The 72,089-nt window shown below is 39.1% G+C and overlaps 1 long non-coding RNA gene across 1 annotated transcript; it reads right to left on the bottom strand.

Moving 5' to 3' along the window:
- Positions 1–41,459: 41,459 nt before the first annotated feature.
- LOC132641902 (uncharacterized) lies at positions 41,460–71,173 on the bottom strand. Its single transcript, XR_009583020.1, has 6 exons — positions 70,959–71,173; positions 56,810–56,910; positions 56,408–56,460; positions 55,675–55,733; positions 47,821–47,889; positions 41,460–41,832 (listed from the first exon to the last, which is right to left on the bottom strand). It is a non-coding gene; the product is annotated as an uncharacterized LOC132641902 (long non-coding RNA).
- Between the last annotated feature and the right edge of the window lie 916 nt (positions 71,174–72,089).

The raw sequence follows: 72,089 nt of genomic DNA, 5'->3' as shown, positions 1-72,089 counted from the left end.
GTGTTCCCAACGAAACTCCTAAAGACATTGCAAACCTAAAGGGGAATTGAGCACCAAGTTGACTTTATCTCGGGGTCTCAATTGCGAAACAAACCGTCTTATAGAACCAACCTGGATGATACCAAAGAACTTCAAAAGCAAGTGGATGAACTCCTTGAAAAGGGAGTTGTGCGAGAAAGTATGAGTCCATGTGCCATGCCCGTGATCTTGGTGCCAAAGAAAGATGGAACATGGCGCATGTGTGTTGATTGCCGATCAATCAACAAAATAACAATAAAGTATCATCATCTCATCCCTCGTCTTGATGACATGTTTGATGAATTGATGCATGCATATTTTCTAAGATATATCTTAGGAGCGGATACCATCAAATCTGGAAGAAACCCAGAGATGAGTGGGAAATGGCATTCAAGACCAAAGTTGGTCTATATGAATGGTCTGTGATGCCTTTTGGTCTCACTAACGCTCCTAGTACTTACATGCGTTTAATGAATCATGTGATGAAACCTTTTATTTCTAAATTCGTGGTTGTTTACTTTGATGATATATTGGTGTATAGTAGATCCATGGATGAGCATATTGATCATTTGAAATGTGTGTTTGAAGTACTTAGACAAGAACAACTTTATTCTAATGTAGAGAAATGCTCTTTTTGTGTTGATGAAGTTTTTTTCTTGGGGTTTGTTGTAGTTCAAGGGGAGTTGAGGTTGATAAATCTAAAATAGATGCTATTAAGAATTTACCAACTCCTAAATCCATTGGTGGTGTGAGAAGTTTTCATGGATTGGCTAGTTTCTATAGGCGGTTTGTTAAAGAATTTAGTAACATAGCCGCTTCCTTGACCGAGGTGATCCGAAACGATAAGCCTTTTTCTTGGGTGAGGAGAAAGCAAGGGCTTTTGAAACTTTGAAACAAATGCTTAGCTCCGCACCGTTGTTGCAATTACCCGATTTTGACAAAATCTTTGAAATTGAATGTGATGCTAGTAAGGCAAGGCCAAAAACCCATTGCCTACTTTAGTGAAAAACGTAAGGGTGCGATGTTGAATTAATCCACCTATGATCTTGAATTATATGCTTTGATTAGAGCTTTGGGTGATTGGAAACCCTACTTGAGGCCTAAAGAATTTGTTATTAGGACCGACCATAAGTCCTTGAAACATCTTAAGGCCCAAGGTAAGTTGAACAAACGGCATGCCAAATGGGTTGAATTCCTTGAAACTTTCCCTTATGTAATCCAATACAAAAAGGGGAAGGACAATGTAGTGGCGGATTCCTTGTCTAGAAAGCATGTTTTGATAAATACTTTGTCTTCCAAATTGATGGGTTTTGAAAGCTTGAAGACATTGTATCCCGATGACCTTGTTTTTCCAAAAATCTTTCAAGATTGCGAAGAATGGGAAAGGGAAATTTGAATTAGGGATAGGTCTTCTACTCCCTATTCAAAATTTGACGGTTTCTTGTTCAAGAACAAGCGACTATGTGTGCCCATGAGCTGTTGGAGGGAACTATTTGTGAGGGAAGCCCACAATGGGAGATTAATGGGACAGTTTGGGATTGAGAAAATCTTGGGAATTCTTGAGGAGCAATTTTATTGGCCTAATATGCGTCGAGATGTTGCTAAAATTATGATCAATGCATTGAGTGTCGTGGTGCTAATTCTAGACTCCTTCCCTATGGATTGTACACCCCCTCTCTGTACCCCTCAAAGACCTTGGCTTGATATTTCAATAGATTTTGTATTGGGCTTGCCAAGGACCAAGAGGGGTAAATATAGCTTCTTTGTTGTTGATGATTATTTTTCAAAAATGGCTCATTTCATTGCATGTCATAAGATTGATGAAGCATCTCATGTTGCATCATTGTTTGTTGAACATGTAATTAAGTGTTACGCCTCGAAATTTCAAGTTGTTTGCATTATGAGTAGACTAACATAAGCCTAAAGTGGACATGAAGTCCTTGTGAGGTTAAGGAGAGTAATTGATAACTTTAAGTGCATACCATAACATTTTGAATTCTATGAGTCGATGGAATTAAGTTCGTCGAAGGAAGTAGAATGTGAGTCATATTTGAGAAGATTTCACAACGATTGAATTATACTTTGGTTAGTAATGACTTGAGGAGGAGCTATAAGGCCCCTTAGATGGTTAATGAAGTGTTGCACAAGTGCCAAGAAGGTTATATAAGGATTGGAGGTCAAACGAATCGAAACGAGCAACTTACCGGGAAAGGACAATTTGACGGACCATTTGACAGACCGTAGGATATTTGACGGCCCGTCAAATGGTAGAGCTCCACCGTGAAACAGTCACAGTGAGCCATGTTTGGCTGGGCAGTTTGACGGAGCATTTTGACGGACCGTAGAAATTTTGACAGTTCGTCAAAGTGAGCATAGAATTTCCTGACGGGATTTTAAGTTACGCTTTATATATTTCATTTCATATCATTTGGACTCATTATTTCCCCAAATCTGATTTTAGAGCTCTCCAAAACCCTCTCTACAAGTTCATAAACTAATCCAAGCCAAAATCCAAGAAAATCTAAGAGAATCAAGATATTCAAGTGCTAAGAAGCTTGCTAGGGTTTGTGGAACTCAAGAATTCCTACGGTGTTAATGTTGGAGACTTCACTTTTGTCATGACACGACTAGGGGGCCATGATGGGTACCTGGTGCTGACTACCGAGCACTACTCATACTGCTAGTTATCATACTTATTTTGCATTTATCTATTGCTCAACACTTCTAGTCGTAAGGAAAACCATTTACAATTTGAAACACATATACGTTTATATACATAAGCCCTCTCGGCAATCAAAATAATATATACAATGAGGAAAAACATGAGACCATATTACCCACACATACGTATCTACGATCCTCTACTAGAGTACTAGACATGAGGACGGGACAGGACCCCGCCGTGCCCAAATATGTACATAAAATAATAGATCAAATAGCACCTCCGGAACAATGGAGTGCTCTTAAGTTTGCCGGTAGCTCCTACGAGTCTGGTTCACCTCCCTATCTACCTGTGGGCATGAACACAGCGTCCAAAGAAAACGGATGTCAGTACGAACATTGTACTGAGTATGTAAGGCATCAACAATAACGGTACATCAATGAAATAAGGAAGCATCAAATGAGGAGCAATCTGTAACTGACTATCAATTATAAAAGAAATAATGCATGCTGGCTTACTCCATAATCATCATCATATCATATGTGCATATATGTATAAGCTGCCCGACTATATAGGTACGGTGTGATAATCATTAGCCCGCGTCCAGGCTGTTACACCTTGGAAAATTCCCCATTAACGTATAGTGAATAGGCTAGCGAAGGGAATAACGTATATGATGTTGTGATAAGAAATAAATAGCATGTGATGATCCTAATCGAGATTCAAAGACATTTGACACAAGGAAGAAAGTTGTCAAGGGAAATAAAGGATATGTTGCGTGTCGGGTAAGAATTATGAGCGACAAGTTAATGATGGCGTAATGATGTCTTGTAGAAGAGTGATAATGTCCCTTAGATTGGTATTGAGGTGTTAATCAAGTGTCAAGAAGGTTCCATAAGTATTAGAGATCAAACGAGTCGACGAGAACGAGTTTCGGAGAACTGGGCATTATACGGCTAGACATACTGGCCGTATAAAACATACAGACCGTATGTCCAGCCGTATGTCTTGCCCAGAATAAGGGTCCTCACTGGACCAAATATACGGCCAGACATACGGCCCGTATAAAATGTACGGACCGTATGTTGGTCCGTATGTTCCGATCGGGACAGATTTTAAGTGTTAATATAAAGACCCTCTCTCATTTTATTTAATTTCATCTTACTTCTCCACACTTCAAGAAACCTCTAGAACTCTCTCCATTATTCATCCACAAGCAACCAAGAGAAATCTATGATCAACTACATCAACCCACAAAATCAAGTGTATAAAACCTAATAAAAATTCATCTACACCAAGAAAACTCAAGGGAAGTGAGTTAGGGTTTTGGTGCAAGAAGAGAAGTTCCACTCAAGGCTTATTATCCCATCATCTAAGGTGATTTTTATGATCATTCCATGTTTTTTAAGGTATTGGAAGGCTAAGACACTTGAATTGTAGAAAGATATAGCAAATGGGTTATGAATGTGGAATAGTGTCATTGTTAAATAGTATTTTGGGGTGAATTATGAATATTGGTATGTTGTGATTATAAGTCCGCTATAAATGACATTTAGAACATGGAATAAGTATTATGTGTGAGAAAATGCAATAATGAACTATGACTATGATTATGGAGAAATTGGAGTGAAATGGTGAAATATGGAAACTATAGATGGATGATGATTGTTGCTTGTGATATTATGAATGTTGTTATAAATGTTTGGGAGTTGATTTGGAATAGGGGGAAAGTTGTATAAACAAAGTAAATGCTGCCCAATTTTCATTAGCTTTTGTAAGCACGTTTAAATAATCGATTAGCTAATGTTAATGTGAATTCTCTTGAAGGTAGAAACGTCGGCATTGAAGGAGAACAAGCAAGTGATAGATTAGTTAAACGAAAGAGGTATGTGAGGATAGTCCCTTATTTCTAAGGCATGAGTGCTATGGCATGATTTTCTTCTTCTTCTCCGTGAATCTCCTACATTTCGGAAAAACTGAGAATCTATGTTCATGAATAGCTACATGAGTTAAGAATAAGATATAGTGTGAGCAAAATAATGTTGATGATGAGCTTAAGTCTAAGGATTCTAGAGTTTATGATGTGATGTTCTTCCAAAGCTAATGATGTTAATTATGATTCATTGATGTTGTTATTGTATACACTCACCTTATATGCTAATTCCTTCAAGGTGAGGCAGAATGCTTACAAATGCTCCATAATGGAATCGGGGGTTCACGACCTTATGTCACCTCGATAAAGTATAGTTTTCTTCGAGTTTTTATGCATGCATTATGATGATGACATTACACCGCGCCAATATGACCGGGCAGACACCGCTAAGACGGGCAGCGTATACACCATGTCTAGATGGCATGGACAGACACCACTAGTGGGCGGCATGAGATGGTACCCCGAACGCGGGAGGCCTGAACGCAGGCAAATGATTATCACACCGTACCTATATGGTCGGGCAGCTTATACATATATGCATACATGTTATGATGATGATTAAGAAGCAAGCCAGCATGCATTATTTCTTTATGATTGACAGTCAGTTACAGGTTGCTCCTTATTTGATGCTTCCTTTATTTCATTGACGTATTATTATTGCTTATGCCTCTCATACTCAGTACAATGTTTGTACTGACGTCCATTTTCTTTGGACGATGTGTTCATGCCCAGAGGTAGACACGGAGGTGATCTTAATCCAGACTCGTAGGAGCTATTAGCTGACTTGAGAGCACTCCATCGTTCCGGAGGTGCCTTTGATCATTCTTTTTGTATATATACGTATATTTTGGGCACGACGGGGTCCTGTCCCGTCCCTATGTCTAGCACTCTAGTGGAGGCTCGTAGATACGCAGGTGTGGGTTATATGTTCTCACGATGTTACTACTGTATATATATATATATATATATATATATATATTATCATTTTGATAGCCGAAAGGCTTATGTTGTTATATCCCGTATTTTGTACATTCGGATATTTCAAGATAGTCGTGGTAAGTTAAGGGCTAGACTATTTTCCAAAGTTATTTTAATATACAAGTTGTTTATTAGTATGGAAATATTGAGAAAGGCTAAGGGTAAAAAGGAAAATTCACAAAGTGGTTCATGGTAAAATTGGGGAAGGCTAGGGGCAAAAAGGGAAACTCAAAGAAAAAATTTCAAGAAAGTTCAAGAAAAAGGCCACCTTGGTCGTGTGGGCCCCATCCCTTGGCTTGGCCAATTTCCTTAAGCCACAAGTGGGGGCATGTGTTCACTTTGCATTTGGAGGGGCTAAATATATATATATAGAAAGTGATGACAAAACAAGACTAATTCATCATTCACCATTCAAGAAATTTCAAGAAAGAAATATAGTAGTGTTCGGCCATGGCTCAAAAAATTGAGGCCATAGAAATTGATCAAGAAAAATCATTTTCTTCTAGTATTCCAACCAATTGGAACGTCCCTAACAACATGGAGTAGTGGTTGGAGCAAGCAAAGCATTCATTGGTGCAATTTATCCACCCTAGCCGAGTGGAGAAGTCAAAGAATAAAGGTAAGATTTAATCTCCTTTCCTATGTGTTAGAGATGATTTGTGAGTGTTGAAGTATGTAGAAATGGATGGAATTCATGGTACATGTGTATGTGGATTGTGGCCGTGTAGGTGTGTGTTGTGTAGGAGTGATGGACTAATTTTATTTAGTATTTGATTGTTGTAGTTGTGGATTCCATGATGAAAATGAAGGTTTGATGACTTGAAATGAAGTTGTAATCGTTGTGAGATTGGGGTAGAAGCTAATGTGATTTTAATGTAGTTTCTTGTAATTATGAGAATGAAGTTGTTAATGCATAGACTATTGTTATAGTTCATGAATTTGGAAGGAAATAATGTGTTGTTTTTGGTTATGTTGAGTTGAGAAGGGTTCGGGTGGTAGACATAATTCATGAATTTGAAAGAAGGAAATGTGTCGCTATTGTTCTTGTTGAATTTGGAAGGTTTCGGGTGAAGTGGTATGTTGGTTGGGTTATTTTGAATATTGTGTGAATTGTTTGAAGTGTTCTTGAATTTTGTTTGTAAGGTCTTGGGCAAGTATTTGAACGTGTAAGTATTGATGTTGGCTTGATTATATATGGTTAAATTGAGAATAAATGAAATGCCGTCGAATTGTGTAGAAAGGGTTGCTAGTGTTAGAATGCACTTTGAATTGATTGTTGGAGTTGGAAATATGATTGTTGGTATTGGTGATTGATAATTTGGCCGAGTTGGATTCTCTGGGTTGGTTGTATTTACAGGGGAAATGCTGTCGAAATTTCGGCAGATTATAAATGAATTTATTTGAAAGACTAAGACAAGTGTGTGTGTTTAATGATTGTGTAAATCTTCTTGAATGTAGACTAGCGATAGCGAGCATGGACAATTAAGCGTAGCTAATAGGTCGTGGAGCAGGTATGTAAGGCTTACCCTTTCTTTCTTTTGGCATGATCCTTGTGAAACAAACAGACAAAGTATATGTATGATTTCAAAGAAACTCCTATTCTTAGAGCCACTAGGATGGCTAACGTTCTTGACTTCCGAAAACTGTTTTGCTATGTCTTGATACGTGTGTATGGTTCCAAAAGTTTTATTTTGATTTGATCCACAGTGATATTCAAAAGGTACGTGATATGACTATTGCTTTGATTTTCCAAAAAAATAGCTTCTGAAACGTTCAATGATGGTTTCTGTAGTAAAATGTCCCTAACTTTCGTATACTAACTCAGATTGCCTCGAAACGTATTTACGATCCTTCCAGTGTCGTTTGTGTACTTATTCATCGAGTCTTGAAAATTGTTTTATATGCATATAGTTTCTCACTACTCTGCTCGTGCATGCCTCAATACATCTTTCACCGAGTCCTGGGCCGGGTATGTTATCGTGCGCACTCCACTGCATTATTCACCGCGTCCCTCGTTAGAGGGCCGGGATCTGTTATATGCATATACGTTTGAAGTATGATGTGGTATATGCATTCTGAAGTATGAGGTGTTCCGAAGTATGATGTGTTCTGGAGTATGATGGGTTACGGAGTTATTCCCTATTCCGAAGTATAATGTGTTATGGCGCCAGTGACGGAGTGGCGACCATGTTTTGTCCTCCGAGTCCCATAATGGGCCGGATGTGACATCCCCCCTTGGCATGCATGATTTGTGTTTAAAAGTAATCATTTTGGTATTCTGGATAACTTACTTACTTTCTGTACTTCTTCTAACATATGACATCGGCATATACGATTTGCGTTTTGAAAAATAAGTATTTTGGTATTCTGAATAATGTACTTACTTTTTTGTACTGCTTGTTTCAATTATGGTTCAGTTTTCTTTATTCTATGCCTTACATACTCAGTACATATTCCGTACTGACCCCCTTTCTTCGGGGGCTGCGTTTCATGCCACGCAGGTATTCCCAGATGAGTAGAAGACCTTGCTAGAAGGTGTTTCAGCGGGATTGGCGAGCTCCACTTCCTTCCGGAGTGTTGCCGAGTCAGAGTACATATGTTATGATTTCTGATTAATGTTAGAGACTTTGCAGACAGAGTCGTGGGTATAGAATATCAGTCTTGTAAGCGGCTCCATCAGCCGATGTGTCATTTTGTGTTGTGATATAAATTCCATGTGATTACAGATTTTGCTTGACTTGGGAACGACGAAAGGAATGTTTCTGAAAGCTCTTATTATGTATTTCATTTTATTTTGAGTTAGGAGTCCAAGCGAGTATGTGAGTAATAAGAGTCGGCGGGTTCGCTCGGCTCCGAATATGGGGTCGGGTGCCCATCACACCCTAGTAAGATTAGGGTGTGACAAAGTGGTATCAGAGCAGGTCGTCCTAGGGGTTGTCTGCAAAGTCGTGTCCAGTAGAGTCCTGTTTATGGGTGTGAAGCCGGCCACACTTATGAACAGGAGGCTGCAGGGCATCTAGGGATTGTTGACCTTCTTTCTGTCTTACATCGTGCGATAGAGCCAAGTCATAGGAAATGAGACTCCTTATATAAGCCTTACATACGACGGAAGAAGGTGAGTGGCGATATGGAAAGTCACAGGGGTAAGTTTTGGTATTTTCATTCTTTCATCTGAAATTGGAAGCTCTGGATGGCTGGAATGTGTCGTATAACTGTATGCCCCGTGAGGCATTATTGGTATTTTCTGCGTGCAGAGTTTGAATAGTAAGAACTGTAAAAGAAGACTCTACCAGAAATCTTTCAAAAACCAGGTCATTTAGTTAGGTACGCCTAACAGAAGGAAGCACGGGAAGGAAATATTGTAAATAGACAATAAGCGAGATGCGTTGTTTCAGAAGGGATATGGACTTGGCATGACATGGAGAATAAATGCGAGAAAGATGATTAGCAGCCCGAAGGATTAAAATGGATAACATTCGAAGTTTAGTAGGAGCAAGGTCTGTTGGAGGATTCAGAGAAAGTCGACGATCAGTTTTGCTGTAGATTATTATATAAGGATGGTGAGTGGAAATCCGAACAGGCTGATACCCGAAGTATTTATAAGAAATGGCGACGAAGGTGTGTTCCCTACCATCGGGAATCTGGGAATCTAGGACGAAGGGTAGTTATACACATAAGTGAAAGGTGAATATTGAGGATTGAAAAGGGTAAAATAGTAATTGTAAAGGGAAGGACTTGTTACGAAAATGTCTCGGAATCTGTAAGACTTCGACTTGCTCCAGATCACGTAATGAAGGCCATGCGCAAAGGTGGATGCGATTATATCAGCATTAAGGCACCGGAAGTCATCGAAGTTTTGAGGTTAAGCGTGCTAAGGTGGGAGAAATATTACGATGGGTGACTCCCTGGGAAGTGTGCATGAAATCCTATAGATTTAGACATAAGAGACAAATAAGAAGCTAGCGTAGCCTAAGGGAAACTAGAGTATACGAGATGGTTGGAGACCATAAGAGGTCATGTAGGACGAGGCAGACTGGACTGGTGAAGAGACATGGAGTGCCTCACAGCTCTGGAATTAGGATAAGCTTGAATAGCGTTTAGAGATATTCTGTAGGCGAGGTAGTAGTAACTTGTCACACCCTAATCCTGCTAGGGTGTGATGGGCACCCGGCCCTTACTTAGGGTCGAGCGAACCCTCTGACTCTTATCACATGCATACTCTTGTCGGACTTTTAAATCAAATAGAATGAAATACATAGTAATACTTTCAGAAATATTCTTTCCGTTATTCTCAGATCAAACCAAAATTCATGATTATATAAAATTTATATCATAACACAAATGACACATCGGCTGATGGAGCCGCTTACAGAAATGACAACCAATACCCACGACTCTGTCTGCAAAGTCTCTAGCATTAATCCGACATCATAGCACACATACTCTGACTCGGCAGCACTCCAGGAACAAGTGGAGTTTGCCAACTCCGCCGGAACATCTTCTATAATGGCTTCAGCTCATCTGGGTGTACCTGCGTGGCATGAATCGCAGCCCCCGAAGAAAGGGGGTCAGTACGGAAAATGTACTGAGCATGTAAGGCAAGAATTACAGTAAAAGAATCATAACTGACATAAGGGGTGCAGAAACTTATACAATACCCAGAATACCAAAACTCTTGCATCCAAAACATTTATCATGCATATTGTTATCACATACCGTACCCGACCCGTTATGGGACTCGGTGGATAAGATCATATCATCATACTCTCATATCATCATGCATACATATACATATACATATACATATATATATATATATATATATATATATATATATATATATATATATACCGTACCCGGCCCTCTAGTGAGGGACTCGGTGAATCAAATCATCATATGCCCTCCTGGCCACCATAACACATCATCATCATCATCATATCACATCATCATATACATATACCGTACCCGGCCCATTAAGGGACTCGGTAAACAATGCAATGGAGTGCGCACGAGAACATACCCGGCTCGGGACTCGGTGAAGGACATATTAAGGCGTGCACGAGCAGAGTAGTGAGAGACTATATGCATACAAATCAAGATTCGATAGATAAGTATACATACCGACACCTGAAGGCTCGGAACAAGTTTCGGATCAATCCGACTTAGTATAAGAAAGTTATGAGCGTTTGAAGTACAGAACGTTCTACAAGCGTTTCAAGAACCATTTTTGGAAAATCAAAGCCATAATCATGTCAAGTACCTCTCGGATATCGTTATGGATCAAATCGATTAGAGCTTTTGGAAGCATATGTACGTATCAAAATAGATCACAGACTCAATGGAATGCTCAAACGTGTTATCATTTGACAATCAAGACGTTAGCCATATCACTTGTCTCTCGAATACCAATTCGGAAGCATATCAAATAGAACTTCGGACCATCATGGATACGTATCAAAATCATATGAAACAGCTTATGGAAATCAAGGACGTTAGCCATCCTAGTGGCTATAAGAATGGGAGTTTCTTTGAGATCATACATATACTTTATCATATTGGTTTCACAAACAGCATGCCAAGGAAGGAAAGGGTAAGCCTTACATACCTGTCCCACGACCAACTAGTTATGCTTATCTGTCCAAACTTGCTAATCTACATTCAAGAGAATTGACATAATCATTAGATTTATCGACATATACTCTTCTTAGTCTTTCAAATGAATTCATTTATAGTCTACCGAAATTTCGGCAGCATCTCCCCTGTAAATACAACATGCCCGAGAATCTAGCTCGGCCAATTTAACAACAACAAACCCGAGAATTCAACTCGGCCAAATTATCAACAATAACACCAACAATCATACCAACAACTTCAACAATTAATCCAAAATATATTCTAACGTTAACAACTCTTATCACACGATTTAACGGCATTTCATTTATGTTCAACTCGATCACATACATTCAAGTTAACACCAACGATCCTACATTCAAGTATTAATTCGAAATCATTCTAACATGGTTCAAGAGTACTTTAAACAATTAACATAATATTCCAATAATCCCAACCAACATGCTACTTCACCGAAATCTTCCAAATTCCACAAGAACACTAACAACACATTTCCTTTCTTCCAAATTCACAAACTACACCAACAATTTATACTTTAGCAATATCATTCATACAAATGTAAGAAACCATTCTAGGGTCACATTATCTTCTTCAACAATCCCATCACGATTACAAATTCATTTCAACCCATCAAACCTTCATTTTCATCATGGAATCCACATCTATAACAATCAAAATACCAAATAAAATCAATTCATCATATCTACACAATTACCACCCCTATTCGGCCACAACATACATGCATATTTCATAAGTTTCATCCATTTCCACATGCTACAACACTCACAAATCATTTTTAACACATAGAAAAAGAGATTAAATCTTACCTTTACCCCTTGACCTCTCAACTTGGCTAGGGTTCATGAGTTACCCAAACGAATGCTTTGCTTGCTCCAACAACCATTCCACGTTAAAGTGAACGTTCCAATTGGTTGGAATACTAGGAGAAAATTATTTTTTGATCAACCTTTCTCCATGGCTAGGCTCGGCCACCTTTGGCCGAATACCCCCTCATCTTTTTTTTTTTCCTTTCTTTCTTGTTTCTTCAATTGAGATGATGAATAATTAGCCATCTCTCACATATATATATTTAGTTACTACCTATACCAAGTGGCCACATGTCCTCCTTCTTGGCTTGAATTAGTTTGTCCAACAAAAGGGATGGGTCCCACATGCACACACACACACACTACACGGCCAAGATGTCCTTTTCTTGAACTTTCTTGAACTTTGTGAAATTCCCATTTTGCCCTTAGCCTTTCCACAATATTACCGTGAACCATTTTGCGAATTTCCCTTTTTACCCTTAGCCTTTCTCAATATTTCCATACTAATAATATTCACAACAACTTGTACATTAAAATAATTTTGAAAATGGTCTTGCCTTCAACGTACCCCGACTACCTCGAACTATCCGAACGTACAAAGTACGGGCTACAACATAACTATACATACATATGTACGAATGCGTAGGATATCCCACATGTGATTGTATCGGTGGGCATGTGTGCCCCAGCAACCGGCGTTACGGTATGGAAGGCCTCAACCGAATAAGGGTACCGAAGTTCACATAAATGGTACAAGTGTTACAAGGTAAGTTGATGTCATTTTCACTACAGATTAAGACTGGAGAGTCTAATACAACGATATTTGGAAAGGGAAGAGAGTGAGTAAATGGAAGGCAGGTAGATCAAAATGTCGGAAAAGGGTGAAAGGTAAGAAACATGATTGAGTAAAGCCCCCGAGAGAAACTACCGGCAAAGCACGAGACTACTTGGATAAAAATTCAAAGGTAGGTACGTGAAAAAGGGATAAAGTGTGGTAATATGGAACAAAAGAGGAATGTGTGAGGTTCGAGAACCAATTTCAATAAGTGGTGCTAAGAGAATAGTGACTATGACAAGGAATGTGAAGTAAGAGAAAGAATGATTAAGCCTCGTGATGACGTTAGGAGATTTCGGCCCTTGAACGGTATATAAAGGGATAAATGTGCAGCCAAATTAATGTGGTCTCCTAGGACATGAAAGAGCGTTCCTGAAAAGATGACTTAAAAATAGAACGGATTTGCGCACTTAAAGTAAAATTTCACGAACTTCAAAGCCGATGCCACAAATGGCAAAAGAAGAAAAGTGTTTGAGAAGGAAGAAACCCAAGGAAGGATAAGGATGAAAGTAGGAAAGGTATACTAACGGGTTAGTCAAAGGAATAGGAAGAACATATAGGAGTAGGAAGGGTACTTTAACGAGTTAGTGGTAGGAACCCGGTTACAAGGATGATGAGACGACACTGTTGATTCGGAAATTAATGGTATGGAATGAGCATTCATGTAAGGTCTGGGAGATTTGATCTCAGAGGAAATGGAAATGAAATGTAAGGAACGTGCATGGGAGACCGCTCGGTCATAGCAACATAAATATAGTTAAAGGTTCAATGAGCAAAGTGTCACACCCCGACTTTACTAGGGTGTGATGGGCACCCGACCCCATATCTGGAGCCGAGCGAACCCGCTGACTCTTGTTACATATAGAAACTCTTGAATCAGTAAAGAAAGAAATACATAGTAAGCTCTCCAATAATTTTTTTTATTTTCATAAGTAAGCTCTTACATCATGTAAGACTCGTGACATAAAACATAATAGCATATCGGCTGCTGGAGCCGCTTACAGACTGACAACCCAATACCCATTGCTTTGTCTGCAAAGTCTCTAACATAGAACAGAACATCATAGCATATACTTGGACTTGGCAATTCTCCAGGACAAGTGGAGTTCGCCATCTCCGCTGGAACATCTTTAGTAAGGTCTTCTAATCATCTGGGAGTACCTGCGTGGCATGAAACGCAGCCCCCGAAGAAGAGGGGTCAGTACGAGTAATGTACTGAGTATGTAAGGCATGAATAGTGACATAATAAAGGAATATGCAGTATGAATAATAACGGAATAGACATATGGAGCTTATCTTGGAACAGAAGTAACCTGTACATATGAATGCCTTTCTGCGGATGCCATGCATGCTTAGTTTCTTTTTCAGGAAAACGGTGCTTCTTATTTACATGTACAGAAAACAAAACATTTCAGAAAACGCTGTCCTTTATTTACATTCACAGACGCCGAGTACATCGGCTCTCCCACCCCCCTCCCCAACAGTGTCCCAACATATTATATATATATCACATATACAGACGCTGTATCCGGCTCTCCCATATCCCGCGTCCGGGCATCCCGCGTCCGGGACGAAATCCAGCTGAATCAGGTGGTGATATAACAGTGGCCCTTCCCCTTTTCCCCATATACATATACATATACATATTCACATTCATACACATATGTTATACAATTGGCATGCATGAGAGCCCAAAGAAAATCATGTGTCCATCGGAGTGACGTAAGGTCGAAATCCTCCGATTACATTATGGAATACTCGAGTCACTTGTCTCACCTTGAAGGAACGATAATTATAAGGCGAGACTATCAACGAAAGATAACTTTAAGAGGAGACATAGAATAAGATCATAGGCATTATAACCGTCAATTCATATGCTTTGAAGTCTTTTAGAAACTAGTGTCATAGCTACGGAATAGAATTAAGGTTCAAGAACTAGTATAACACTTTCATATTCACATTGGATTCTTAGCTCAAGACTCTTAGTCGTGGAATCATTCTTGTCGTACTTATCATAGGCATATTCTCTTTTCTGACATCATCGTTATCATTATCATCATGGAAGTATTCTCGTTGGAATAGGTACAGTACTTGTCATTTGGTAATGGAATAAGGATCGAAGGTTTCTTATGGATTCAGCTTCAAAGTAAGTCAAGCGGAGCAATAAGGTAAATCGGGGAAACAGTGGGCCCACCTCGGATCAAATGAGGCGGCGCACCAAATTTACATATGTTACATGTCATGGCGTTACTTGTGAGGGTTTTAGGGTAGTCGGGTCCTATTTATGCGAGTTCTAGAGGTTTAGGAAATTCTTCCAACATTTTGCATACTTTTTAGTTCAATTCTACTGTTTGAAAAAAAAGGAAACTTTAGGCGCGGATTCCGGAGAATAGAGTTGTCCCCGAGGCTCGTATTCGACCTATTATGTCTAAGACATGCCAAAGAAGGAAGGGTGAAGCCTTACATACCTTTTCTGCTTCTTATGCGACTCCAAATTCACGTTCCAAATCCGCCAAAATCTACAAATTGGTCATGTTTACCAAAACTTAATTAGATCATTTAGAAGTGGAATCTTAAGGCAACATATGTCTACCGAAATTTCGGCAGCACTTCCCCTGTATATACGCCATCTCCAAAACATCAACTTAGCCAATTTTAACCAACAACAATCCGGGAATTCAACCCGGCCAAACCAACGACAATATTAGCAATCATTCTAGCAACACTCCAACATTCAATTCTATTCAATTCAATTCAATTCGATTCAATTCAATTCAATTCATATAACTTTCAAAACAATTCAATCAACATGCTACTTCATCCAACACTTTCCAATTTCAACAAGAACAATAACTACTTAATCCCTTCTTTCACATTCAATCACCACCACCCGACTTACAATCTTCCAAACAATGGCTCACTTTCAGGTTCATGAATTATATTTATAGCCTACACATTAGTAATATCATTCTTACAAATATAAGAAGCTATAACAAAATCGCACTAACTCCTTCCGTAATACACCAACAATTTCATATTCATTTCGAGCCATTAAGCCTTCATTTAACATCATAAAATTTACAACACAACAACAATCAAAATGCTACATAAATTCAATCCATCATATCTCACAACATCACCCCTATTTTCGGCCACAACAACAACATTCATGTTCCATGCATTTTCATCCATTTCTATACATTACACCAACAACCAAAAGACTAAATAAAACTTGTCCATCATCACTACACAATACCACACATACACGGCCACACTTAGCATGTACACGGCCACAACACAAATTCTATATTTTCATGGATTTCATTCATTTTTCTATACAACAACATATATAAACCATCCACAACATACACAAAGAAGATGAAACCTTACCTTTCTCCTTTGATTCTTCATTTGGCTAAAATTATAACCTTGCAAGAATATGTGTTCTACTTGCTCCAACAACTCTTCCATGTCATAGAGGACCCTCCAATTGATAGGAATACTTGAAGAAAAATATTTTCCTCCTTCACACCCTCTTGGCCTTGTTTGGCCGAATTCCCCTTCTCTTTTTTTTTTTTCCTTTCTTTCTTTCTTTCTTTCTTTCCAAATTCTCTAGAGTTTTCATGAGAATTATGACTAATAAGTCATATATATAGTTAGTTTCTTCCACTTCTACTTATTTATGTTTAGGTCCCTCAAGTATGTTCACATGTCCCCTTTCTTCCTTCTCTAGAATTTTCTTCTATTTTCTTGAAATTTCTCAAATTCAACAAAGAAGATTAAGTGTCTTCCTTTGGAAGCTTTGATCCATCCATTTTTTTTACTTACAATTAGCCCCCATTAATTAAAAATATGGCACACCACACGGCCAACATGGCATTTTCATGAACTTTCTTAAACATTTGTGAAATTACCATTTTGCCCCTAAGCTTCCACATTATTACCATGTACCATTTTGTGAATTTATCTTTTTACCCTTAACCTTTCTCAATATTTCCATACAATAATATTTATAAATAATATCCATAACCAACTTGTACATTAAAATAATTTTTGAAAATGGTCTCGCCCTTAACTTTCCACGACGACTTTTGAATTTCCAAACACACAAGATACGGGCTATAACACAAAGATAAAGAGAGTGTAACTTGTAAGGATTCTGTGCTAAGGGTAAAAGTAGCAGGACGCTCGAAAAATATGGATGTACAGCTGCAATACAAACGCGTAGTTAGGAAGCACTACGAGTAAGTGAGCTAAATGGGTGAAAGGACTAAGAGTGCATGGAAAGAGATGGGAATGTTGACAAGAATGATAATATAGACAGAAAATGAAAGGAAAACTTATGATAAGAAGTTTTCGATATGTCATGCACAGAGTTGGAAAGAAAGACAAGAAGTAAGGTATAACCGAAGACTTCATAAAAGGGACATAGTGAGTCTCGACGTCCCCATGAACTAGTAAGTACAGGACACCATTAGTCAGAAAAGACAGAGAGATGGGAAGACGAAAAAGAAGGCAGCAGAATAGGATACCCTTATAAGTATTCTAGTTAAATACGAGAGTGCAAGTAGCAAGGAGATAGACAGACCAGATTATACGATGACAGAACCCCCCCGGTCTTAAAGAGAAAGTCAAGGACGGTAGGTAATTATCGTAGAAGAGGGTACTCAAAGACGGGTGACGTATAAGGAGCCCCTTAAAAAGGGGGGGAGAACGTATTATATTAGGACTTAAAAGGAATTGCAACATTTTCGGGCTCCAGAGGAGGAAAACTTATTAGCTCGGGGCCAGAGTTCAAGGCATATCAGCACATCAGGAGGATACCTGAAGGAAGTACAAACGAATTGACAATAAATATACCATGAGGCAGACATGAGGATAAAGGAGTAGCCTATAGCCACACTGGATCATCAAGTGAAGATTGCGTACCAAAGACGTGGCTTCTGATAAGGTGTTGTGACGAAACAATAACAGAGAAGAGATGACCTGGAAAGGACAAGGATAATAAGTTGGCGCAGTGGATTAGAAAACCCATGACATGGAATGAGAACTCATGTAAAGACCGAGGGGTTCGATTATAAAGAAAATAGGGTGAAAGATAAGGAATGAGCATGAAGAAAAGGACAACTATAAGAGGGACCCTCCCGAAGTATTATAACACCCCATGAGGCCAGTTGAACATTCGAGGATGAATGTTCTAAAGGGGGGGAGGATGTTATATCCCGTATTTTGTACATTCGGATATTTCAAGATAGTCGTGGTAAGTTAAGGGCTAGACTATTTTCCAAAGTTATTTTAATATAAAAGTTGTTTATTAGTATGGAAATATTGAGAAAGGCTAAGGGTAAAAAGGGAAATTCACAAAGTGATTCATGGTAAAATTGAGGAAGGCTAGGGGCAAAAAGGGAAACTCAAAGAAAAATTTTCAAGAAAGTTCAAGAAAAAGGCCACCTTGGCCGTGTGGGCCCCACCCCTTGGCTTGGACAATTGCCTTAAGCCACAAGTGGGGGCATGTGTTCACTTTTCATTTGGAGGGGCTAAATATATATATATATATAGAGAGAGAGAAAGTGATGACAAAACAAGACTAATTCATCATTCACCATTCAAGAAATTTCAAGAAAGAAATATAGTAGTGTTCGGCCATGGCTAAAAAAATTGAGGCCATGGAAATTGATCAAGAAAAATCATTTTCTTCTAGTATTCCAACCAATTGGAACGTCCCTAACAACATGGAGTAGTGGTTGGAGCAAGCAAAGCATTCATTGGTGCAATTTATCCACCCTAGCCGAGTGGAGAAGTCAAAGAATAAAGGTAAGATTTAATCTCCTTTCCTATGTGTTAGAGATGATTTGTGAGTGTTGAAGTATGTAGAAATGGATGGAATTCATGGTACATGTGTATGTGGATTGTGGCCGTGTAGGTGTGTGTTGTGTAGGAGTGATGGACTAATTTTATTTAGTATTTGATTGTTGTAGTTGTGGATTCCATGATGAAAATGAAGGTTTGATGACTTGAAATGAAGTTGTAATCGTTGTGAGATTGGGGTAGAAGCTAATGTGATTTTAATGTAGTTTCTTGTAATTATGAGAATGAAGTTGTTAATGCATAGACTATTGTTATAGTTCATGAATTTGGAAGGAAATAATGTGTTGTTTTTGGTTATGTTGAGTTGAGAAGGGTTCGGGTGGTAGACATAATTCATGAATTTGAAAGAAGGAAATGTGTCGCTATTGTTCTTGTTGAATTTGGAAGGTTTCGGGTGAAGTGGTATGTTGGTTGGGTTGTTTTGAATATTGTGTGAATTGTTTGAAGTGTTCTTGAATTTTGTTTGTAAGGTCTTGGGCAAGTATTTGAACGTGTAAGTATTGATGTTGGCTTGATTATATGTGGTTAAATTGAGAATAAATGAAATGCCGTCGAATTGTGTAGAAAGGGTTGCTAGTGTTAGAATGCACTTTGAATTGATTGTTGGAGTTGGAAATATGATTGTTGGTATTGTTGATTGATAATTTGGCCGAGTTGGATTCTCGGAGTTGGTTGTATTTACAGGGGAAATGCTTCCGTAATTTCGGCAGATTATAAATGAATTTATTTGAAAGACTAAGACAAGTGTGTGTGTTTAATGATTGTGTAAATCTTCTTGAATGTAGACTAGCGATAGCGAGCTTGGAAAACTAAGCGTAGCTAATAGGACGTGGAGCAGGTATGTAAGGCTTACCCTTTCTTTCTTTTGGCATGATCCTTGTGAAACAAACAGACAAAGTATATGTATGATTTCAAAGAAACTCCTATTCTTAGAGCCACTAGGATGGCTAACGTTCTTGACTTCCGAAAACGGTTTTGCTATGTCTTGATACGTGTGTATGGTTCCAAAAGTCTTATTTTGATTTGATCCACAGTGATACTCAAAAGGTACGTGATATGACTATTGCTTTGATTTTCCAAAAAAAATAGCTTCTGAAACGTTCAATGGTGGTTTCTGTAGTAAAATGTCCATAACTTTCGTATACTAACTCGGATTGCCTCGAAACGTGTTTACGATCCTTCCAGTGTCGTTTGTGTACTTATTCATCGAGTCTTGAAAATTGTTTTATATGCATATAGTTTTCTCACTACTCTCCTCGTGCATGCCTCAATACATCTTTCACCGAGTCCCGGGCCGGGTATGTTATCGTGCGCACTCCACTGCATTGTTCACCGCATCCCTCGTTAGAGGGCCGGGATCTGTTATATGCATATACGTTTGAAGTATGATGTGGTATATGCATTCTGAAGTATGATGTGTTCCGAAGTATGATGTGTTCCGTAGTATGATGTGTTCTGGAGTATGATGGGTTACGGAGTTATTCCCTATTCCGAAGTATGATGTGTTATGGCGCCAATGACGGAGTGGCGACCATGTTTTGTCCTCCGAGTTCCATAATGGGCCGGATGTGACATCCCCCCTTGGCATGCATGATTTGTGTTTAAAAGTAAGCATTTTGGTATTCTGGATAACTTACTTACTTTCTGTACTTCTTCTAACATATGACATCGGCATATACGATTTGCGTTTTGAAAAATAAGTATTTTGGTATTCTGAATAATGTAGTCACTTTTTTGTACTGCTTGTTTCGATTATGGTTCGGTTTTCTTTATTCTATGCCTTACTTACTCAGTACATATTCCGTACTGACCCCCTTTCTTCAGGGGCTGCGTTTCATGCCACGCAGGTATTCCCAGATGAGTAGAAGACTTTGCTAGAAGGTGTTTCAGCGGGATTGGCGAGCTCCACTTCCTTCCGGAGTGTTGCCGAGTCAGAGTACATATGTTATGATTTCTGATTAATGTTAGAGACTTTGCAGACAAAGTCGTGGGTATAGAATGTCAGTCTTGTAAGCGGCTCCATCAGCCGATGTGTCATTTTGTGTTGTGATATAAATTCCATGTGATTACAGATTTTACTTGACTTGGGAACAACGAAAGGAATGTTTCTGAAAGCTCTTATTATGTATTTCATTTTATTTTGAGTTAGGAGTCCAAGCGAGTATGTGAGTAATAAGAGTCGGCGGGTTCGCTCGGCTCCGACTATGGGGTCGGGTGCCCATCACAACCTAGTAAGATTAGGGTGTGACATATGTATATAAAAGTATTTATGTTCCCCAATGAAAAATGATTTTCTTAAGAATTTGATAAAAGAAACGCTTAGTGAGTATGATAAGTAAGGGAATGCATGGTGCTCGGTGGTTAGCCCCGGGTACCCGTCATGGCCCCTAGCCGGGTCGTGACACAGACCTCCCGCGTCCGGGGTACCATCTCATGCCGCCCACTAGTGGTGTCTGCCCATGCCACCTAGACGTGGTGTATACGCTGCCTGCCTTAGCGGTGTCTGCCCGGCCATATAGGCGCGGTGTAATATCATCATCATGTACTCGTCATAATGCATGCATAGAATTCAAAGACAGTTATACTTTAGTGGGGTGACATAAGGTCGTGAACCCCCGATTCCATTATGGATCATTCATAAGCATTCTGCCTCACCTTGAAGGAATTAGCATATAAGGTGAGTGTATACAATAAACAACATCAATGGATCGTAGTTAACATCATTAGCTTTGTAGAAACATCATATTCGTGAACTCTAGAATCTTTGGACTTAAGCTCATCATCATCATGTTTATAATATCTCTTATTGTTAACTCATATGGCTATTCATGAACATAGACTCTTAGTTTTCCGGAATGTAGGAAATTCGTGGAGCAGGAGGAAAGATCATGTCATAAAATTCATGCCTTAAAAAGAAAGGACTAGCCTCACATACCTTTTCCTTTAGCTATTCTACCGTTGGATCGTTCTCCTTCAATACTCACGTCTTTACCTTCAAGGGAGTTCGTATTAACATTAGCTAAACGATTATAAGAACGTGCTTACTAAAGCTAGAGAAAATTGGGCAGCATTTCCTTTGTTTTTACAACTTTCCTCATTTTACATATCATCTGCTAAACATCCATAACAACATTCCTAATATTATAAACAACAATCATTATTCATCTACATTATCCACATTTCACAATTTCACTTCAATTCCCCCTTAATTGTGGTCAGAGTTCACTATTGCGTTTTCTCACTTATAATGCTTATCCCATATTCTAAATTTCACTTATAGCATACTCACAATCACAACATATCAATATTCATGATTCACTCCAAACTATTCCTCAAAAATGGCACTATTCTTACATTTATAACCCATTTTCTCCTTCTACAATCCAAGTGTTTCAACTTTTCAATACCTTAAACAATATGGAAATACCATAAAACTTACCTTTGATAGTGTGGAAATGAGCTTTAAGTGGAAATACTTCACTTGAGAGAAACCCTAGTTTCACTTCCCATGAGATTTCTTGCCTTAGATGAACCCTAGTGAGTTTCTTGCACTTGTTTCTCTTGATTTCATGAAGTTGATCCTTAGTTCACTTGGATTCTTGTGGATGAGGAGTGGAGAGAGTTTTAGAGGGTTCTTGAGTCTTGGATAAGGAATGAGAAGATGGGAAATGAAAATAATGAACTTGGGTCCCTTATTTAAAAACTTAAAATTCTGTCCCGATTGAATTATACGGACACTTATACGGTCCGTATAAACTTATACGGTTCGTATAAGTAACCGTGAAATCGCTTCAGCAACCACTCCTTTCCGTGACAATTATACGGCACATTATAAGGTCCGTATAAGTGACCGTATAATCCCATCAGTGAGGGACCTTCACTGTGATGATTCTGCGGACCATTATACGGACCGTATAATATTATACGGACCATATAATTGGTCGTATAATCTATCTCTTTTCCTATTTTGTTCTCGTCACTTCGTTTGATCTCAAATCCTTATGGAACCTTCTTGACACTTGTTTATGTCACGACCCAACCGGAGGGCCGCGACGGGCACCCGGTGCTAGCCCACCCGGGCACCCCTTAGCGTATCTTTACACTTACATCTAGGTGAGCCACATACTAAATCGTACATTTCCATTCATCAATCATACTAGTCCCATTGGACAACAATACCTATATATCATCATTGGCATCTATGCCCATATCAATGTACATAAGCCGACGAGGCTAACAAAATGATATACAAAATATAGGCCGACAAGGCCAAACACGTCTAACTATATACACATGTCTACGAGCCTCTAAGGAGAGTATGTCATATCATATAGGCGGGACAGGACCCCGCTAGGCCCATAAATATATACACAAAAGAATGAGTACCAAAAGCTTTAGCTCCGAAAGAAATGGAGCTCCGCTATGTAGTCCCTGAGTAATGTAGCTACGAATCAAGTCTGTCTCCCTGGGCACCTGCAGGCATGACGCAGCGTCCACAAAAAAAAGGACGTCAGTACGAAGAATGTACTGAGTATGTAAAGCATGATCAATATCAATATGGAAGCATAATAAGCAACATAAGAAATAGAATAAGATGGGAGAAAGTAGAATCATCGTCATAAGCACTTACTTGCTTGTCATAAGGACTTTCCATTTCTAATGCGAGGTTGTGTACATACATCCATAACCATTTCCGTATTCGTAGCCGCACTCATTTACATTTCGTATCCATAATCATATTCATGTGCCTATTCTTATTCCTATTCGTATTACGACCGTATTCATACTCTTTTACATGCCATATACATATCCATATCATATACATATTTATATCATAGACATACCTGGCCAACCAAGGCTTCAGGGTTATATCTACCTAGCCCTACCAAGGCTTCAGGGTTATATCTACCTGGCCCTACCAAGGCTTCAGGGTTATCTGTACCAACTGCAGAGGTGTGCGCGCGTTACATAAATATATACATATTCTACCCGGCCTTATAAGCTCGAGGTTCCATAATAGTCATACATAGATACATATACATAATAGCTCATAAGCATTTTTACTATTATGATCACTATCATTATCGTCATCGTTATCGTCATCGTCAACGTCATTATCATTATAGTCGTCATCAATATCATTGTCACTATTATCGTCATTCATTACATCTATATTTATAGACTTACTCTTCATATGAGGAACTTAGTGTAATCGTAACATATCGAGAATCATGAGCTTAATAGCTCGGAAGATAGAATCATTTGAAGGACATCATAGGCTTATAGAAGATTTAAATGATTGGCCAAAGAACCATGCCTTAAGAAAGAAGGGTTAGCCTTACATACCTTTCCGTTCAACTATTTAGCACTTGCACGTTCTCCTTCAACACTCATGTTTCTACCTTCATTAATGTCATACTATCATTAAAAATCGATAGCTAGCATACATGACTAAGGCTAGAGAAAATTGAACAGCTTCCCCTTTATTTATACGACATTCCTCCATACCATATATCAACTCCCAAACGTCAACAACACATTCACAATATCACAACAATAGTCCTTATTCATTCTACATTGTCCATATTTTTCAATTCACTTCAAGTCATCGATATTGTTATATCCCGTATTTTTGAACGTCGGATTATTTGCAAGCTGAGGTGGGGCCCACACGTCAAGATTTTTTTTGGAACATGTGACAAGCTATATGAATCACATATGTAAAGTTAAACACAACTCATGAAGGACCCTTGGGCCAAATCAAAGTGGAAGCCCTCCAAACGAATATTTTTAAGAAAACGTTTCCGGGTGACCTGACTTGGAGGGGCAAAAACGGTATTATAAGTTTGGAATTTGGAAACATACCAAGAGATAGAAGTTATAGATAATTGAATTAGCTTTCCAACCATAGGTCGTGGGTTCCTAGGTGAAGTCGGTACAAGGCGATATGGACGTTTTAAGGTCGAAAGGTCAGTGGGCTATGCCCAACTCGGGACCAACCGGTTTGGCCCAAGAAAAATAAAAAACAAAATGAGGCCCAAGTTTAAGAGGGTGGCCGGCCCAAACCCACAAAAAGATTAATGAATTTTCCATGTGTTAAAATAGATGAAAGGGACCATATATTATCACTTTATCCATTAGAATCTTCAAGAAACACAAAAGATGAAGAACAAAAACAAAGGGCCATTTCGGCCAAGACCCATGGAAATTGAGTACCTTAAATCTTGTTCCAAAAATTGTTTTCTTGTAGTATTCCTACCAATTCAAGTACCCTCTACAACGTGGTATGATTATTTCGGAAGATGGTTCATCCGTTTCATCGTTTCCGCACTTTGGTTAAGTGAAGAAGATTGGAGAAAAAGGTAAGACTTCATTCCATGTTATTATGCTATGAAGGTTTGTTTGTGTTGTAGTATGTAGAAATGAGTAGAAAGTATGGAAATATGGAAGTTTGCAAAGTGGGTATGTAAGTTGGCATGTAGCCGTGTGTGTATGTATGTTATATACGTATGGTGAGTTAAATTTATGTTGTATTCTAGTTGTGAGTATGATGGAATTCATATTGAGAATGAAAGTTGAATGAATTTGGTTGAAGTTGGAAATATAAGTATTGGCCGTGTGGTATATGGAGATTAGAATGGGAATGAATTAATTTTGTTTAATATGTTGGTTGTGTTGTTGTGATCCTTATAATGTAAAGGAAGGTAATATGATTTAAGTTGGCATTGAAATGGAATGTAAAATGTTATGTCATTCTAATATGATTTTATGATATTGTGGAAATGAAGTCGTAAGGTGTAAATTATGATGATTGTTGATGAAGTTGGAAGATAGAAACATGTTATGAAAATGTTTGTTAAAGATTAGAAGTTTTGGTGGAATTATGACTTTGGTGGAAAGCTTGTATATTGTGTATATCTTGTGAATATTTTGTGGAATTGATATGAAATGCTTCCAAATTATATTGTGATGATCTTGATTAATGATGAATGTGAAACCCTTGAGATTTGTTTGGAAATTTGAAGTTGAAATGGAAGTATCGCACTATGTTAGAAAGGGAACTAGTTGTGCCATATTGTGTCTTGTAGTTATTGTTGTTGTTGTTAGTGTTGTTATTGGGTTGTTGTTGATTGTTTTGGCCGAGTTGAATTCTCGGGGATGCTATATGTATAGGGGAAATGCTGCCCAAATTTCTGTAGAAAAGTGTTGATTTGATATTTAAGTCCTAAAGTCTTAGGGTTAACATTTGGTAAATGTGACCATTTGTAGATTTTGGACGAAACGGGAAGTGAACTTGGAAAGGCGTAAAAAGCATAAAAGGTATGTAAAGCTATCCCATTTCTTCTTTTGGCATGTCATAGATGTACTAGGATCGGATTCGAGCCTCGGGAAATATTCTATCTTTCGGAATCCGCATTTCAAATTGTCCCTTCTTCATTCACTGGAATTGAACCCTATAAGTATGTTTTGTAAAAGAATTGTGTAAACTTCCGCAAATTGTCTAGAAAGTTATGAAATGTCCCTAGGACCTCCGTAGGTGACTCCATAAGCTTAATATACGTAATTTGAGCCCACCGCTTCGGTTGTCCCGAGGTGGGCCCACTATTTCCGACTTTACCCTTTTTGTGTTTATAACTTAATTTCAAGCGGTTCTAAAGGAAACGCCTTAACTACTCTTCTAACTACCAATGATATTTATTCTAAATACTTTATTGAATCTTTGTAAAGGTATGATATTTTGTGTCTCATTTAGTCTCCCACTATTCCCGCTTTGCCTTTTAGTGTACTATTGTCTTATTTTCGAACAATATAAAATGAAACGTTTTAACTATCCTTTTAACTACTAAGGAAAATTGTTTTAATGATTCCCTCGAGTCTGGTAAACTATTTTGGAATATGAAAATGATCCCAGAAGGATTATTCTTCCGTAACTCATTATGACATACGACATACACTTACTATGATTCTGTCCGATTTCATTGGTTTGATTAGTCATCCGATATGCCTCATTGAGTCTCTCGAAATATATGGTATTTTTATTGCATTTAGTTTCTCACTACTCCATTCGTGGATGCCTCAATGTTTCCCCCACTGAGCCCGGGCCAGGATATGTTGTCAAGCGTATTCCACTGCATTGTTCGTCGTGCCTCGATGTGAGGGGGCAGGTATATATGTACATGGGTTGTGGAGTATGTTGTGCCATGTACACACATTCTGATATGATATGATCTGATATGGCCATCTGACATGATATGTTATGTTACGGGGTTATCCCCTATTCTGCTCCTTATGTGTGGTGGCACCAGCGTCGGGGGGTGGCCACGTTCTGTTTGCCGAGTCCCTTGGCGGGGTCGGATATGATATGGTATATGTTTCTGTACACACTCCTCATGTTTTGAAAATATGCATTTGATACTTCGGATGTTACACTCACTTCTCTGTAAGTTCTGTTTCGGTTATGATCTTGTTCCGTAATGGGACCAGGTACGACATATGTTTTCAGCGAATACTATTTATGCTATTTGATCAGCATTTTGCTAATCTGGATATTCAGTTCATTTTCCGTATCTTCTGCTTCGATTATGACTTTGTTTACTACGTTCCGTGCTTTACATAGTCAGTACATATTTCGTACTGACCCCCTTCCTTCGGGGGCTGCGTTTTCATGCCGCGCAGGTACAGACGACAGATTTGCTGACCCGCCTGCCTAGGACATCTATTCTGCTATTTTGGGAGTGCTCTTTTGTCCAGAGCCTATATGTTGGTACAGTCTGCTGCTATTGTATATATGTATGCTATTCAGGGGTATGACGGGGCCCTGTCCCGTCATATGATTCTGTTATAATTTGTAGAGGTCTGTAGACATACTTGTGTGGGTTTTGTATATATTTTGGGATGATATGATCTGTGACAGCCTTATCGGCTCCCATGTACTATGTCGGTTCATTTATGATGATTACTAACGCCAATTGACTTTTACATTTAAAAATATTCTGTTGATATGCTAGTCTGGGTTATTGGGTACGTTTGGGTGTCCAGCCCGGACACTAGTCGCGGCCTACGGAGTTGGGTCGTTACAAAAGTGGTATCAAAGCCAGGTTCGTCCTCGGAGTGTCTACAGACCGTGTCTAGTAGAGTCTTGTTTATCGGTGTGTTGTGCACCACATCTATAAACAGGAGGCTACAGGACATTTAGGGTGTTACCTTTCTTTGAATCTTAGATCGTGCGATAGAGCCAGCTGTAGGAAATGAATTCCTTTTTTTTTTACTAACCTCTGATTTCAGCTGGAGAACGGTATCGACGTAAGACAGTTACTGATGATGTTGGAAGCTACACAGTACACAGGTAAGTAATGGTATGAAAGATGTATGTTGGGTAAGGTGTTTGAAATACGATTGAAACATGAAGCTGAAGATTGGAAAGAAAAAAATAAACAGGAAAGTGTAGTAGGTGCAGTTTGAGTTGGGCATGTGAGGTAAGCCTCGGCATCTTTATACTTTTATTTGAAATTGTTAGCCCCGTGTGGCTATGATGTGATATGATATTATATGTATATACGTATATGTGTTGGCCCTGTGAGGCATGGTTGGTATTTTCTGTGTACAGGTTTTGGGATAGTAAGAAATACAGAGGAACCTCTGCCCAAATTTTTCTAGGAATATGAAGAGGAAAATGAGATATAAATTCTTAACATGTCTTGAGGGTCGATACCGATAGGGCAAACCTACTGTGTTGGATTAAAGTTTAAGAGATACCCTCCATGTCATTTGTAAGAAGCATTACCCTTATTTGGAAAATTTTATCTCGAGAAAGTATATATGAGTATCAAATTCGCAATTTATTTAAATGGACTAGAAATATGTTCCAACCCCCTTTTTGTTTTAGCACAGCCCATGTAAAGGGAAAAATATGTGGAAGGGCAAAAATGTCCAACGATCAAGTTTCCTCTAATTGAAAGGATACAAAGTGTATGACAAGCAGTCGGGAATTGAGTGGTTCGCTCACGACTCAAATATATATAATATATATACATGGAGGTAAATATTGAAGATGATATAGTCAGAAAAATAAAAGAATTCTCGCTAGGTCGGGGTGGGACCTGCTACGAGAACGTTCTGAAAAGCTGTCAAGACCCCGACTTGTCTTAAATTTCGTGACAAAGGACGTGCGGGGCAATTGGTGTACTTATACCGGCCTTAACGTGCTTAAATGCATGAAAGTTGTAAGGTTAAGCGTGCCAGGGCCAGAGCAATTCTGGGATGGGTGACCCCCTGGGAAATGTACAAATATTTTCGCAAACATAGATATAAGAGACGAATAGGAAATTCGGGGTAACCTAAAGGGAATTAGGATATGTGGAAAGGTAAGAAACTTTATAGGGGTCACACGAGCTGAGACGGATTAGATTGCTAAAAAGGAAGAAAAAGCAGCGCAACTCTGAAATTAGAGTCAATTTGAACAAGTGATTGAAGATGTATTGTAAAAGAAATGGCAGTGATATATATATACGTATGTGTAGCCCCCCCCCCCCCCCCCATTTATGATATGTCGATTGATTGGTGAACCCTAATAGCCAGTGTTGTAATATATGGAAAACATTAACTGGACAGAATTTACGAGAAAAGGGGAAAGGTATGGTATAGATGTTACGAAGTAGACTGATATTTATTTTGCTACTGGTTGAGATTGGAAGATTCTAATACAACGATGTTTGGAAAGAAAAGAGAATAATTGAGTGGAAGGTAAGGAGATCAAAATGTCAAAAAAAAAAGTGAACCGTAAGAAACGTAATTAAGCGGAGCCTCTAAAAGAGTCGACGGGCAAAGCACGAAGTTAATTGCGAAAGAGAACTAAAATGAAATAGCGCAGGGCAAAGGAAAACTTATGGCATGAAATGATGAATCATGTGAATATCGAATTATTCGATTATCGAGAAAATAGAACGACAGATAAAGAATGGGTATGAAGGAAGAAGGTGATTACTATGATATAAACAGCAACATTAAGTATATTACTTGAGTGCCAGCTATCGGATAAGGTTGTGTACTATATAATTGTGATTCTGTTAAGGTCTCGTACGGAGAAAATCAAGTTGTAGGTTAGAAAGAAAAGATATGGCGGCATTACTTACATGGGGTCCGCGTTGATATCTATATGGACCCTAAGAGCCCCCAGTATATATATTTTAAGAAAAAGGAGCTGAATTCGCGGCAGAGAAGATGGTTCGAATTATTGAAAGATTATGATGTTAATATTTTGTACCACCCTAGAAAAGCTAACGTTGTGGCATACGCACTTAGTCGTCAATCTATGGACGGCTTGACCGGCGTACATTCAGAAACAAAGAATTGGTTTGTAAAACTCATCAGTCAGCTAGCCTTGGAGTCCGTTTGGTCGATTTAGAAGATATTGAAATTTTTGTCCGAGAAGTTGCTGAATCATCGATTATGGAAGAGGTAAAACAGCGCCAGTTCGAGGATTCTATTCCGGTATGGTACAGAGATACAACCTTTGATAAGGAAAGGACCCATTTTGAGGTCTCACCCGGTAGGGTATTAGTATATAGAGGCAGATTATGTGTGCCTAACGTTGCAGGGCTGCGACGGCCAATTATGGGCGAAGCGCATAATATTCGGTATTATGTTTATCCTGAATCCACTAAAATGTACCATGACCTCAGATGTCTATATTGGTCGGATGACATGAAATGGGATATCACAGAGTTCGTCGTCCAGTGCCCAAATTGTCAGCAGGCCAAAATTGAACATCAGAAGCCGGGTGGATTGTTGCAGGAAATGGAAATTCTGACCTAGAAATCGGAGATAATTCATAGGGACTTCATTACAGGTTTGCCTCGCACGCCACGGAAGAATGATTTCCATATGGGTTACTGTGGATAGGCTGACAAAAAAACATCAGTCCATTTTCTTCCCGTCAGAACCATTTATTTAGCTGAGGATTATGCCAAGCTAGGTATTAAAAACATAGTGAGGCTCCGCAGAGTTCCTATATCTATCATCACTGACAGAGGTGCTCAATTTATGACTAATTTCTGGAGATTTGTTTTCAGGAAGGATTAGGGGCTCAAGTAAGTCTGAGCACAGTATTCCATCTTCAGAGCGACGGACAGGCCGAGCACACTATACAGACGCTAGAAGATATGTTGCGAGCCTGTATTATTGAACTCAGAGGTAGCCGTGACGGTCATCTGCCGTTGATCGAGTTTGCTTATAATGGCAGCTACGATTCTAGCTTAATACGAGGCTTTGTATGGCAGAAAATGCAGGTCACCGATCGGCTGGTTCGATTTCAGCGAAACAGAGTTAATCGGTCCCGATATGATCCAGCAGGTCGTTGATAAGGTGAAACTCATCTGAGAAAGACAATTAGCAGCCCAGAGTCGACAGAGATCGTATGTTGACAAACGGCGTCGACCCTTAGAGTTCCAGGTCGGCGATTGGGTATTTTTGAAAGTATTACCTATGAGAGGCGTAATGCGATTCGGCAAAAAGAGTAAGCTCAGTCCGCGATATATCGGACCCTATCAGATTATTTGAAAGATTGGGAATGTCGCCTACGAGTTAGATTTACCATCTGATTTGGAAGCGGTACATCTGGCATTTCATGTATCTATGCTCCGCGAATGTGTCGGCGGTCCTCCTAGAATATTTCCAGCAAATAATATTCGGGTGACGGAGGAGCTATCGTACGAAGAGCAGCCTGTAGCCATTTTGGATTGCCAGGTAAGGAGATTGCCGAATAAAGATGTAGCTTCCGTTAAGGTGCTGTGGCAGAACGATAACAGGGAAGAGATGACCTGGGAAACTGAAGAGGAAATCAAGAAGAAATATCCTTACTTGGTTGTATTCAATAATGAATGTGTATCACATGAGCCGACCATAAAAATAAACTCCCCCGAAGTACTTACAGACCCTATAAGACTAATCTAACATTCGAGGATGAATGTTCTAAAGGGGGGGAGGATGTTATATCCCGTATTTTTTAACGTCGGATTATTTGCAAGCTGAGGTGGGGCCCACACGTCAAGATTTTTTTGGAACATGTGACAAGCTATATGAATCACATATGTAAAGTTAAACACAACTCATGAAGGACCCTTGGGCCAAATCAAAGTGGAAGCCCTCCAAACGAATATTTTTAAGAAAACGTTTCCTGGTGACCTGACGTGGAGGGGCAAACACGGTATTATAAGTTTGGAATTTGGAAACATACCAAGAGATAGAAGTTATAGATAATTGAACTAGTTTTCCAACCATAGGTCGTGGGTTCCTAAGTGAAGTCGGTACAAGGCGATATGGACGTTTTAAGGTCGAAAGGTCAGTGGGCTATGCCCAACTCGGGACCAACCGGTTTGGCCCAAGAAAAATGAAAAACAAAATGAGGCCCAAGTTTAAGAGGGTGGCCGGCCCAAACCCACAAAAAAATTAATGAATTTTCCATGTGTTAAAATAGATGAAAGGGACCATATATTATCACTTTATCCATTAGAATCTTCAAGAAACACAAAAGATGAAGAACAAAAACAAAGGGCCATTTCGGCCAAGACCCATGGAAATTGAGTACCTTAAATCTTGTTCCAAAAATTGTTTTCTTGTAGTATTCCTACCAATTCAAGTACCCTCTACAACGTGGTATGATTATTTCGGAAGATGGTTCATCCGTTTCATCGTTTCCGCACTTTGGTTAAGTGAAGAAGATTGGAGAAAAAGGTAAGACTTCATTCCATGTTATTATGTTATGAAGGTTTGTTTGTGTTGTAGTATGTAGAAATGAGTAGAAAGTATGGAAATAAGGAAGTTTGCAAAGTGGGTATGTAAGTTGGCATGTAGCCGTGTGTGTATGTATGTTATATACGTATGGTGAGTTAAATTTATGTTGTATTCTAGTTGTGAGTATGATGGAATTCATATTGAGAATGAAAGTTGAATGAATTTGGTTGAAGTTGGAAATATAAGTATTGGTCGTGTGGTATATGGAGATTAGAATGGGAATGAATTAACTTTGTTTAATATGTTGGTTGTGTTGTTGTGATCCTTATAATGTAAAGGAAGGTAATATGATTTAAGTTGGCATTGAAATGGAATGTAAAATGTTATGTCATTCTAATATGATTTTATGATATTGTGGAAATGAAGTCGTAAGGTGTAAATTATGATGATTGTTGATGAAGTTGGAAGATAGAAACATGTTATGAAAATGTTTGTTAAAGATTAGAAGTTTTGGTGGAATTATGACTTTGGTGGAAAGCTTGTATATTGTGTATATCTTGTGAATATTTTGTGGAATTGATATGAAATGCTTCCAAATTATATTGTGATGATCTTGATTAATGATGAATGTGAAACCCTTGAGATTGTTTGGAAATTTGAAGTTGAAATGGAATTATCGCACTATGTTAGAAAGGGAACTAGTTGTGCCATATTGTGTCTTGTAGTTATTGTTGTTGTTGTTAGTGTTGTTATTGGGTTGTTGTTGATTGTTTTGGCCGAGTTGAATTCTCGGGGATGCTATATGTATAGGGGAAATGCTGCCCAAATTTCTGTAGAAAAGTGTTGATTTGATATTTAAGTCCTAAAGTCTTAGGGTTAACATTTGGTAAATGTGACCATTTGTAGATTTTGGACGAAACGGGAAGTGAACTTGGAAAGGCGTAAAAAGCATAAAAGGTATGTAAAGCTATCCCAATTCTTCTTTTGGCATGTCATAGATGTACTAGGATCGGATTCGAGCCTCGGGAAATATTCTATCTTTCGGAATCCGCATTTCAAATTGTCCCTTCTTCATTCACTGGAATTGAACCCTATAAGTATGTTTTGTAAAAGAATTGTGTAAACTTCCGCAAATTGTCTAGAAAGTTATGAAATGTCCCTAGGACCTCCGTAGGTGACTCCATAAGCTTAATATACGTAATTTGAGCCCACCGCTTCGGTTGTCCCGAGGTGGGCCCACTATTTCCGACTTTACCCTTTTTGTGTTTATAACTTAATTTCAAGCGGTTCTAAAGGAAACGCCTTAACTACTCTTCTAACTACCAATGATATTTATTCTAAATACTTTATTGAATCTTTGTAAAGGTATGATATTTTGTGTCTCATTTAGTCTCCCACTATTCCCGCTTTGCCTTTTAGTGTACTATTGTCTTATTTTCGAACAATATAAAATGAAACGTTTTAACTATCCTTTTAACTACTAAGGAAAATTGTTTTAATGATTCCCTCGAGTCTGGTAAACTATTTTGGAATATGAAAATGATCCCAGAAGGATTATTCTTCCGTAACTCATTATGACATACGACATACACTTACTATGATTCTGTCCGATTTCATTGGTTTGATTAGTCATCCGATATGCCTCATTGAGTCTCTCGAAATATATGGTATTTTTATTGCATTTAGTTTCTCACTACTCCATTCGTGGATGCCTCAATGTTTCCCCCACTGAGCCCGGGCCAGGATATGTTGTCAAGCGTATTCCACTGCATTGTTCGCCGTGCCTCGATGTGAGGGGGCAGGTATATATGTACATGGGTTGTGGAGTATGTTGTGCCATGTACACACATTCTGATATGATATGATCTGATATGGCCATCTGACATGATATGTTATGTTACGGGGTTATCCCCTATTCTGCTCCTTATGTGTGGTGGCACCAGCGTCGGGGGGTGGCCACGTTCTGTTTGCCGAGTCCCTTGGCAGGGGTCGGATATGATATGGTATATGTTTCTGTACACACTCCTCATGTTTTGAAAATATGCATTTGATACTTCGGATGTTACACTCACTTCTCTGTAAGTTCTGTTTCGGTTATGATCTTGTTCCGTAATGGGACCAGGTACGACATATGTTTTCAGCGAATACTATTTATGCTATTTGATCAGCATTTTGCTAATCTGGATATTCAGTTCATTTTCCGTATCTTCTGCTTCGATTATGACTTTGTTTACTACGTTCCGTGCTTTACATAGTCAGTACATATTTCGTACTGACCCCCTTCCTTCGGGGGTTGCGTTTTCATGCCGCGCAGGTACAGACGACAGATTTGCTGACCCGCCTGCCTAGGACATCTATTCTGCTATTTTGGGAGTGCTCTTTTGTCCAGAGCCTATATGTTGGTACAGTCTGCTGCTATTGTATATATGTATGCTATTCAGGGGTATGACGGGGCCCTGTCCCGTCATATGATTCTGTTATAATTTGTAGAGGTCTGTAGACATACTTGTGTGGGTTTTGTATATGTTTTGGGATGATATGATCTGTGACAGCCTTATCGGCTCCCATGTACTATGTCGGTTCATTTATGATGATTACTAACGCCAATTGACTTTTACATTTAAAAATATTCTGCTGATATGCTAGTCTGGGTTTTTGGGTACGTTTGGGTGTCCAGCACGGACACTAGTCGCGTCCTACGGAGTTGGGTCGTTACAGATATCCATGGTCATAACACACGATTACATTCGTTCATATACAATGTCTATCCCATGTTCTTAACATCGTTTATAACGTATCCATATCACAGCACATCAAGAATCATGACTCAATTCAAACTACTACTCACAAACATCACTACTCTCACATTCAAGACCCATTTTCTATATCCTTTTACAATCCAAGTGTTTCAACTTTCAAACACCTTAAAGAACATGGAAATACCATAAAACTTACCTTAGATGTTGTAGGAACAATCTTTGGGTGGGAATACTTCTCTTGAACCAAACCCTAGTTCTCCTCCAATGGAATATTTTGTGGTCCTCTAACCCTTAGAAGCTTTCTAACACATAAACACTTGGTTCTAGTCTTTGATATTTGAGTTCTCTTGGACTTAAGTGGAATATGCTTAGAGAAAGGTTTTTGAGCACTCAACACTTGTGGAAGATGAAAAATGAAATAAAAGAACCCAAGGCATCCATTTATACAAACACTGAAAATCAGTCCGTCGGGACTTCCACGAACACTTGCACGATCCGTGGAACATTTCACGGTTTGTGGAAGTGGTTGTGGTTCACCACTAGCCAGACATCATTTCTGCTGGGTATTCCACGGACCAGTATACGGTCTGTGAAAGTTTTCACGGTCCGTGAAACATGGTCGTGGATCTTACAGCTTTTCCGAAGTTGTTCTCGTCGTTTTGTTTGATCTCCAATTCTTATACAACCTTATTAACACTTGTTTAATACTTCATTAACCATACATTAGGCTCTATAGCAGCCCTTCAAGACATCATTACATAAACATTATCTCAATCATAGTGGAATCTTTCCGAACACGACTTACGCTTCGCTCTCTTCAACAAACTAAACTTCACATATTTGTAGAACCTCAAAATCTTATTGTATGCACCTGAAGCTATCTAATCCTTTGCTTAACCTCGTAGGGATTTCATAATCACCTTAAGCTCGCATTAACCCATCTACAAAGCAACATATACGGAATTTCTGAGGTGTAACAGTTTAACACCTCGTTAACAATCTAAGGGACATTATAACTCTTCTCCAAAACATCATTAAGTCATCATTAGTTCGATACTCGTAAATCCTGCCCGACACACAACATATACCTTGCTTTCCTTAACAACTTTCGTATCCTACCTCAAATGTCTTTGAAATCTCATTTAGAGTCATCCAATGTTATTTCATACCTATTAAAACATTGTATACGTCGTGCCCTTCGTTAGTCTATTCATTGCATGTTAACGGGAAATTTCCGGGGTGTAACATTAATCCCCCCCCTTTGGAACATTCGTCCTTGAATGTTAAGCACTCGGGAATTCTACGAAAATTTCGCCAGAGGTTCCCCTGTAATATGGCACTACCATCCTGTCACAACAGCCCATAATAATATTGCCTCACTGGGCCACAACACAATAGCAATATAAGTTGGCCACACACGACCCATATGCATAAAAGAAAACATACATACCTCATAACCCCGATGTTTCATCGTAGATCTCCTCTGGGGGCTGAAATAAGTGCGGGTATTTGGATTTCATACTCTCTTCTGCTTCCCATGTCATTTCTTCTCGGTCGTTATTTCGCCATAAGACTTTAACTGAGGCCACTTCCTTATTTCGAAGTCTCCGTACTTGTCTGTGTAATATGGCAATGGGCACTTCTTCTTAGACTAGTTTTTCTGTCACTTGAACATCATCTATTGGGACAATCCACGTAGGATCTCCAACACACTTACGAAGCATTGAGACATGAAAAACTGGATGGACTAATTCAAGTTCTGAAGGCAAGTCCAATTCATAAGCTACTTGACCCACCTTGCGGATAATCTTACGGGGCCCAATGTATCGAGGACTTAACTTTCCTTTCTTACCAAATCTCATCACTCCTTTCATTGGTGACACCTTTAAGAATACCCAATCATCAACTTGAAATTCTAAGTCTCCCCGGCGATTGTCCACATAAGATTTTTGGCGACTTTGGGCTGTCAACAATCGATCTTGGATCACCCAGACTTTTTCTACTGCTTGTTGAATCAACTCAGGGACTATTAGTTGTACTTCTCCTATTTCAAACCATTCAATTGGAGACCTGTACTTCCTTCCATATAAAGTTTCATACGGAGCCATTTGGATACTGGAATGGTAGCTATTGTTGTATGCAAACTCAATTAGAGGTAAGTGGTCATCCCAACTACCACCAAAATCTAGAACACATGCTCTTAGCATATCCTCCAAGGTCTGAATAGTACGTTCGGCCTGCCCATTAGTTTGCGGATGAAATGTCGTGCTGAGCTTCACTTGAGTACCCAAACCTTCCTGGAAAGATTTTCAGAACTTGGCTGTAAATTGCGCTTCTCTATCTATGATAATGGATATCGAAATACCATGGAGTCGCACAATCTCCTTGAGATACAACCTTGCATAATCTTCTGCTGAGTATGTAGTTCTAACAGGAAGAAAATGAGCTGCTTTCGTCAATCTATCCACAATCACCCATATGGAATCATACTTGCCTCGGGAACGGGGTAACCCCACAATAAAATCCATGTTGATCACTTCCCATTTCCAAGTAGGGATATCCATTGCTTGCAATAATCCTCCTGGCTTTTGATGTTCGATTTTCACTTGCTGGCAATTTGGACATTGAGCTACAAATTCTGCTATGTCTCTCTTCATGCCATCCCACCAATATATCAACTTGAGATCATGATACATCTTCGTTGCACCTGGGTGAATAGAATACCGAGAATAATGAGCTTCTTCTAGAATTCGGCGACGTAATTCTGCAACATTCGAAATGCATAGCCTGCCTCGGTATCTAAGAATTCCATCCATAGAAGTTTCAAATGGGGACTCTTCTTTTTCACCAAGTGTGTCTCTATAATGGCTCAACTGAGGATCTTCATATTGACGCTCTTTTACTTCCATATCCAGGGACGAAACTGTGGGATTATTAATACCAATCCCTGCACTACCTGAATTAATTAAACGTACTCCAAGATTAGTGTCACGACCCGTCTAAAGTGTCGTGACGAGCACCCGGTGCTAGCCCACCCCGGGCCCCCCTTGGCTTACACTTCATGTCACGACCCGACTAGGGGCCGTGACGAGTACCCGATACTTGTACCGAGCACCCCTTCGCTATCCTGTATGAACAGTGGCACATTTTTTTTTATAAACATTAACAGTGAACTTTCTAATATCGCGTTACACCGGGACGCGAACCATTCAAATTACAATACGTTTAACTGTACATAGCTGACTGTGTATATCTGTCGACGAGCCTCTAGACATAGTACCTTTATACATAGAAAGGGCCGAGTACTGTCGCACCAAAAATACATACACAAAATAGTACCAATGATATGAGGCTCCGGAACGACTGGAGCGCTGCCCAATGCTGCAGATAGAGCCCTAGAGACCCGGTCCGTATACCTGCTAACCTGCGCGGCATGAACTCAGCGTCCACAAGAAGGGACGTCAGTACGAATAATGTACCGAGTATGTAAGGCATGGAAAACAATGCAAGCAGTAACATACAGTACGATCAATAATAATATCACTGAGCCATAGGGCGTATAACGAGGCAAGAACGTAACCTGTACATAGGAAGGCCCCTCTTTAGGCCGGCTGTCATGTAGGCTTGTCTTTTCATCTTTGAAACATTTCTTTTCATGGGCATAGGAGTCAACATTTTTATATTTCTTATTCTCGTGTGCAGAAAACAGTACATTTCAACAACGGTATCTTTCATTCACATTTACAGGCGCCGAATACATCGGCTCTCCCAACCCCCTCCCCAACGGTGACCCAACACATTACATTACATATGTATCATACATCATATATATATGTATACAGTCGCCGCGTACGGCTCTTCCCATATCCCGCGTCCGGGCATCCCGCGTCCAGGATGGAATCCAGCTGAATCAGGTGGTGATATAACAGTGGCCCTTCCCTTTTCCCCGTATACACATACATATACATCTCTTATATACAATTACTTTGTCTTATATATATATACCTATCCATACACGTATACCCGTTTTATATATATGTGTCGTATAAGCACACAAGAGAGCCAAGGAAAATCATGTATCCATCGGAGTGACATAAGGTCGGTGATCTCCGATTACATTACGGAATGCTAGTGATAGCTTTGTCTCACCTTGAAGGAACAAGTATTTTAAGGCGAGACTATCAACGGAGAATAGTGTTACAGTAACCGTAGAATGAAATCGTGGCCATTATAGGTGACAGTCATAGGCTTTGGTGTCTTAGAAAACAAGGTTATAACTAGGAAATATAAATATGATTTAGAAAATTAGTTTATCAATTTCATATTCACATTGGATCCTTAGCTTAGAAATCTCAGTCATAGGATCGTTCCGGTCGTACTTATCAAGCGCATTCTCTTGTCTAACATTGTCGTTATCATTATCCCATAGAAACACTCTTGTTAGAGTAGTCATAGTACTTTATCATTCGGTGACAAGATTGGGATCAAAGGTCCCCTTTGAATTCACCTTAAGTAAGTCAACCAAGACTATAGGGGAATCCGAGAGTAACGGGCCCACCTCGGGCCGGATGAAGTAGCGTATACGATTTACGTATGTCATGTGTCATAGCGTTACTTGTATGGGTCTTTAGGGTAATCGGGTCCCATTTATACAAGTTATAGGGGTCTAGGAGGTCTTTTCATCACTTTGCACACTTTCTACTTCAATTCGATTGAACGAAAAGTTGAAAACTGTAGGTGCGGATTCTGGGGAATAGGGTTGTCCCCGAGGCTCGTACCCAACTTATTAGATCTAAGACATGCCATAGAAAGAAGGGTGAAGCCTTACATACCTCTTTCCGCTCCTTTAGCTATTCCAAATTCACGTCACAATTTCATCAAAATCTGCGAATTGGTCATTTTTACCAAAACTTCCATTAGTATACTTAGAGTCAAAACCTTAAGGAAACATTTTGCTACCGAAATTTCGGCAGCATTTCCTCTGTAAATATACCATCCTCGACATTCAATTTAGTCAAATTCTCATCAAACACAATCCGGGAATTCAAACCCGGCCAAACTATCAACATAATTCAACAATCGCACTAACAATTCACATATTTCCTTCAATATACATAATCTCCCAATTATCAATACTTCACCAAAGTTATCAACCCTTTATTTGCGATATAACATCTACAACACAACGACTAAGATATTAATTACAACTCGCTCATTATTCTTTCACAACTCACCAATATACACGACTATACATTAGGTATACACGGCCACATACACACCACACACTACACGGCCATATCATGCACACATAACTACATTCTATCCAATTTCATTCAACTTCCATTTTCCACATATCATTTACAACCATAACAACAATTACCATACTAAGTAAAATTAATTCACCACACCTTTCCATAGCCTACACCATTCGGCCAACACACCCCATATACATATTTTCATGAATTTCCATATTTTCTATACTTTACAACAATAACCAACACACAACATATCACAACACAACACACAACACACAACACACACACACGGCTATACATATAATATACACCACACAGCCACCACCTCTATATTCATGTTCTTCATGAATTCCATTCATTTTCATACACTACAACATGGACAAGCCTCCATAACATAAAAAAGATTAAACCTTACCTTTTTCCTCAATTCTCCACTTGACTAGAATCCACAACTTGTATGAATATGTGTTTTTCTTGCTTCAATAACCACTCCACTTTGTTAGGGACCCTTTACTTGGTAGGAAATAATTTTTGGAGGGATTTTGTAAATTTTTCTTGGCAATTTTTGCTATGGCCGAATGGCCCTTGAGGTTTTCTCCTCTCTTCTTTGTTCCTCAATCTCTTGAAAATTCTAGAAGGTTATGTAAGTATGTAGAAGACTTAGTTTTCTTTTTAATTACATGGATTTAGTTCAACATGGGCCTAGCCCATGTCCATGGCCGGTTGGGCCTCAAATTTCTTTCAAAAATTTCAAGCCCAATTACATTGGCTAATTCTTGTAATTCATGGAAGGGATTTTTTTTTCCAATTTCCAATTTTTACCCTTCGTCGTTCTCTATATTTCCACTTCTAGACTTTTCATAAGCAACTCATGTGCCAAACAAAATAAAATATTGCCTTGCTTGTTGTTTTCCCGCGATTGTCTTGAATTATCCGATTGCATAAAATGCGGGATATAACACTTCACTTACATTTAGGTGAGTCACATAATTAAACATACATTTCTAATCACCATTCATGCTAGTCCTATTGGACGACAATGCTTTAATATCATGGTTGGCATCTATACCACGTCAATGTACATGAGTCGTCAAGGCTATCAAAATAATATACAAAATATAGGTCGACAAGGCCAGACACATCTAACCATATTCACATGTCTACGAGCCTCTAAGAAGAGTATAACATATCACATAAGCGGGACAGGACCCCGCTATGCCCATAATTATATACACAAAAGAATAAGTACCCAAAAGTTATGGCTCCGAATGAAATGGAGCTCTTTATGTAGTCTCTGAGAATACCGCTATGGATCGAGCCTGTCTCCCTGTGCACCTGTGGGCATGACGCAGCGCCACAAACAAAAGGACGTCAGTACGAAGAATGTACTTAGTATGTAAAGCATGATCGATATCAATATAGAAGCATAACAAGCAACACAAGAAATAGCACAAGATGGGAGGCGGTGTTATCATCGTCATAGGCACTTACTTGCCTTACATAGGATCTTTCCGTTTCTAATGCGTATTTACGTACATACACCCATATTCGTATCCGTTCCACATCTGCACTCACGTTCGCATACATACCCTTATTCGCATTCATATCATATCATGTTCGTATTCATTATTCGTATCCATATCATATACATAATCATATCATATACATAGCATTTGCATAGCATACCCGACCATGCAGGATCGGTGTTTCATACATACTTGGCCAACCAAGGCTCAAGGTTACTCATACCTGGCCCTACTAAGGCTTCAGGGTTATATCTACCTGGCCCTACCAAGGCGTCGGGGTCATATCTACCTGGCCCTACCAAGGCGCCAGGGTTATTCGTACCATCTGCAGAGGTGTGCGCGCGTTACGTAATCATATACATACTTATTTACATATCTTACCCGGCCTCATAAGCTTGGGTTTCCATAATAGTCATACATAGACACATATACATAATAGCTCATAAGCATCTTTACTATTAGCATCGTTATCATAATCGTCATCGTTATCGTCATCATTATTACCATTATCGTCATTCATATCATCTACCTTAATAGGCTTACTCGTCATACGAGGGATCTAGTACAATCGTAGCGTATCAAGAATCATAAACTTACTAGCTCGGAAGATCAAATCATTTCAAGGATATCATAGTCTCATAGAAGATTTAGATATTTGGCCAAAGAACCATGCCTTATGAAAGAAGGGTTAGCCTTACATACCTTTTCCGTTCAACTACTCTACACTTGCGCTTTCTCCTCCAATGCTAGCGTTTCTACCTTCATTAAAGTCGTACCATCATTAGAATCAATAGCTAGCATATATGACTAAAACTAGAGAAAATCGGACATCATCTCCTCTATTTATACGACATTCCTCCATAACGTATATCAACTCCCAAACGTCAATAATACATTCACAATACCATAACAATAATCATTATTCATTCACATTATCCACATTTCTTAGTTTCCCTTCAATCACCCATATCCATGGCTATGACACACGACTATGTCCATTCACGTGTATTGCTCATCTCACGTTCTCAACATCATTTCTAACACATTTACATTACAATACATCAAGACTCATAACTCAATTCAAACTATTTCTCAAAATGGCACTATTCCACATTAATGACCCATTTTGCCATACCTCTATACAATCCAAGTATTTCAACTCTTAAATACCTTAAACAACATAGAAACATCATAAATATTACCTTAGATGTCGTAGGAACAAGCCTTGGTTGATAATACTCCACTTGAGCAAAACCCTAGTTTATCTCCAATGAGGTTTCTTGACTTGTATGATCCTTAATGGTTTTCTTATACTTGATTCACTTAGTTTATGTTATTGATCACCAAATATCCTTGAATTCTTGTGGAATTCATGTAGAGAGATGTTTTAGAGAGAAAGGGTGTCATGTAGAAGTGAAATGAAATGAAATAATAAACTTGGTCCCCTTTTTAACAACCCAAAATCTGATCTGAAATGAACAGTCGTCGAAAGTGCACAGTGGTCGTAAACCCAGTTTACGGGCCGTATTCCAGTTTACGGTCCGTATTCTGTGGGCGTATTTAAGCATAACAGAACCAGAAAGTATGCTGGGGATCATGGTGATTTACGATCGCAGTTTACGGGCCGTATTTCAATTTACGGTCCATATTCCAAGTCGTATTTAACCATTTGGACATTTGACAGAAAGTTGAAGTTTTGGAGGTTAAAATACGACATGGCAGTTTACGGCCCCGTATACCACTTTACGGCCCGTATTTCACTTTACGTTCAACTGGCCAAAATGCAAACCTGCAACTTTCCACATTTTCAGAACCTATAATTAGTCATCGTGGAGCATAACCTATCCCTTATTGCAATCACCTTTGGAATCTTACTTAGGGTCATCAATGTCATTTCATACTCATGGAAATATCGTATACTCATACTCCTCACTAGTTCAGTCACTTGTGCAACAACGGAGGATTTTTTCGAGGTGTACCGATTAGCTAGTTGGTGGATCTCATGAATTAATTCTTTCTTTCCCGGAGGAGCTTCACATAGGCTGCCCATCGATCGACGGCTAAGCGCATCAGCTACTACATTGGCCTTTCCGGGGTGGTATAAAATACTCACATCATAATCTTTCAATAATTCTAACCACCGCCTCTGCCACAGATTCAACTCCTTCTGTTTGAAAATGTATTGAAGACTCTTGTGATCTGTATAAATATCAACATGCACGCCATACAAGTAATGTCTCCACATCTTTAATGCATGAATAACTGCAGCCAATTCGAGATCATGAGTTGGGTAGTTCTTTTCATGGTTCCGTAATTATCTTGAGGCATAAGCAATGACTTTACCGTGTTGCATTAACACACATCCTAACCCAACACCGGAAGCATCACAATATACAACATAGCCATCTGGCCTTTCTGGGAGTGTCAAGACTGGGGCTGAGGTTAATTTGTCCTTCAACTCTTGAAAGCTGAGTTCACAAGCATCATTCCACTGAAATTTAGCTACCTTCTGGGTTAGCTTCATCAATGGGGCTGAAATAGAGGAAAATCCTTCTACGAACCTTCTATAGTAACCTGCCAATCCCAGAAAACTACGGACTTCTGTGGGCGTCGTAGGCCTTGGCCAGTCTTCAAAGCTTCAATTTTCTGAGTATCAACTCGAATGCCATCATCTGAAATAACATGGCCCAAAAATGTCATAGAATTCAGCCAAAACTCGCACTTTGAAAATTCTGCATACAATTCTCGAGTCCGAAGAATTCCAAGGACAATACGTAAATGGTCTGCATGTTCTGATTCTGTGCGAGAGTATACTAGAATATCGTCAATGAATACTATTACGAATAGATCCAAGAGAGGCCTGAATACATTATTCATCAAATTCATGAACACTGCCGGAGCATTAGTTAACCCAAATGACATCACCCGGAATTCATAATGGCCATATCTCGTTCTAAAAGCTGTTTTGGGAATATCTTCTTCTTTAACTATCACTTGGTGATAAACTGACCTTAAGTCTATTTTGGAAAACCACTTGGCACCCTGTAGTTGATCAAACAAATCATCAATCCTTGGGAGAGGATATTTGTTCTTTATCGTCACCTTATTCAATTGTTTATAATCGATACACATCCGTAAGTAACCATCTTTATTTCTCACGAATAGGACTGGTGCTCCCCACGGTGATGAACTGGGTCTAATAAACTCCTTCTCAAGCAAATCCTTCAACAGTGCCTTTAACTCTTTCAATTCTGCCGGAGCCATTCGGTAAGGAGGAATAGAAATAGGCTTGGTGTCTGGCAACACATCAATGGAAAAATCAATCTCTCTTTCCGGTGGACGACCTGGAAGTTCATCTGAAAATACATTCGAGAATTCATTCACTATCGGAACAGATTGGAAAGTTGGCGACTTTGCTTCGGTATCCTGAACTCAGACTAAGTGATAAATATAGCCCTTAGCTATCATCTTTCTTGCATTAAGGTAGGAAATAAACCTACCTCTTTGAGATGCTGTATTACCCTTCCATTCAAGCGCGGGCTCTCCCGGAAATTGAAATCGAACTACTTTCATTCGGAAATCAACATTAGCATAACATGAGTCCAACCAATCGATACCCATAATCACATCGAAATCTAACATTTCTAGCTCAACTAAATCAACTTTGGTCTGGTGGTCGCATATCACGATTACACAATTTTTGTACACTTGTCTAGCTATCACGGGGTTACCAACCGGAGTAGCTATCCCAAAAGGTTTTATTGGCTCAAGTTTCACCCCAATATGACTTGCAACATACGGAGCAATATAAGATAGGGTAGAACCCAGATCTATCAATGCATACACATCATGGGAAAATACGGATAATATACCTATAACCACATCCGAGGAGGACTCAAGATCCTGTAGTCCGGCTAAAGCATACATACGGGGCTGAGTGGCACCTAAAGTAGAAGCTCCCCCTCTGCCTCTACCTCGACCTGCTAGAATCTGGGGAGTCTGCTCTACCGGGCGCACTGAAGAGGAACCAATTGCTGATCCTGTGGGCTGAACCCCAACTCTACCACTCATCGATGGGCAATCTCGCATCATGTGCCCAACCTGGCCACAGACATAACAAGCACCTGAACCTTGGCGACACTATCCAGAATGCAGTCTACTGCACTGGCTGCATCGCGGTACTGGGGGTCTCCTCTGGCTATAATCTCCCCCAAACTGAGAATCTGAGGCCCTCGAACTCTGACCCTGTCCTAAACGAAAGGAACGATCAAATCTCCCACCTGCAAATCATGGAGGCGCACTAATCGCCGACTAGCCTAAGTGTCTAGAATATGCCTGCCTTGATCCCCCTTTATAATCACTTCCTGCCCCCATAGATCTGGCCCTCTTGCTTTACCCTCTATCAGTATCACGATCACCCCTTTGCGGATATTGTTGTCCTTCTAAATTCTGGGCATGGGCTTGAATGCGGGACTTATCCATCCCATCTTGCAACGAAGCCGTCAAACAATCATTAAATAAATGTGGCCCTAACACACTCACAAACCTGTGTACCCTATCTCCTCTGTCGGCCACCATAGTTGGGGCATATCTAGCCAATGAATTAAACTAAAGGCTATACTCCCGGGCACTCATATTTCCTTGTTTCAAATTTAAAAATCTATCTGCTCTAGCTCGGCGGACCTTGGGTGGCAAATAGTGGCAGATGAAGGCATCTACAAATTCTTGCCAAACGGGAGGAGGCGCATTCTCTTTTCTTGATGATATCCAATTATTGTACCATAATACCGCCACATCTCGGAGTCTATAAGATACCAACTCCACAGATTCAGTTTTGGAGGCATGAATAATCTTTAATGTCCTCAACATTTCATCAATAAAGCCTTGCGAATCTTCATCCGGCTTTGACCCGAAAAACTCCACAGGATTCAAACTCATGAAATCACGGGCTCTGGTACTAGCTGCCCGATCACTTGGACCCGCATTCTCCCGCTGTTCCTGGGCGGCAACTAATTGCGTCAATAGATGAATAGCATCGGTCACTTGTTAACCCGAAGTAGCCGGTGGAGGAACTGGAGGCATAGGAGCTGGAGCAGAAGCCCCTTCTTGTTCTTCCATAATAGGTGGAGTGGGAGAAGTATTAGATGGAGCCTCATTATGTGATTCGCCCTCTTCTACATTCATTGGCGGCTCTCTTTCTACCCGCCTTTTCATCGTAGTCTTGACCTTCTGGGCAGCTGTAGCGTTTTCCTTTAGCGGCATTTCTGAAATCATAGCACATTATTAAGGAAGAGAAAATCTTAGAACACAGCTCTATCACAGGATCTCTTCAAATGAAAGATCGTCATTTTTCCTAAGTGCCCTGTAGCCTCCTGTTTATTAGTGTGGCGCGCAACACACCATAAACAAGACTCTACTAGACACAGCTCGTAGACACTTCCTAGGACTGAACTGCTCTGATACCACTTTTGTCACAACCCGACTAGGGGGCCATGACGGGTACCCGGAGCTGACTACCGAGCACCACTCATACTGCTAGTTATCATACTTATTTTGCATTTATCTATTGCTCCACACTTCTATTCGTAAGGAAAACCATTTACAATTTGAAACACATATACGTTTATATACATAAGCCCTCTCGGCTATCAAAATAATATATACAATGAGGAAAAACATGAGACCATATTACCCACACATACGTATCTACGAGCCTCTACTAGAGTACTAGACATGAGGACGGGACAGGACCCCGCCGTGCCAAAATATGTACATAAAATAATAGATCAAATAGCACCTCCGGAACAATGGAATGCTCTCGAGTCTGCTGGTAGCTCCTACGAGTCTGGTTCACCTCCCTGTCTACCTGTGGGCACGAACACAGCGTCCAAAGAAAACGGACGTCAGTACGAACATTGTACTGAGTATGTAAGGCATCAACAATAACGATACATCAATGAAATAAGCAAGCATCAAATAAGGAGCAATTTGTACCCATGCTGGCTTCAAATAACGATAATGCATGCTGGCTTACTCCATAATCATTATCATATCATATGTGCATATATGTATAAGATGTCCGACCATATAGATACGGTGTGATAACCATTAGACCGCGTACAAGCCTCCCGCGTCCGGGGTACCATCTCATGCCGCCCACTAGTGGTGTCTACCCATGCAACCTAGACATGGTGTATACGCTGCCCGCCTTAGCGGTGTCTACCCGTCCATATAGGCGCGGTGTAATATCATCATCATTTACTCGTCATAATGCATGCATAGAATTCCAAGACAGCTATACTTTATCGGGGTGACATAAGGTCGTGAACCCCCGATTCCATTATGGAGCATTCATAAGCATTCTGCCTCACCTTGAAGGAATTAGCATGTAACATGAGTGTATACAATGAACAACATCAATGGATCGTAGTTAACATCATTAGCTTTGTATAAACATCATATTCGTGAACTCTAGAATCTTTGGACTTAAGCTCTTCAACGTCATGTTCATAATATCTTTTATTTTTAACTCATATGGCTATTCATGAACATAGACTCTTAGTTTTCCGGAATGTAGGAAATTCGTGGAGCGGGAGGAAAGATCATGTCATAAAATTCATGCCTTAAAAAGAAAAGACTAGCCTCACATACCTTTTACTTTAGCTATTCTACCGCTGGATCGTTCTCCTTCAATACTCACGTCTTTACCTTCAAGGGAGTTCGTATTAACATTAGCTAAACGATTATAGGAACGTGCTTACTAAAGCTAGAGAAAATTGGGCAGCATTTCCTTTGTTTTTACAACTTTCCTCATTTTACATATCATCTCCAGAACATCCATAACAACATTCACAATATTATAAACAACAATCATTATTCATCTACATTATCCACATTTCACAATTTCACTTCAATTCCCCCATAATCGTGGTCATAGTTCACTATTGCATTTTCTCACATATAATGCTTATCCCATATTCTTAATGTCACTTATAGAATACTCACAATCACAATATATCAATATTCATGATTCACTCCAAACTACTACTCAAAAATGGCACTATTCTTACATTCATAACCCATTTTCTATATCCTTCTACAATCCAAGTGTTTCAACTTTTCAATACCTTAAACAATATGGAAATACCATAAAACCTACCTTTGATAGTGTGGGAATGAGCTTTAAGTCGAAATACTTCACTTGAGCAAAACCCTAGTTCCACTTCCCATGAGATTTCTTGCCTTAGATGAACCTTAGTGAGTTTCTTGCACTTGTTTCTCTTGATTTGATGAAGTTGATCCTTAGTTTCACTTGGATTCTTGTAGATGAGAAGTGGAGAGAGTTCTAGAGGGTTCTTGAGTCATGGAGAAGGAATGAGAAGATGGGAAATGAAAATAATGAACTTGGGTCCCTTCTTTAAAAACTTAAAATTATGTCCCAATTGAATTATACGGACACTTATACGGTCCGTATAAACTTATACGGTCTGTATAAGTGATCGTGAAATCGCTTCAGCAACCACTCCTTTCCGTGACAATTATATGGTCCATATAAGTGACCGTATAATCCCATCAGTGAGGGACCTTCACTGTGACGATTCTGCGGACCATTATACGGACCGTATAATATTATACAGACCGTATAATTGGTCGTATAATCTATCTATTTTCCGATTATGTTCTCGTCACTTCGTTTGATCTCGAATCCTTATGGAACCTTCTTGACACTTGTTTAACGCCTCGTTAACAATCTAAGGGACATTATAACTCTTCTCCAAAACATCATTAAGCCATCATTAGTTCGATACTCGTAAATCCTGCCCGACACACAACATATACCTTGCTTTTATTAAAAACTTTTGTATCCTACCTCAAATGTCTTTGAAATCTCATTTAGAGTCATCTAATGTTATTTCTTACCTATTAAAACATCGTGCCCTTCGTTAGTCTATTCACTGCACATTAACGGGAAATTTCTGGGGTGTAACAACTTTAGTGGAGAGAGTTGATCCAAGACTCGTTCTTGAATGATTAAGGTAATTTTTTACATCTCTTGCGTGTGGTTAAGGTTGTTTGATTTTTGTACCATTTGGTTGAAGGAATAAAAAGTGAAAATAGAGTTCAAGTGTGAACTTGAGGATATTATGAGCTATAGGTTAACTTGAATTGTAATTCTTGGCATGTTATGAGTATAATCATGTTGTGGGTGATACTAATGATGTTGCGGAAGTATTGTACATAAGTATATATGGTGTTGTGTTGTAGCTATTGTAATGAGTGATCTTGAAATGGAGTTTTGGGGATTGAATGATGCTTAACTTGAATGAAGTCTTTTGATTATGGTATTGTTGATAATGTCGTTGTTGTTTGGGAGTTGTTTTAGAATTTGATAGAAGTAGATGAATTAGGAGAAATGCTACCCAATTTTCGCTAGCTTACGAATTATATTAGCTTGGACTTGAGAGTGTCTTTGATGATACTTATGTACTCTATACATATATAAGTATGGCCATTTGGTAATACTGAGCTTATGTGGTCGGGTATGATATTTATGCTACGCACACCACTACAGTTAGGTACGTATAAGACCAAGCCTTGTTTTGGACGGGTATGTATAACACTGAGCATTGTCATGGTCGGGTATGTATGACATCGAACCTACATGGTCGGTAATACTACTATATGTATATATGTCTGTATGGAAGGTTTTTATTAGAAAAAGGGTAAGTACGTGTGATGAACGTCTCAAGAGGTATAAGTGGTTCTTCTACCCCATGTTATCCTTTATGCTTTCATAATGTTATTACTTATGCCTTACATACTCAGTACATTGTTCGTACTGATGTCCTTTTCTTTATGGACGCTGCGTCATGCCCGCAGGTGGATAGGGAGACAGACTTGACCCTTAGGCTACTTATTCAGAGACTACTTAAAGGAGCTTCATTTGATTCGGAGTTGCAGTTGTTGCTATTATTTTTTATGTACATATATGGGCATGGCGGGGTCCTGTCCCATCTTTATGATGTTGCATACTTTTTCTAGAGGCTCATAGACAGTTGTGTATAGCTAGATGTTTCTTAGTCTTGTCGGCTCAAAGGTTTTTTTTTTTTGTATATCATTTTTTTGCCTTATCGGCTTGTGTATATATATGGGCATAGTTGATGATGTTGACATAAAAGTGCCTTAGCCCGATGGAAATTGTATGAATGATACATAGGATTGTGAGTTAGCCATGTGACTCACCGAGATATGATTGTGAAAGTATGATGAGAGGTGCCCGGTGGGTTAGCTCCGGGTGCCTGTCATGGCCCTCCGGTTGGGTCGTGACAAAAGTGGTGTCAGAGCAGTTCCTTCCTAGGGTGTGTCTACGAGCCGTATCCAGTAGAGTCTTTTTTATGGGTGTGTTGCGCGCCACACTTATAAACAGGAGGCTGCGAGCATTTAGGAATGAATGACCTTCTTTCTTCATAGATCCTGCGATAGAGCCATGATATAAGGATTTCTCTTTCCTTAACTTTGTGTTATGTATTTCTGAGATGCCTGTAAATAGAAAAGCTACAGCAGCCCAAAAGGGAAAGACAGTGGCAGGAAAGCGGACTGAGAGAGTACCGCCGATAGATATAGAGGAGGGTGAGTCCCAGAATGAGGTTCCATCTTAGTCCTCTCACTTGTTGTCTATTTTAGAGGAGCATGAGGGAGTCTCTGCCCCAGCTCCAGCACCCCCAATTCCACCACCAGATGCTTCGGGCCAAGATGTGAAAGAGGACATTCATTTGATGACTCAGTTAGTCACCGATCAGGCCCAGCGGTAGGGTACGGGTCATGGTGATAAGGCTGTGAGAGCTAGAGCCCGTGATTTTATTAGCCTGAACCCTCTGAAATTCTTCGGGTCGAAATCGGATGAGGACCCCCAAAGATTTATTGATGGAATGTTGAGGACACTTCGGTTAATGCATGCTTCAGATGTCGAATCGGTAGAATTGGCTTCCTATAAACTACGGGATGGTGCGGTTCATTTGTATATGGTTTGGATGTCTTCTAGGGGAGTCAATGCACCTCTGCCGGTATGGTAAGAATTTGTTCATGCTTTCCTCCGACACTGTTTGCCCCCAGAGGTTCGGCGGGCTAGAGCCGATAAGTTCTTTAATCTTAGGCAAGGAAGCATGAGTGCCCTAGAGTATAGCCTCCGCTTCAATTCTTTGGCTAGGTATGCTCCGTCCATGGTAGCAGATATGGGTGACTGAGTGCACCGATTTTTGAGTGGCTTAGGGCCACATTTGATGGATAAGTGCTTGACTGCGTCACTTCAAGATGGTATGGACATTTCTCGCATTCAAGCCCATGCCTAGAATTTGGAGGAAAGCCAACAACAGCAAAGAAGTAAGCGTGAGAGTGATAGAGGTTATAGCAAGAGGGCTAGATCTTCGGGTCCGACTAATGAGTTTAGAGAAGGGCAAAGACAACAGTTTTCTAGGCATTCAGGCCATTACATGACTAGTGCGCCTCCATGGTTTATAGGCCAGAGATTTGATAGACCTATTCACTCCTGGCTGAGTCAGACTTTTAGAGCTTCAGGTTCTCATTAACGGGGTGACTCGGGCCAGGCAAAATCGCCCATACCACGATGTTCTCAGTTCGGGAAGTTACATTGGGGCCAGTGCCGATTGGGTTCAGATGTTTGTTATGCATGCAGTCGGCCAGGTCATATCATGCGTAACTTCCCCTCGATTGGTGGTAGGGGTAGGGTCCAGCCCTCAAGGTCAACAGCTGAGTCTTCATCATCTATATGTCCTCTGGGGCAGGGCTCACAGACACCAGTCTGTCATGGTAGAGGTAGAGGGGAAGCACCCAGTTCTAGTAGTCCTCAGCACCGTATTTATGCTATGGCGGGGTGACAGGATCTTGAGTCCTCCCCTGATGTTGTCACAAGTCTATTATCGGTATTTTCTCATGATATATATGCACTGATTGATCCAGGATCCACATTGTCATATGTTACCCCTTATATTGCTGGTCGATTTGGGGTAAAACCGGAGTCAATCAAACCTTTGGAGGTATCGACACCTGTTAGTGATCTGGTAATAACTAGCCGAGTATATAGAAATTGTGTAGTTGTGATTTGTGATCATCATACTATGGTTGGTTTACATGAGTTGAAAATGGTGGATTTTGAAGTTATCATGAGCATGGATTGGTTGGCTTCTTGCTATGCCAATGCTAATTGTAGAACAAAAATGGTTCGCTTCTAGTTTCCGGGAGAAGCAGTTTTGGAATGGGAGGGAAATACGGCATCTCTGAGAGGTAGGTTTATTTCCCATCTCAAGTCAAGGAAGATGATTGATAAAGGTTGTATTTACCATTTAGTCCGGGCTCAAGATATAGAAGCTGAATCACCGACTCTTCAATCTGTCCCCGTAGTGAATGAGTTTTCGGGTGTATTCCCGGATGAGCATCCAGGTCTTCCACCAGAGCAGGAGATTGATTTTACTATTAATGTGCTACCAGATACCAAGCCCATATATGTTCCTCCTTATAGAATGGCTCCCGCAGAGTTGAAGGAACAATTGAAAGACTTGCATGAGAAAGGCATTATTAGGCCTAGTTCATCCCCGTGGGGAGCACCCGTGTTGTTTGTAAGAAAGAAAGATGGCTCCTTGTGAATGTGTATTGATTACAGAAAACTGAATAAGGTGACGATCAAGAATAAATATCCGCTTCCAAGGATTGATGACTTATTTGATCAATTACAGGGTGACAAATAGTTTTTAAAGATAGACTTGAGATCCGACTATCGTCAGGTGAGAGTCAGGGAGGAAGATATTCCTAAGACGGCCTTCAGAACAAGATATGGTCATTTCGAGTTCCGGGTAATGTTGTTTGGGCTAACTAATGCACCGACAGTATTCATGTATTTGATGAACAATGTGTTCAGGCCTTTACTAGATTTGTTCATGATTGTGTTCATTGATGATATTTTGGTATATTCTCAGTCAAAGGTAGAGCATGCGGATCATTTACGTATCGTTCTTAGAAGTCTTCAAACTTGGGAGCTATTTGCAAAATTTTCAAAGTGTGAGTTCTGGTTGAATTCGGTGACCTTTTTGGGGCATATTATTTCAGCCGATGGTATTCGGGTGGATACCCAGAAGATTGAGGTTGTGAAGACTTGGTCAAGGCCTACAACACCTACGGAGGTTCGTAGTTTCCTGGGCTTGGCAGGTTACTACAGAAGATTTGTAGAAGGCTTTTCTTCTATTTCTGCGCCATTAACAAAGCTGACTCAGAAGGCAGCAAAATTTCAATGGACGGATGCTTGTGAACGCAGTTTTCAGGAGTTAAAGAATAGATTAACTTCGGCCCCGGTTCTGACACTTCTAGAAGGATCAGAAGGCTATGTTGTCTATTGTGATGCTTCATGCATTAGATTGAGATATGTGCTGAAGCAGCATTGCAAGGTGATTGTTTATGCTTCAAGGCAGTTGCGAAAATATGAGAAAAACTATCCAACCCATGATCTCGAGTTAACTGCGATGATTCATTGAAGATCTGGAGACATTTTCTGTATGGTGTTCATGTTGATGTTTATATGGATCACAAGAGCCTTCAGTACATTTTCAAGCAAAAAGAATTGAATTTACGGCAAAGACGATGGTTGGAGTTGCTGAAAGATTATGATGTTAACATCCTATATCATCCCGAGAAGGCGAACGTTGTGGCTGATGCTCTTAGCCGTAGATATATGGGTAGCTTATGTAATATTCAGCCAGAGAAAGAGAGTTAGCTCGTGAGCTCCAACAGTTAGCTAGCCTAGGAGTTCAGGTAATGGACTCGGGCAATATGGGAGCTACCATTCATAATACAGTTGTTTCGTCACTAGTAGTTGAAGTGAAAGAGCGCCAGTATGAGGATCCCATACTAGTTCGTTACAGAAATACACTTCCTTAGAAGGAAAAGTCATCCTTTGAAATTTCTGGAGATGGAGTTCTCCGATGTCGAGGCCGGTTGTGTGTTCCCGATGTTGCAGGATTACATCATTAGATTTTGAAAGAAACTCATTGTTCCCATTATTCTCTTCACCCCGGAGTAACGAAAATGTATCATGATCTTAAATCTATATATTGGTGGAATGGAATGAAGAAGGACATAGCAGAATTCGTGGCTCAATGTCCTAACTGCCAGCAGGTGAAGATTGAACATCAAAAGTGTCACGCCCTAATTCTGGAGTGACGTGACTGGCACCCGAAGACAAACTATGCCCGGGCGAACCACTCTAAATCTGAAACTCTGGAGAGTGAACCCAACTTAACTGCTAATGTCTAGTCTGGAGATATATAAAAATACTGACCATCTCGTCTAAACTGAGCGGACACCCAAAATATATATATATATATATATATATATATATATATATATATATATATATATATATATATATATATATAACTGAGCCAGCCGAGGAGGCTGCTTTAATCGTAACAAATCAACAGCATCCAATAGACATTTACAAGCCGACAAGGCCATCACACTGACTTACTGTTTACAGGACTCATCTACAAGCCTCTAGAGGGATGTGTGACTGTACCATACAATTTGGAATCAAAGAGGAAAGACTCAAAAGGACGTGTCAACTTCGAACAGAAAGGGAGCTCACCAATCAGCTGATGTCAGATCCTGTCTACTGGGGAGGCCTATCAATCTGTCGATCTGTACCTGCAGGCATGAATGCAGCGCCCTCGAAAAAAGGGACGTCAGTACGAAATAATGTACCGAGTATGTAAGGCAACGATAACTGAAACGGAACTGAAACAATACAATCAGAAGGCCAAAGAATGCCCTGAATACCTCTCCAAACCTGTCTCATAAGAAATGCAATATATATATATATATATATATATATATATATATATATATATATATATATATATATATAGCGACCAGGTAACTGTAAAATCTCACAGGCCAAGTAGCCAGGCAATATGTCTCACTGACCCGTCGGCCAAGCAATCTGTCTCACTGACCTGTCGGCCAGGTAATCTATCTCACTAACCCGTAGGCCAGGCATATCTATCTCACTGACCCGTAGACTAGGAAAAATAAAAATGTCTCACTGACCAAGTGGCTAGGCTAAAAAAAATATATATGTATATCATGCAGTATATCATGCATATGCTGAAAACACTAATATTGTAACATGTCTCTTCTATCTCTCTATAACCCAAGGACTTAGGGAGGGAATATGGACCCTCAGAAAGAATAACATAACACTCAGAAACTATGCCACAATATGACAAGATCTACATTGACAAATCTCGGGGCATAAGGTTTATCACGCTCTTGCCATACATGGAAACATGCCAAGAAAAGAAGGAACAGCCTTAACATACCTGATTGATCTTCTACTACTCAACTTAATGCTTATTCTTCCGAGCTCGTAAATCTACATTCAAAAGAATTTATACTACCGTTAGACTTATCGTCATATGCCTATCTCAAGTCATTAAATCAAACTCCTTTAGAATCCGCCAAAATTCAGGCAGCATCTCCCCTGTTTATATCCCTAGCCCAAAATCATAATTTCATCAACCAACACCACAACAACAACAACAACAACAACAACAACAACAACAACAACAACACCAATAACATCATCCTCAATACCAAAATACTCCATAAAACATCACACACGATGTTTATCCAATTTTTCAACCAACAAATTCGTTATATAACTATTTAATAACTTTATCTCTGTAATTAAACCTAAATCAATACCAATAAAGGAAGATTACCTTACTCCGCTAAAACCGTGATATCTTCAATATTCACCTTGAATTCCAGCCAAGATTCACCGCAATACAGTATTATAATCGCAACTATACGCCGTCGGAACCTGAATCCGGAGATTAAACTTGATTAGCATTAAAATTTGAGGTTTGGAACTTGGGAGAAATTTCCAGAAAGTTAGAGAGGTTTTGGGGGTGTTTTGGATCAGAAATGAGGGGGTGAGCCCCCTTTTATAACGTTCTAGATTCGGCCCAAATCGACCTAAATATTACTCAGCGCGTTCGCGCCACCTTGGGGCGTGTTCACGCTGAGTTGTCCCCTGGCTCCTCTGCACGTTCGCGCAGAGTTAATCTCTACTCGGGCAGCCTGTCTTAGAATAATCATAACATTTGATCTCGATTTCTGTTTGATGCACGGTTTGTTGCGTTAGAAACTAGACTTCCTGAACTTCACTTTAGGCTTTTGCTTTGCTCCAAAACTCTTCATAGACTAAAAGATATCTTTTCTCCAAGTTGGGCCAAAATTGCGCCTCATAATCATAAGTTAAGCACATATAACCTCATACCTCTTTGGAGGTAACTCCAATGTCCACGATTGAACAACTAACACCTAGCGAATCTCAATGTACAAAACCTGCGAGGTGTAACAAAACGCCTGGCGGATTGTTGCAAGCTATGGAAATTCTAACTTGGAAATGGGAAGTGATTAATATGGACTTCATCGCAGGCTTACCTCATTCTAAGCATAAATATGATTCTATGTGGGTAATTATGGATAGACTTACGAAGTTAGCTCATTTCCTACCAGTACAAACTACATACGCAACTGAAGATTATGCAAAGCTTTACGTCAAAGAGATAGTGCGACTCCATGGTGTCCCAATATCTATTATTTCCGATAAAGGCACACAATTTACAGCCAATTTTTGGAAGTCTTTTCAAGAAGGTTTGGGGACTCAGGTGAGTCTTAGTACGACATTTCATCCACAGGCTAATGGGCAAGCTGAACGTACCATCCATATTCTTGAGGATATGCTACGGGCATGTATGTTGGATTTTGGAGGTAGTTGGGATGATCACTTACCGCTTATTGAGTTTCTTATAACAATAGTTATCATTCTAGCATCCAAATGGCCCCGTATGAGGCTTTATATGAGCGCAAATGCAGATCGCCAATTGGGTGGTTCGAAGTGGGAGAAACTAAACTAATAGGGCCAAACTTGATCCAGTAAGCCATAGAAAAGGTCAAGCTTATACAAGATTTATTATTGACATCCCAGAGTCGTCAGAAGTTCTATGCAGATAACCGTCGACGAGACTTAGAGTTCCAAGTAAAGGACTGGGTATTCTTGAAAGTGTCACCAATAAAGGGCGTCATGAGATTTGGCGAAAAAGGCAAGCTTAGTCCTCGGTATATTGGGCCTTATGAGATTGTACGCAAGGTAGACCAAGTGGCTTATGAGTTGGACCTCCCTTCGGATTTGGAGTCAGTCCATCCGGTTTTTCATATATCGATGCTTCGTAAGTGCATTAGAGATCCTTCCAGAATTGTACCGGTAGATGATGTCCAACTCATCGAGTGATTGTCTTATGAAGAAGTTCCCATTGCCATGATAGATAGACAAGTTTGGAGACTTAGAACCAAAGATGTAGCTTCAGTCAAAGTCTTATGAAGAAACACTAATAGAGAGGAAATGACTTGGGAAGCTGAGGAAGATATAAAGTTCAGGTACCCACATTTATTTCCACCCCCAGAGGAGACTTAGGCAGGTACGTCATTGTCCTCAGGTATGTAATGCTTTCTTTTCATGATTTCTTGGTCGTGTGTGGCCATTGTTGTTGTTGTTGTAGCCTTGTGAGGCGATATATTTTGGGTTGCTGTGACAAGATGGTAGTGGCATATTACAGGGGAAACTCTGGCAAAATTTCTGCAGAATCCCTAAGAATTTAACATTCGAGGACGAATGTTCCTAAGGGGGGAGGAATGTTACGCCTCGGAATTTCAAGTTGTTTGCATTATGAGTAGACTAACGTAAGACTAGAGTGGACATGAATTCCTTGTGAGTTTAAGGAGAGTAATTGATAACTTTAAGCGCATACCATAACATTTTGAAGTCATATGAGTCGGTGGAATTAAGTTTGTCGAAGGAAGTAGAATGTGAGTCATGTTTGGGAAGATTTCGCAACGATTGAGTTATAATTTGTTTAGTAATGACTTGAGGTAGAGATATAGGGAACCTTAGATGGTTAATGAAGTGTTACACAAGTGCCAAGAAGGTTCTATAAGGATTAGAGGTCAAACGAATCGAAACGAGCAACTTATCGGGAAAGGAAAATTTGATGGACCGTAGGACATTTGATGGCCTGTCAAATAGTGGAGCTCCACCGTGAAATAGTCACAGTGAGCCATGTTTGGCTAGGCAGTTTGACGGAGCATTTTGACGAACCGTAGGAATTTTGACGGTCCGTCAAAGTGAGCATAGAATTGCCCGACGGGATTTTAAGTTACGCTTTATATATTGCTTTCATATCATTTGGACTCATTATTTCCCCAAATCAGATTTTTGAGCTCTCCAAAAACCTCTCTACAAGTCCATAAACTAATCCAAGCCAAAATCCAAGAAAATCTAAGAAAATCAAGAGATTCAAGTGCTAAGAGGCTTGCTAGGGTTTGTGAAACTCAAGAATTCCTATGGTGTTGATGTTAGAGACTTCACTTTAGTGGAGAGAGTTGATCCAAGACTTGTTATTGAGTGATTAAGGTAAGTTTTTACATCTCTTGCGTGCGGTTAAGGTTGTTTGATGTACCATTTGGTTGAAGGAAGAAAAAGCGAAAATAGAGTTCAAGTGTGAACTTGAGGATATTATGAGCTATAGGTTAACTTGAATTGTAATTCTTGGCATGTTATGAGTATAATCTTGTTGTGGGTGATACTAATGATGTTGAGGAAGTATTGTACATAAGTATATATGGTGTTGTGTTGAAGCTATTGTAATGAGTGATCTTGAAAACGAGTTTTGGGGATTGAATGATGCTTAACTTGATGAAGTATCTTGATTATGGTATTGTTGATAACGTCGTTGTTGTTTGGGAGATGTTTTAGAATTTGATAGAAGTAGATGAATTAGGAGAAATTCTGCCCGATTTTCGCTAGCTTACGAATTATATTAGCTTGGACTTGAGAGTATCTTTGAGACCTAACCTTGCTATGAACCCTCTTAAATGTAGATCATTCGGGCTTCGGAGGAGAACGTTAAGTAGCTAAGAAGACATAAAGGTATGTAAGGCTAACCCTTCCTTCTTAAGGCATGATCCCATTGTTGTATACCCATATGTGAAATCCATAATGTCTTCCATGACGCCTCCATTACTAGAAGTGCTAAAGTTCCTAAGTCTTGATACTCTCATGACATTGTTGATTTCATCCTACGATAGTTGACCCTATAAGGATAGATATAGTGATGATTATGTTGATAATACTTATGTACTCCAATGTATATATATAAGTATGGCCATTTGGTTATACCGAGCTTATGTGATCGGGTATGATATTTATTGTGCGCACACCACTACAGTTGGGTACATATAAGACCGAGCCTTGTTATGGCCAGGTATGTATAACACTGAGCCTTTTCATGGCCGGGTATGTATGACACCGAACCTACATGGTCGGGTATAATACTACTCTATGTATATGTGTCTACATGGAAGGTTTTCATTAGAAAAAGGGTAAGTAAGTGTGATGAACGTCTCAAGAGGTATAAATGGTTCTTCTACCCCATGTTATCCTTTATGCTTTCATAATGTTATTACTTGTGCCTTACATACCCAGTACATTATTCGTACTGATGTCCTTTTGTTTGTGGACACTGCGCCTTGCCCGCAGGTGGACAGGGAGACAGACTTGACCCTTAGGCTGTTTATTCAGAGACTACTTAGAGGAGCTCCATTTGATTCGGAGTTGCAGCTATTGGTACTATTCTTTTGTGTACATATATGGGCATGGCGGGGCCCTGTCCCGTCTTTGTGATGTTACATACTCTTTCTAGAGGCTCGTAGACAATTGTGTATAGCTAGATGTCTCTTAGCCTTGTCGGCTCATATGTTCGTTTTGGTATATCATTTTGTTAGCCTTGTCGGCTTGTGTATATGTATATGGGCATGGTTGATGATGTTGACATAAAAGTGCCTTAGCCCTATGAAAATTGTATTATTGATACATAGGATTTCCAGTTAGCCATGTGGCTCACCAAGATATGATTGTGAAAGTATGATGAGAGGTGTCTGGTGGATTAGCTTCGGGTGCCCGTCATGGCCCTCCGATTGGGTCGTGACATAAAGTTGCATGGTATTCCTAAAATCATAGTGAGTGATAGGGACTCTAAGTTCCTTAGCCACTTTTGGAAGGAATTGTGGGGACGACTTGGGACAAAATTGTTGTTTTATACCTCTTGTCACCCACAAACCGATGGCCAAACCGAGGTTATGAATAGGACATTGGGTTCTATGCTTAGGGCCATGGTTAAGGGAAAACTAGCATCTTGGGAAGATTAATTGCCTTTAGTTGAATTTTCATACAATAAAGTCATTCATAGTACTACTGGCATGTTCGCATTTGAGGTTATTTATGCCGCTCTAGATCTAATCCCTTTGTCTCAAGATGTTGTTTTGAGTTTAGATGAAAACAAAAGGGCCGAGGCCATGAAGAAGTTGCATGAGAAGGTGAGAATTCACCTTGAGAAGAAGAAGCAAGAGACGGCCAAAAGAGGAAATAAAGGTCGCAAAAGAGTTGTACTTGAACCGGGTGATTGGGTTTGGGTACATTTTCGCAAAGAAAGGTTTCCCAACAAAAGAAAGACCAAGTTGATGCCTAGAGGAGATGGTCCATTTGATGTACTTGAGCGACTCAATGACAATCCATAGAAGATTGATCTTCCTCCGGAATATCAAGTCCATAACACCTTCAATGTGTGTGATCTCTCACCTAAGGATATGGATGTGGTGATCCCTTAAATTTGAGGACGAATTCTTTTCAAGAAAGGGAGAATGATACAACCCAAGTTGCATCAAGACCTTTCACAGGGAGCCAGGCTCGTGAGCTTCAAGCATTGCAAGGGTTTCCAATTGTTGATGATTGTATGAGAGGATGGATTGGAGAAAAGTGATAAAGATGGCTATGCAAGCAAAGAGGCTACTACTTAAAATGCAAGCATTTTCAAGTTTCATTTCAAATGAAGACCAACCAAACAAGGCCCTTACTTCATTAAGGGTATAATTGTAATAGCGAGTTGTCTTCCTTATTTGCCTAGTATAAGTAGTAGGCTAAATATTTCATTACTTAGACTTTTTATGATTATTGACATTGAATACACTTTGAGTGTTGAGAGCTTGCTTAAGCATTTGATTGAGAACTTGTTGAGAGGATTGGTTGCTTAGGATTAAAAGTCCCTTGAGGTCATCCTAAGAGATTAGGTGCTTAGTTGTATGCAATTAAGAAGTCCCAGCTAGTTTGGAGCTTTGGTCTCTTAATTGTGTATTCTTTTGTGTCAATCTATCTATTCATTTTCTTTTCCTTTGTTATTTTCTTGTCTTTTCGATTCCGCTATTGTATCACAATATTTCTTTTTGCCTTATAACTTTCTCATGTTTATGCCCCATTATCACAATGAGAGAATTGAGTATGTCTTCCGAATAATTGTCACACTAACAAAAAATAAAGTAAGATATTCTTGTGTTAGAACTAGGGCTGTCAAAATGAGCCCAATGTTTTTGGATTGGGCTCGAGATAATTTAAAATTGGGCCAAATTTAAACTCGTTCAGGCTTGACCCATTTTAAAATTGTTATATCCCGTGTTCTCGTACGTTTGGAAAATTGGAAATAACTTTTACTTGTAAGAAATAAGGTCATAGTTGATTTTATTTAATACAAGAGTTGTTTATGAAAGAATATTAATGTGGAAGTGTTGAAGAAGGCCAAGGACAAAATTGGAAATTTGGAAATTAGTTTTGGGAATTACAAGATGAGATTCATAAGTCATTGGGCTCAAAAAATGGATGAAAAATTTAGGCCCAATCTTAAGGGGGTGGCCGGCCAACATTAGGCCCAAGTCCACCAAAATAATGGATATTTTCCATGTGCCAATTAATTATAAAGGGATCATTTATCCCTTAGAAGCTTCATGAAACTAACAAGGAGAAAAACAAGAACAACAAGAGCTTAAGAAATAAGGCCATTCGGCCATAAGCTCCAAAATTCCACCCCTCAAAATCTTGATCCAAAAATTATTATCTTGTGGTTTCCTACTAAATTAAGTGTCCTTTACAACTTGGTGTAGTTGGTTTGGAAGAAAGAGGACTTGTTTCTTCAAGTTGACAACTTATTCAAGTGAAGAAGATTGGAGAAAAAGGTAAGAATCAATTCCTTTTTATTATGTTATGAAGGTTTGTTTGTGTTGTAGTATGTAGAAATGAGTAGAAAGTATGGAAATATGGAAGTTTGCAAAGTGGGTATGTAAGTTGGCATGTGGCCGTGTGTGTATATATGTTGTATACCTATGGTGAGTTGAATTTATGTTGTATTCTAGTTGTGAGTAGGGTGGAATTCATATTGAGAATGAAAGTTGAATGAATTTGGTTGAAGTTGGAAATATAGGTATTGGCCGTGTGGTATATAGAAATTGGAATGGGAATGAATTAATTTTGTTTAATATGTTAGTTGTGTGTTGTGATCCTTGCAATGTAAATGAAGGTAAAATGATGTAAGTTTGCATTGAAATGGAATGTAGAAGCTTATGTCGTTTTAGTATGATTTTATGACATTATGGAAATGAAGTTATTAAGGTGCAAATTATGATGATTGTTGATGAACTCGGAAGACGGAAACATGTTATAAATAAGTATGCTAAAGATTAGAAGCGTTGGATGAATTATGGCTTGGGTAGAAAGTTTGTATATTTTGTATATCTTGTGAATATTTTGTGGAAATGATATGAAATGCTTCCGAATTGTGTTGTAATGATTTTGATTAGTGATGAATACGAGAATGTTGATATTGATTTGAAAATACGAAGTTGGAATGAAGGTTATGACATTATGTTGGAAAGATGACTAGTTAGGTTATATTGTGTTTTATAGTGATTGTTGTTGTTGTTGATGTTGTTGTTGGGTTGTTGTTGATTGTTTTGGCAGAGTTGAATTCTCGGGGACGCTATATGTATAGGGGAGATGCTGCCCAAATTTTTGTAGAAAAGTGTTGATTTAAGATTTAAATTCTAAAGTCTTATGGTTAACATTTGGTAAATGTGACCAATTGTAGATTTTGGACGAAACGGGAATTGAATTTGAAAAGGCGTAAAGAGCGTATAAGGTATGTAAAGCTACCCCTATTCTTCTTTTGGCATGTCCTAGGTGTACTAGGATCGGATTTGAGCCTCGGAAAGGATTCCGTTCATAGAAATCCGCGTTTGAAAATGTCCCTTTTTCTTTCAATAGTATTGAATTCTATAAGTATGTTCTGTTGAAAGGATTATGCAAACTTTCACAAATTGCCGAGAAAGTTATGGAACGTCCCTAGGACCTCTATAGGTGACTCTATAAGCTTAATATACGTAATTCGAGCCCACCGCTTCGGTTGTCCCGAGGTGGGCCCACCATTCCCGATTCCACCTTTATTGTAATTTGTAACTTGATTTCAAGCGATTTTAAAGGAAACGCCTTAACTACTCTTCTAACTACTAATGATACTTATTCTAAATACTTTATTGAGCCTCTGTAAAGGTATGAAATTTTGTGTTGCCATTAGTCTCCCACTATTCCCGCTTTGCCTTTTATTGTACTATTGCCTTATTTTCGAACAATATAAAATGAAACGTTTTAACTATCCTCCTAACTACTAAAGGAAAATTGTTTTAATGATTCCCTTGAGTCTTGTAAACTATTTTGGAATATGAAAACGATCCAAGAAGGATTATTTTTCTGTAACTCATTATGACATCCGACATACGCTTACTATGATTCTGTCCGATTACATCATTACGGTTTGTCACTCGATATGCCTCATTGAGTCTCTGGAAATATATGGTATTTTTATTGCATTTAGTTTCTCACTACTCCGTTCGTGGATGCCTCAATGTTTCCCCCACTGAGCCCGGGCCAGGATATGTTGTCAAGCGTATTCCACTGCATTGTTCGCCGTGCCTCGATGTGAGGGGGCAGGTATACATGTACATGGGTTGTGGAGTATGTTGTGCCATGTACACATATTCTGATATGATATGATATGATACGATCTGATATGGCCATTTGATATGGTATGTTATGTTACGGGGTTATTCCCCTTTTCTGATCCTTATGTGTTGTGGCACCAGTGTCGGGGGGTGACCACGTTCTGTCTGCCGAGTCCCTTGGCAGGGGCCGGATATGATATGGCCTATGTTTCTGTACACACTCTTTATTTTTTGAAAATATGCATTTGATACTCTGGATATCACACTCACTTTTCTGTACGTTCTGTTCCGGTTATGATTTTGTTCCGTAATGGGACCAGGTATGACATACGTTTTATGCAAGTACTACTTATGCTTTATGATCAGCGTTTTGCTAATCTGGATATTCCGTTCATTTTCTGTATCTTCTGCTTCGATTATGACTTTGTTTACTACGTTCCGTGCTTTACATACTCAGTACATATTTCGTACTGACCCCCTTTCTTCGGTGGCTGCGTTTTCATGCCGCGCAGGTACTGACGACAGATTTGCTGACCGCCTGCCTAGGACATCTATTCTGCTATTCTGGAGCGCTCTTTTGTCCAGAGCCTATACCTTGGTACAGTCTGCTACTGTTGTATATATGTATGCTATTCAGGGGTATGACGGGGCCCTGTCTCGTCTTATGATTCTGTCACGTTCTGTAGAGGTCTGTAGACATACTTGTGTGGGTTCTGTATATGATTTGGGTTGGTATGATCTGTGACAGCCTGATCGGCTTCCTTGTGCTTTATCCGTTCATCTGTGATAATTAATAACGACAATTGACTTTTACATTTAAATATTCTGCTTATATGCGGGTTTGGGTTATTGGGTACGTTCGGGTGTCCAGCACGGACACTAGTCGCGGCCTACGGGGTTGGGTCGTGACAAAAGTGATCTTCATCTCAGCCCAATTCAATCTCTCACTTCAACCGTTCTTTTAAACTTCCATCGCTACTTTTACCCAAGCATGTTTCATCGACACTTGGCGACTCAAGCCTCAATATTCAGCCGAAGTTGTTGTTCTTAGGTGTGTCATGTTTTCTTCTTCTTCTTCTGTGTTCCCATTTATTCAATGTTTCAAGTACAAAAATAAGGAATTACCTTCTAAAATTAGTAAGTTTTTTTAGGGTTCTTTTCTAAAAAAGGGTTTCATTATTAGGTTTACTTTATTTCTTTAGCAAAGATGGCTTTTTTGCACTTGGAAAATAGAATTATCTGGTTTACTTTCTTTATTTGAGTTTCTTGGATTAAAATTTCAGTTTCCCTTTGCTTAGAAGAGAAGTTGAATTGTGGGTTTTCTGATATTAGATGAGATGATGAATTAGACTGCTATATCTAAAATTTTCAATAACTTTGTGAATATTATTGACCAATTATATTTGTCATCACATTTCTCTTTTTCCTTGAAGATCTTCTTCATGGTGTGCTTATATATTGTAGATTTTTTTTTTTCAAAAAGAAAGAATCATAATTACAATTTCACCATGTCAATAATTACAATTGCAGTAACTATATAAAAAGCGGGTCAAAACGGGCGGGTCATGACCCAACCCGATTTTAAGCTGATTTTTCCCATTTGAGCCCAAAGTAAATTTGGGTGGGTCATTGTTATATCCCGTATTTTGCACATTCGGATATTTTAAGGTAATTGCGACAAGTTAAGGACAAGGCTATATTTTGATCTTGTTTAATACATAAGTTGTTTATGAAAAATTTTGATGTGGAAATATTAAGAATGGCTAGAGGTAAAAGGGGAAATTCGCAAGATGACTCATAGAAATATGGAGGAAGGCTAAGGGCAAATTTGAAATTTGGAAAATAAATTTTCATGAATTGCAAAACAAAAAAAAAGGAGAATGGGCTTGAATAAAAGGGGCCAAGTGGCCGGCCAAATGAAGTGGGCCAAGGCTCACATGGGAGCCCAACATTAATAGATAAAAGATGATAATTAGAGCACATTTCTTATCTTCTCCATTTAGAATTTTCAAGAAACTTGAAGAAGACAAACACAAGGGGCCATTCGGCCATAGTGGAAAAAAATTGAAGCCTTCAATTTTGATCCAAAAAAATATTTTCTTATAGTATTCCCACTAATTTGAAGGTCCTCTTTAACGTGGTATAATTGTTGGAGCAAGTAGACCCCTCTTTGTTGCAAGTTCATAATCATAGCCAAGTGAGAAGTTAAGGGAAAAAGGTAAGAATTAATCTTCTTTTATATGTTATGGATGGTTGTGTATGTTGTAGTATGTAGAAATGGGTGAAATTCATGAAAATATGGATGTATGTTGTGGCCGTATATATGTGTGTTGTGTAGGAATAATGACTCAATTATTTTATCTAGTGTTTTGGGTTGTTGTTGTTGTGGATTCTATGTTGATAATGAAAGTTTGATGATTCTAGTTGAAGTTGTAAGTGTTGGAGAGTGGTATTAGAAGCTAATGTGATGTTAAAAACCATTTCTTGTGTTTATGAAAAATAATGTTGTTAGTGTGTAAATTGTTGGTGTAGTTCATGAACTTGAAAGAAGGAAATGTGTTATTCTTGTTCTTGTTGCATTTGGAAGGTTTCGGGTGGAATGGAGTATTAGTTAGATTGTTTGAATATTATGCAGATTGCTTGAAGTGTTCTTGAATATTGTTTGAATGGTTTCGGATTAGTACTTGAATATGTGGGCAATTATGAATTGAACATAAATGAAACGCTGTCGAAGTTTGTAGAAAGAAGTTGCTAATGTTAGTATGCGTTTTGAATTGATTGTGGATATTGTTAGAATAACCGTTGGTATTGTTGTTGATAATTTGGCCGAGTTAAATTCTCGGATTTGTTGTTGATGATTTGGCCGAGTTGGATTCTCGGGGATAGTTGTATTTACAGGGGAGATGCTGCCGAAATTTCTGCAAGTAAAGTGTTGGTTGAAGATTGAACTTCTAAGTATCTATAGCTAATGTTTGGTATACACTAATATTATTGTAGATCTTGCGAAGCCAAAGACTTAAGTTCGGATTAGCGTAGGAAGCGGGCAAGGTATGTAAGGCTTACCCTTTCTTTCTTTTGGCATGATCTTTGTGAAACGAACAGACAATGTATATGGATGATTTCAAAGAAATTCCTATTCTTAGAGCCACTAGGATGGCTAATATTCTTGACTTCCATAAGCTGTTTCATATGGTTTTGATGCGTATCTATGATGTCCGAAGTTCTGTTTGATATGTTTCCGAATGGCATTCGAGAGACAATTGATATGACTAATGTCTTGATTTTCAAATGATAGTACGTTTGATTATTCCATGGAGTCTTTGATATATTTTGATACGTACATATGGTTCCAAAAGCTCTATTTGATTTGATCCATAACGATATTCGGAAGGTGCCTAACATGATTGTTGCTTTGATTTTCTAAAAATGGCTTCTGAAACGTTCGTAGAAGGTTCTGTACTAAAACGTCCATAACTTTTTCATACTAACTCGGATTGACCCGAAACGTGTTTGTGATCCTTAAGTGTCGATTTGCGCACTTATCTATCGAGTCTTGATTTATATGCATATAGTTTCTCACTACTCTGTTCGTGCACGCCTCAATGTGTCTTTCACCGAGTCCCGGGCCGGGTATGTTATCGTGCGCACTTCACTGCATTGTTCACCGAGTCCCTCATTAGAGGGTCGAGTACGGTATATGTATATGATGACATGATGATATGTTACGGCGGCCAGGAGGGCATATGATGATTTGATTCACCGAGTCCCTCATTAGAGGGCCGGGTACGGTATGTATATATGTATATGCATGATGATATGATAGCATGCTGATATGATGACATGACTTTATTCACCGAGTCCCTCACTAGAGGGCCGGGTACGGTATATATATGATATATGATGTTGACATGCATGACTCTATTCACTGAGTCCCTCACTAGAGGGCCGGGTACGGTATACGTATACATATGTTCATGATGACGTGATGACATGATTTTATTCACCGAGTCCCATAATGGGCCGGGTACGCTATGTGGTATTGGTATGTTTGATTCTGTCCCGTACTGTACATGTACAGCGGTTTCTTTATTATCATACTTGACTCCTGGAATCTCTACTTCAGTTATGATCTTTTCAGTTGCATTTCATGCCTTACATACTCAGTACATATTCCGTACTGACCCCCTCTTCTTCGGGGGCTGCGTTTCATGCCCGCAGGTACAGACGTTCACGTGAGTGACCCGACAGCTTAGGCCATCTATTCTGCTGCTTTGGAGTGCTCCCTTGTTCTGGAGCCTGCATTTTGGTACAGACTCTTCCGTTGTATATATGTATGTATATATTCAGGGGTACGACGGAGCCCTGTCCCGTCATATGATTCTGTTGTCTTTGTTAGAGGCCTGTAGACATGTATGTGGGTCATGGGTTGCTATGGTTCAGTTATGTCTATGTGGCTTGCGTCTAAGCGGTCCCATTTGCTATGACAGCCTTAACGGCTTGTATGTATGTATACGTATGTATATGTTTTGGGCGATATGTTTTACGACAGCCTTGCTGGCTTCTGTGTGATACATTTGATATATGTGACCGCTTAAGACGACCTCTGCTCTTCGTATCTGTATAAATCAATATATGTTGAATATGGATAAGTCATTGGTATGCCGATTTGGTAAGTGAGTGTGTATGAGTGTCCAACTCGGGCACTAGTCATGGCCCACGGGGCTGGGTCGTGACAGTCATGACCCAATCCGGTTTTTAGTTCAGCCCATTTTAACATCTTCAATTTCAGCTCAACCCGCCCATTTGACACCCCTACTTAGAACACAAAGTGTCTAACTGTTTCCTTTTGTTTAATTATAGAATGATAAAAACTAATATTATCTTTTCTTTATCACAATATGATTCATAATGCCTTACGGAAGAAGAATTAAAGAACTCGAGCATTACAGGAGACTTAACCATGTTCTAATGCCAATAAATCATTCCGAAAATTTGATAAATTTTAATAAGCATCATCATGGTATCTTCTGGTTTTTGATTTACCAAGTCTTAAAAAATGAGCCCTTACCCGAGGTCTGTAGAAGAACAAATTTATTCACAGTCACTATTGGACATCGATATTTTTATATTCTCTTTTTGAAAATTCAATGAGTAAAAAGATACTCATATGGAGAAAGACTTAGGAAGTCATATCACTTCTAATTCATTCTCTATTATTTGAAACATAATAGTAGACCAATTTAGATTTTAATCTACTGTTAAGAAAAACTATTTCTTAGTTAAGAAAAACTATTTCTTAGGAACCTAAGCCCATGACATTCATTTCATGAAGAAGCATCCAAGTGCTAAATTAACAAAAAAATAGGAAGAACAAAAAATGTGGTCAACGTGGGCCTTTTATGCCTCCGATGCTTTCTGATCAGCATTTGATCCTCTATAGGTTTTGCCACAAACTTAAGTTTTTTATTGATCGACTGATTTCTCAACATCTAGAAGTCAGACCAAGTCCATCTCCTAATTCCAAAGAGAAAAAAAAAATTCCTTTTGAAGAAAAGGAACGTGGGACCTTAAGTCCTTGAATCTTTTCTCTTTTAATTTCTATATCTAAAGCCAAGGAAATAGTTCTATCCTTAACCATGATACAACCGGAGCCTTCACAACTCGCAAGGATGCGAAAGAAATAATCTGCTTGCTACTCTCATAATTATGGGATACTGGTGTTTCTAGAACAATTCATATTAATTGATACGGCATTCTTCACAGATCAGGAAACAAATAAAACCTGGCTATAATGCCAATGAAGGAAAATTAATCCAACGTAGAATACATAGTTCTCCCAAGATCCATATATTTGTTTCACTAGTCGATAATATAATCACATGTATAAAACATGAACTATACTATAAAGTTCACAGTCTAAAGTCGTACCTGAGTTATAGAATTAATTGATCCAACGAGCAACGATTCTACGAAGGTTCTTCACCAAAGAAGAGAGAGTTTTCCTTTGTCAAAGTTGGAAAGAGAAAAGCGTAAGGAGGAGAAGAAATCTGCAGAATTAAGTAAGGTTTCTTCTAATAAAAATCTATTTAAAAGTATTTTTTTAAGTGACACAACTATTCATAAACTTTTTCAACAGTTGTGAATCTTCTCTTTTATTTTCTATTAATATTCTAATAAATACATAGTCATATATATATTAAGACATGGATCCAAGTTGACCATATGGCTGATCCGAATTCAATTTTCCAACATAAAGGCTTGTGTGTTTCGCAAGCAAATGATGAGCTGCACTAATCAAGAATCATTCCACTAATCACCAACCCAATACGCAATTAATCCTGTTTATAAGGTTGGTGGCAATCGTATTTGTACCTAATCATTATTTTAATTTTTAACCGTGCGATATCAATTTCAATAAAAAATAATTATTAGGGGGTGTTACAGGGATCTTATCCACTACTTTTTTTCTTAGGCCCATTGACCCCATCATTGCACAAACCAATGAAGAAAAAGGATAATTGCACTTTTAGTTCCGGAGTTATTTTGATTTTACTTCTTATAGGAGGAGTAGTTAATTTAGCATAATTAATTAATTAAATTATGTGTTTCTTTTGTCTCAATTTATGTGACACTTTTTATGTTTTGAGATTTAAATTATTGATTTTTTGATCAATATTTTAAAATATATCTTTATCTTATTGATATGAGAAAAATTACAACTTGGAGTACTTATCATATAGTTTTTTAATAACTAAATTTTAATTTTTAAATATTAAGCTAATCAAATTCAATTTAATTTTTAAGATTAGTCAGATTGACTCTCGATAAATAAAAAATGTCGCGTAAATTGAGACAGAGGGAGTATTTTTATCCTTTATGTAAGAAATATGTGATATTTGGATTGCTTAAAACTTTATTGTGCTTGAGTATAGAGTAATTTTATTTATTTAACATAACACATTGAATAATTAAATAATTTAATACCTACTTCTCTGTCTCAATTTATGTGAGGGTTGAATTTGCACAATTTAAAATTGAAAGGAAAACTTTCGAAACTTG

The sequence above is a fragment of the Lycium barbarum genome, chromosome 1, assembly GCF_019175385.1.
Source record: "Lycium barbarum isolate Lr01 chromosome 1, ASM1917538v2, whole genome shotgun sequence".
NCBI classification, from domain to species: Eukaryota; Viridiplantae; Streptophyta; class Magnoliopsida; order Solanales; family Solanaceae; genus Lycium; species Lycium barbarum.
The sequence above is the reverse complement of the archived record's forward strand: the minus strand, read 5'-3'. Positions and strand labels throughout refer to the sequence as shown.